General features: G+C 40.0%; 1 protein-coding gene across 1 annotated transcript; it reads left to right on the top strand.

Moving 5' to 3' along the window:
• The first annotated feature begins 49,710 nt into the window (after nt 1-49,710).
• LOC145814409 (uncharacterized) lies at nt 49,711-51,423 on the top strand. Its single transcript, XM_082911209.1, has one exon. It carries the CDS (start codon nt 49,711-49,713, stop codon nt 51,421-51,423), a length of 1,713 nt encoding a protein of 570 aa, XP_082767335.1.
• Nucleotides 51,424-72,089: the final 20,666 nt, after the last annotated feature.

Raw genomic sequence — 72,089 nt, 5'->3', positions numbered from 1 at the left:
TTTCATACTCTGACGCAAGGCAACAGAACAGTGGCGGAATATGACCGCGCTTTCACTGAATTGGTAAGGTTTGTACCTCACATGACCAACGATGAATATATGAAGGCCAGGAAGTTCGAGTGTGGGCTTCGTGGACCGATTCAAGACCGGGTCAACTTGCTCGATATGCCGACTTATGCCGAAGTATTGGACAAAGCCATTCAGGCCGAAGCTAATTTGAACCGATACCAGAGCTCGGGAGAAAACCAGCGAAAGAGGCAGAACTATGACAATCGCCGAGGACAGCTGGGCACCAAGAAGAGAACAAACATGGGCAGTACTAGTAACCTAAGACAGGAAGGGAGTGCTAAACCGATGTGTTCGGATTGTGGGAAACGGCATTTCGGGATCTGTTGACGAACGTCTGGAGCCTGCTATGAATGTGGCGAGATGGGCCATTATGTGAGAGATTGCCCTAAGACAAAAACCGATAACAACAAGAAAGGTGAAAATACCTCGAGTTCCGTTCAGAAGGAAAATGCTGGGAGAGGGCAGATGAGACAGGGCAGAGTGTTTGCATTGGTACCAGGAGACACTCAGAACGCTGAGGCAGTGGTGTCAGGTATGTTACTAATTTGCTCCCAAGATGCCTATGTGTTGATTGACTCGGGTTCTACTCATTCGTTTATATCTGCTAAGTTTGCCGAGAAAATTAATAGAGAACTAGAGCCCCTTGATTATGTGTTGTCTGTATCTACTCCATCTGGGAGATCTATGTTTGTTGCATCCATTTACAGAGCATGTGTTGTTGTGATTGAGAATGTTGAATTGCTAGTAGATCTAATGCCTCTAGACCTAGCTCATTTTGATGTTATACTGGGAATGGACTGGTTAGTTGCAAACGATGCATCTATTAACCGTGTTTCGAAAAGTGTCACACTGAGACCCCCGAACCTAGCCGAGATTATTTTCCAGGGTAAAGGGATAGTGTCCCCACCATACTTGATTTCGTCCATTAAGGCCGGTAAGTTAATTCAGAAGGGGTGCCGAGGTTACTTGTGTAGTATACTGAGTGTTCAGAATGGAAATGTTAACTTAGCCGGCATCCCGATTGTTAATAATTTCCCCGACGTCTTCCCGGACGAATTGCCTGGCCACTTGACCGATAGAGAAATAGAGTTTACTGTCGATATTATATCGGGGACGCAGCCGATCTCCAAACCACCTTATAGGATGGCCCCAGCTGAACTTAGAGAATTGAAACTGCAATTGCAAGAGTTGTTAGATAAGGGATTTATTAGGCCGAGCACTTCACCATGGGGAGCACCCGTTTTATTTGTTAAAAAGAAGGATGGCACACTCCGTCTTTGTATTGACTATAGAGAACTCAATAAAGTCACCATTAAGAACAAGTACCCGTTACCTAGAATTGATGATTTGCTTGATCAGTTACAAGGAGCACGAGTCTTTTCTAAGATCGACCTTCGGTCTGGTTACCATCAGCTTAAAGTTAAAGCCGAAGATGTTGAAAAGACTGCTTTTCGAACAAGATATGGCCACTACGAGTTTTTAGTATTGCCTTTTGGAGTGACCAATGCCCCTGCTGCATTTATGGATTTAATGAACCGAATCTTCAAACCATATTTAGATGAATTTGTAGTTGTTTTCATTGATGATATATTGATCTATTCCAAGAGTGATATTGAACATGAAAACCATTTGAGACTTGCCTTACAGATTTTGAGAGAACGAAAATTGTATGCGAAGTTTAATAAGTGTGAGTTTTGGCTTTCTACCATCTCATTTTTGGGTCATGTGATTAATGAAGAGGGTATCTCAGTAGATCCTAGCAAAGTTGAAGCCGTAGTAAATTGGCCGAGGCCGACTAATGTGTCCGAGATTCGTAGTTTTCTGGGTTTGGCAGGTTATTACAGAAAATTTGTGAAAGATTTCTCACGGATTGCAATTCCATTAACGCAACTGACTAAGAAGGGAACACTGTATGAATGGACTAAAGATCGGGAGTCAGCCTTCCAGGAACTGAAGATGAGGTTAATTACAGCACCAGTACTTGTACTACCATCAGGTAACGAAGAGTTTCATGTCTATAGTGATGCATCGCATAAGGGTTTGGGTTGTGTACTAATGCAAAAGGGTAAAGTTATAGCTTATGCATCTCGTCAGTTGAAACCTCATGAGAAAAACTATCCTACCCATGACTTAGAATTAGCGGCCGTAGTATTTTCTTTGAAGATTTGGCGTCACTATTTGTATGGAGCTACTTGTCAGGTTTTTACAGATCATAAGAGCTTAAAGTACCTATTCACTCAGAAGGAATTGAATTTGAGATAGAGACGGTGGCTTGAGTTGTTGAAAGACTACGATATGCAGATTCAATATCACCCCGGGAAAGCCAACAGTGTAGCCGACGCTTTGAGCAGGAAGTCGGGTGGAAATTTGGCGTGTTTAACCGTGATGTCAGCAGAGCCGACTATTGTTAATGAAGTAAAGACAAGACAGATGGAGGATAACTTCCTCAAGAAAATAGCCGAGGAGATTGACACAAGGCCGAGACCAGGGTATACCATCGAGAACCAAGTACTCAAGTTTGAAGGAAGGTTATGCGTGGCCGACATCCCAGAGCTGAAGAAAAAGATTTTGCAGGAAGCTCATGGTTCCAAGTTTGCTGTCCATCCAGGGAACACCAAAATGTATCAAGATGTGAAGCAGACCTTCTGGTGGCCAAATATGAAGAGGGAAATAGCCGAATTCGTGTCCCAGTGTTTACATTGTCAGCAAGTGAAAGCAGAACATCAAAGACCAGCAGGACTTCTTCAACCTTTGCCGATTCCTGAGTGGAAATGGGAGCACATCTTCATGGATTTTGTGATTGGTTTGCCGAAAACACCTAAGGGTATGGATTCAATTTGGGTTGTTGTGGATAGGTTAACTAAGTCAGCACACTTTCTACCCGTTAAGACTACCTTCAACGCCAATCAACTTGCCTTGCTATATGTGAACGAGATTGTCAAACTTCATGGAGTGCCGATGTCAATTGTTTCAGACCGAGATCCTAAATTTGTTTCTAGATTTTGGCAGAGTCTACAGAGGGCTTTTGGAGCCGAGCTGAGATTTAGTGCAGCCTTTCATCCCCAGACAGATGGGCAGACTGAGAGGACAATTCAGACGCTTGAAGATATGCTTAGACTTTGTGTATTGGACTTCCAAGGAAGTTGGGGAACACATTTGCCCTTAGTGGAATTCGCTTACAATAACAGTTATCAAGCTAGCATTGGCATGGCGCCGTATGAAGCCTTGTACGAAAGAAAATGTAGGTCGCCGATATGTTGGACCGAAGTCGGAGACAGAACTCTGCTTGGTCCCGAATTGATTCAAGTGACAACAGAAAAGATTAAACTTATCCAACAGAGGATTAAAACTGCCCAGAGCCGACAAAAGAGCTACGCCGACCAGAGAAGGAATGAGTTAGAGTTCGAAGTTGGGAATCATGTATTCCTGAAGGTCTCACCCATGAAAGGAGTTTCCAGATTTGGAAAGAAAGGTAAGTTAGCACCTCGCTATATTGGGCCATTTGAAATTCTTGAGAGAATTAATCCCGTCGCCTACAGACTTGCTTTGCCGCCGGATTTGAGCCAAGTCCATAATGTGTTTCATGTTTCGATGTTGAGAAAATACATCCGAGATCCACTACACGTAATTGATCATTCCGAGATCACAGTTAATGAAGATTTGGGCTACGAGGAGAAGCCAATGAGGATTATTGACCGACAAGTGAGGCAATTGAGGAACAGATCGATACCGATGGTAAAGGTCGAATGGAAGGAGCATTATGGCACAGAAGCCACGTGGGAAAAGGAAGAGGATATGAGAGTCCGTTATCCAGAGTTGTTCTAGGAATAAGGTAATTCAAGTTTGGGGACCAAACTTCTTTAAGGGGGGTAGGATGTAACAACCCTCACCTTATTCTTGTCATACTCGCATACATTCCTGCATGAACCTGCCTTGTTATTTTGTTTTGGAAGGTTTTGCCTTGTCTTGATCTGCTTAAAGTTGCTTGCATGATTTTGTTCCTTTCTTAGTGTATGTGTGTGCGTAGCCGAGGTCATCTTGAGCTTAGTCCGCCCTTGAAACTTGTGCTTAGAACTATTTTGAGATCTTGTTCAACCCCATCTTCACCTCGGGCATTCATTGCCGAGATGCTTCGCACTTAGTGAACCTTGTCCTTAAGCAGGTATGGCCTAGGCCGAGATGTGGCACACCCCGGCCAAGGTGTGGCACAGCTTAGTCAAGTGTCGTCCTCCCTAGCCGATGTTTTTCTATCCTGTTGCTGGATCCTTGATTTGAGCCGATGTCATCTTGTTGCCGATGTGTCTTACCCGAGCTTGCTGCATACGCTTTGTCAGAGACTTGTCTTGTCTATCAATCACCTTTTTGGAGCTGAACCAACCCGATAACGCCACGTGTCCGAGCTGATTGTTAAGGCAGCCGGCAGACCTTGAAACAAATCATTTTCTTGTCTCAAATCTTTGTTTTAGAGAGAGAAGCTCTAGAGAGGAGGAAGAAGAGTTCTTGAGTGAGAGTAGTCTTCCAAGCTTGATCTTCGTGGCTTGAACCGTTAGATTCGAGCTTTGGGGTGAGATTCTTGATCTACTTTGAATGTTGTTATGGATTATCTAGCTGCATTGCATGATCGGATTTGTTTTGCATGTCAGGCATCATTTTGAAGTTGGTTTTGGTAAGAGAAAATGGTTTTTCCATGTGTTCTTGAAGAAAGTCTCATTTTGATCGAAAAGTTTGGAACGAAAACCATGTTTTGTGTTTGTTCTTGCATGACTTTCTTTAATGGGTACCCAGGTCCATATATTTTGAACTCTTGACATGAAAACTCAGATTTCTTTTTTGTAACAAGTTGTGAGCTTGCATCCATCTTTCAAATAATCATGTTCTTCATACTCTTCAAAGGAAAACCCAGGTTTTTCCTGACTTTGTTTAGCGGGACCTCGGCATAGTCCTGGACGGTACCCAGTGTGTTTTCGAGAAACGGGAGCGGTGATTAAGCTCCCAGCTCGTTTTGCTTTGTCTTTGACTTGGATCTGGCAAGAATGCCGAGATCATTTGCATGTATATAGAGCTTGCTTTGAGAATGTGACTTGCCATGTGATTGTAGGTCCTTGATATTTGCTTTGAGTCTACACCTGAAGAACTAGGTGAGTGGTATTTCTAATAAAGCTATGTTACACTTGCTTTTGATAAATCTTGTTTTGTTTGTTTTGACGTGGTATTTGCTAAGCATGAATAAATGGCCTTGTTTGATTGTTATCCTCGGAAAGTCCCTTGTGCTGGAGGACTCTAAACTTTCGCAGTACTAAGTATAAAAGGATACGGTCCTTGTTAAATCGGGCTACGGGCCTAAGTAACACAAGTCCCTTGTACTGGAGGACTCTAAACTTTCGCGGTACCAAGTGCACAAGTCCCTTGTATTGGAGGACTCTAAACTTTCGCAATACTTTTGACCAAACGATTACGGATCGTACAGCCCATGATACTTGAATGATGAATACGGTTCATCCCTTGCTTCGCCGATGTTATGATACTTGAATGATGAATACGGTTCATCCCTTGCTTCGCCGATGTATGATACTTGAATGATGAATACGGTTCATCCCTTGCTTCGCCGATGTATGATACTTGAATGATGAATACGGTTCATCCCTTGCTTCGCCGATGTTATGATACTTGAATGATGAATACGGTTCATCCCTTGCTTCGCCGATGTTATGATACTTAAATGATGAATACGGTTCATCCCTTGCTTCGCCGATGTTATGATACTTGAATGATGAATACGGTTCATCCCTTGCTTCGCCGATGTTATGATACTTGAATGATGAATACGGTTCATCCCTTGCTTCGCCGATGTTATGATACTTGAATGATGAATACGGTTCACCCCTTGCTTTGCCTTTGTCAGTAAACATCTTTGGATACTTGTAATATTTGATTGATGAATACGGTTCATCCCTCGTCTTGTTAAAGTTGATGAGTTTATTTTGAAGGACCTCGGCTATATTCATGCAAAACCTTTATTATTAGTACCATTCACTGAGTTTTGTACTCACCCCTCTATATATATGTAGGTGATGAGCAGGACGGCGGCGACGCCTAGATCGTTTTGGATGCTTGTTTTGGATTCGTGCTTATGTCGGCTTTACTTTTGTATTTACGTCGGCAATGCCCTGCTTTGCACGTCGGCAAATCTTGAAAATCATGCTTCTTGACTTGTATTAGCTGTATTTTGTATATGTCGGCTCGAGAAGCCTTTTGATCAAGATGTGACATGTATTTTTTTTTACCTTGTTGCATTTAAGTTGTAAAGTTAATTGGAATGTTTGGCATTACTTTGATCTACGCACAGCTCTTATGGACCACTTGTATTTGATTCATTGCTTCCGCATTTGTGAGCCCCCTTTATCCATACTCTGATTGTGTTAAGTTTTGAAAAGTTGGCCTTCGGTAATTACGGATTACTGGCCATCACGGCACCAAACTACTAGGGGCGGTTTGGGGTCGTGACACAAAATTTCTGAAACAGGGTTCTCCGCTCGAGCGGACCCCTTTGGTCTGCAAAAGTAGTGGTTACCTCATTTTTGCACTCGAGCGTGATTTCAGATGCTCGAGCTAAGAGCCAAAACTTGTGACTTGGTGCTCGAGTGTAACTCTTCCTACTCGAGCAGGTATCAATGTTTGCAAAACTTCTAGGAGCTAACATTTTATGCTCAAGCGGCGTTCCCCACTCAAACGAACATGTCGAATTTTGGAATTTCCAGAACTGCATTTGAAACTCAAACTTAGCATTCAAAGGGTCTAAAACTCATGTTTTTGATACAAAAGCATGGAAGGACGTCAGATAACATAAGAACATAAGTAATTGGGACCAATTGACTAAAATCATGATCAACCTCATAAATTATCTTGAATTCTCTTCATAGATTTCAAAACTCATGCATTCAACCTCATACAAACTCCATATCTTCATCAATCATGCATGCATGTTGATTTTTTACTCCAATTCTATTTCGAATGGTACAAATGATACTTACAGTTATGAAACTCATGAAAATTTTGCATGCATGTTAAGTTTGGTGCTCAATTCTTCATGTTCATCATGCCTCATACTTGATTATGCAAACTCATGGCAACTCATGGCAATTCTAAACATGCATGTGCTTATAGACTTCAATTTCATCATAATCAACTCAATTCTTGCCCTCATTTACACATCTTGCTTGAATTCACTTATTTATGAATTTAATTTCATGAAGTTGAGCTCAAATACTCACCTAGAGTCTCCAATTCTCACAAATATAGTTAAATCTTGTACCAATTCCCTTAGTCTTCCAATCTCTTAGCAAAATCTTTAATTTTGGCCTCTCTCTCTCTCTCTCTCTCTCTCTGAGTCATGTACTTTCTCTCTCTAGAGTATATAATCAGATTTTGAGCTCCAAAAAGAAGTTAAGTGTGTTTGGCCCCCTTTATATACACACCCTTAATCAAGTTTTCTTAACACTAGTTCATTAAGCACAATTAAATCAATTTAATCTAATTAATTTGATCCGAATCAATTTTCAATTAAATTTCCCCGTAGGCTTTAAAAATTATGCTAATCACAATGGCATAGTCAATTTCAGTTTCTGACATCTCTACGGCCTTCAATTAAAATTCTAAAGTAGAAATCAAACAGATTTTCCTACGGTAAACTGATAAAAATTCAAAAACACATATAATCATGTAATTATCACTCACAATCATATCAAACATAGAATCACAATCATAATTAAGATCAATTAGCATAACACGGGATAGGATTATCACAAAAACTTTACAAGCAATTAAAAATTGCAGCAAAATACAAGCAATTAAAACAAATTGCTATAAGAAATACAAGCATACTGATGTAAGCCGAAAGATACCACATTGAGGCCGGTTAAGTTGTATTTATATTCTTTGAATTTTGTTTATTTGATGGAGATGATGTGTTTCGTGCACTTGTACAAATTTGGCAGGCAATACGCAAATTCAAGCAAAACGTAGCGTAAAAGCAGATTTTTCGTACGAGTAGTGAAAATACCCGGCCTACCCCCCCACCGCACATACGGCCCATCATCGCTCGAGCGGCTCACCTAAGGTTGCATGCACGAAAATTTCAGTCTATTCTACTGGGAATAAAAAGAAGAAAAGAGGTTGTTTTTAGGATTTGAAAATATTTCAGAGAAAAGGGAGAGAGAGGCTAGGGTTTGAAACAAAAGAAGTTGAAGTTTGAAGAATGTCTCCCATGGTAGCTTCTTCTTCTTCCACCTCTTTCCACTCCTCCACGAGTGGCTAGTCTTCCAGTTTTAGGATTTTGATGAAACCCTAGCCATGTAAAGGGATTTTCTTAAGTTTTAATTGTGAAACGGTTTGAATAAATGTATGGATGTTTTGGAAGTTTTTATTAATTTTCCTTTTCATCTCTCCAAGTGTTTTACTCTCTGTGATTGTTTAATACTTTCCATACATTAATTTTCTTTGTGTTTGTGTTCAAAGTATGAGACAAGTCATGCTACAAGAGATGGGTCATGTTGCTACGACAGTTTAGAGCAAACATCTCGCACTACTTGAGATGACTCGTGCCTGTACGTTGAACACAACAATCCTCTTGATCAATGTTTCAAACTTGTAGTTGTGAAATATTGAGTAGTTCAAACCGGAGTACAATTGATGGCTGATGTTGAGTCTGATTTATGTGGTTAGTGGTGAATTCTTTGCCCTAAGATTTTCCCAAAAATCAGTATCTCAAACCCTAATTTTAATTGTCAGTTTAATTTCTCAATTTCATTTAATTCTCGTTTAGTCATAATATCCTTCAATCTTTTTATCAAAATTAATTTAGGAATTTAACAATTAAATTAATTTAATTTCCCGTTTGTCCCTATGAATTGATACCTAGACTTACCCTTATTCTAAGGAATTTTGTATAGTTTAGTATTTATTTTTGGTGTGTGAAATGATCCATCACATACAAATGCTTCAACACATTGGTAAAAATCCCAATTAAAACTCAAGCAACAATTCCTTTAAATTTAGTCCAAAAATCCCTTTCTATGCTTAGGTATTCCTGTTAAACAAAGAGGTTAGTAGTCCAAATACATTTTTTAAATTTTTTATTGCAAGCCCAAAATTCCATTAATTTGGATTTGTATTTTTTTTTTCCCCTTCCTTTCGCATTGGTATTCCTGTAAAGAAAGTTAGCACAAACACACAACAAAATATAAAGCAAAGAATTGGGAAAAACTGTAAACTACCTTCTAGCAAACTATTTAATAACAAAATTAACTAATAAATTAAAATGCTAGATGAGTTACCCAAAAAAAAATCTATAACTCTAAGAATTAAATTAAGTATGAAACTATTACATAATAAACATGTAAATAAATATAGACAATTAACATACACTTAATTTTAGGGCAATTATATTGTAAATAACTTATGTGAATAATTTTAGAATTTAGAAAACAATTAGCATGCAAATCACATAAATTATAACATAAAAAGACATGCAAAGCATGATAGGAAATCATGAACCATGCTCATAAAATAAATTGATACTAAAAGATTCTACTAGAGATCTAGAAATAAAAGTATTCTAATTAAACTAAACAATTAAAATATAACATTGCATATACTAATTTACATATGAAACAGTGGTAAATTAAATTGAAAGTCTAATAAAAAATAACATGTATTCGGTTTCAGTGGTTGGGAAAGTAAACAGCAGCATGCATAAGAATTAAATTTGCACACTATTTATACAAGTACACTGGCATAAATATGATATTCATGTTCCTAGACATATTCACAGAATAATATATAGCAACAACATGCATACAATATATATATATATATATTATTTTCCTATTCTAATCAAGACTTACATGGAAACCGAAACGAAACAAAAACCAATTCTGGGCAAACATGTTTTTATATAAATCACAGAAAGTACCCACTCTAAAAAAATCTGTGTTATTCTAAAATGCTAGATGAATCTATTTGTTTAACTTTATAGAAAACGCAAAATCTATTTTACGTTTGTTGTAAAAATTGTGTGATTATATAAACAAATAGATTTATATTTAGAAATTAAAATTTCAGAATCATAAAATATGCTGGAAATTACAAGTAGATTGAACAGGAATACACAATAAAAATTAAAATAAAAGTAAATCGGAACCTACACTAGACAGTGTCTTTAAAATAGATTCGTCACGTCACTGATTGAAGTGTTGAAGGTTGTTTGACGTCTGTCTCACAAGAAACGACGGTTGAACTAGCTACAACCAAGCACCTATGGTGTAATTTCGGCAAACAGAACTAAAGTAGCACTATGATAACCCAACCCGTACTATGCTTAATTATGCATGTAATTATGTGTTTGATATGAATTTGCAAGTTTAAGTATATGAATTATGTGAATTTGGAATAATATCTATTGAATATAGGAATATCTTTTGCAATTAGAACTTTGAACCGAAATTAGAAGCCGTAGAGGCTCGATAAACAAAAACTGACTTCATATATGTGATTAGCATGATTTATAGAGCTTACAATGAAATTTTGAAAAACTACGATTCGTAATGATTAAATTGGAAATTTAAACGTTAAGTAGTATATGTGTTGGTCCACTTGTGTTCTTCATTTTTGTTGAGAACTCTGGAGAGTGAGTTAGAAAGAGAAGAAGAGGAAGAGCTAGGGATTGCAAGAGAATCAAGAGGCAAACCTTAGGTTTGAGTTAAGGTATGTTAATTTACTTACAATCTTTGTATCTAGCTCATCTTTGTCATGAAATCGAGAAGAAATTAGGAATTTGAGCTAGGGTTTTGAGTTATATAGTGGCTTGAGCTAAATGCATGAAATTGAACCCTAATATCTCCATCTTTGTTTGATTTAAGTTCATTTTTGTGATTGACCCATGAAACAAACCCTAGATGGTTCATGAAAACAAGATTTGTTGGAAGATTATTCATGGATATATGTATTTTGAACTTGTATGTTATGAAATCTTGAATTTATGAAAAGATGACACTTTGATTTTGAACTCTAAGCAAGATTGATGTGTTTGGGTTGTGATTACACTTGTATAAGGTAGTATTTCATGTTTTAAAGGAAGATTACATGAGATATTGGCTTGAAATTGGGTTTGAAAACTCAATCTTTGATGAATTTTCGGGCTGTTTGATTTTGCCCAGACCATATGAGTAGAATATGAACAAAAACAAGAAATTTCATTCTTCTTAAACCACCACTCATGCGGCTAAGTCCACCACTTAAGTGGCCCAGTCACCGCACGAGCAATCAAAGTGGGTGCACGTGCGGCCAGCCTTGTTTCAGCTTATACCTGGTAACTTCAAATAAGTATATCCCCCATTTGGACTCCATTTTAAGTGATTGTGGAGCCTAAATTCAAGCCCTAGAAGTCTAGTTTCTAATGGTAGTGGTCTCACATGAAAATGTTAAATACACAAATAGATATGCTCAAATTAGTGAAGGTTGTTTATTTTCTTTTAGCCGTTCATGTCGCTTTCTACCCTAACTTCTTGATATTTCCTTAAACCTTAAATATGTGAACATGATATTTTCAATGGAAAACATATGAAATTTTTGTACGAAACATTAATTTAAGTCATGAACATTTAGGGTTGTTTAAATACATCCTTGACACAAGCTTTGTACGTGAATCACATGTAGAGAAGTTTAGCATTAAACACTTGAGTGGGATTAAAGAATGGGGAATGATTGAACGGATATGCAATGAATAAATCGATTGAGTGAATTGAAGGCAATATGTTTTGAAATGTTGTGCTTGGTTATGTTTCTGCAGACTGAGTCGTTAAAGAGTATCATCCGACCAAGCAATGTGAGTAATTTCTTTCTAACACTATTGTCATATGAAATACTTTGAAATTGTGAAACTTATGCTTTGTATAAATTATGTGCCTTGACGAGTGTTTTCGAAATGATAAAATATGCTTGAAATCTTTAGAGCAATTATGTTATGGCAAGTTTTTAAAAGAATGTTTTGATAAGAATGAATGAGTTTCATTTTGAGCAATAATTATGATAAATTGGGAAAATATACTTTGACCCTTAGTAACTGTTATTTGTCTATGATCTGTCTTAGACATTTTGCATAAGCTAATGATTGCGCGACAAATGCTCTGCATTATGTCAACCTTTGACGATTGTCCTATATAGTAATTCAACAAGTTAATTAAGGCTTTTAGGTACTCTGCTACGACTTGGAGTTATAAAAAGGTTTGATAAGCAATATTTGATACCATGTGATTTGAAACAAGCTTTAATGTGATTTGGAATCAGACTTAAATGTATCATTTGATCGAAATGAAGGAACTTTATTAATATTATATGATATTTGCAATATGGGCCTAAGGCCATTTGTAATATGTTTAGACCTGAGGCCGTTTGTTATATGATTGGGTCCGAGACTGCTTGTTATAAGTTTGGGCCCGAGACCGCTTGTTATAAGTTTGGGCTCGAGACCACTTTTTATACGTTTGGGCCTGAGGCTGCTTGTTATATTATTGGGCCCGAGGTCGCTTGTTATATGTTTGGACCCGAGGCCACTTGTTATATGTTTGGGCCGAGGCTGCTTGTTATATGATTGGCCCTGAGGTCGTTTATTATATGTTTAGGCCCGAGGTCGCTTGTTATATGTTTGGGCCTGAGGCCGCTTGTTATATGATTGGCTCTGATGCCGCTTGTTATATGATTAAGCCCAAGGCCACTTGTTATATGTTTGGGCCCAAGGTCGTTTGTTATATGATTGGGCCCGATACCGCTTGTTATATGATTGGACCCGAGGCCGCTTGTTATATGATTGGGCCCGACGCCACTTGTTATATGATTGGGCCCGAGGTTGCTTATTATATGATTGAGCTCGAGGCCGCTTGTTATATGATTGGGCCCGCGGCCGCTTATTATATGATTGGGCCTAGGCTCGAGGCCACTTGTTATATGATTGGGCCTAATGCCACTTGTTATATGATTGGGCCCGAGGCCGCTTATTATATGTTTGGGCCCGAGGCCGTTTGTTATATGATTGGGCCTGAGGCTGTTTGGATATATGATTGGGCCTGAGGTTGCTTGTTATATGTTGGGCCTAAGGCCATTTTGAATATATGAATATATGACTATGGACATTGTGAGAATCTTATGATCATCTATTTACAGTACTTCACCGTATTAACTCACTGAGCTTCGCTCACCCAATATTATGTATACACATATAGGTGATCAACTGCATGGCGCACACCCCTAGAGTCAGCTTCATGAGCTATTTTGTAACCAATCAAGTCATGCCTCTGAGATGGAGTTTTGTCTTGACTCACACCATACTTTGACCTTATTATGTTTTTGCTTTCATGGTCTTGAGTTGTAAACACTATTTACAATTTTCCTATGGCTCTTATATTTTTGATGGGCATGTATATGTATTATTGTGTTACGTGGTTAACTTTATGATTTTGCTCATGATTGGCACAACTCAATGAACTTCTCATTATTATATGCTTCTGTTTATGGCCACATTAGCATAAATATTTTGTATGATCGTTTGAGGCCTTCAGGTAATCTAATAAGGGTTACTGACCGGTTATGACCCAAAATTTTAGGGGCGGGTTCAGGTCATGACAAGCACCCTTTCATACTACGGAGAATATAAAACTAGAGAAACTTCGTAACACATAAAAGAATTTTCTAGGTAAAAGACTGAAGGAGACGGGTCTCCTTTTATACACATGGAAGGGGAGAGACGAGGAACTTACCTGCAACAAATGTAGGAATTAATCACCACAAAACTGCCCAACAAATCCAGCAAAACTGATGGGTCTTAAGTGTGAGAGTTACACACTTCATATATATATATATATATATATGTGTGTGCGTGTGTATATCTGCAGCCACCAACCTAGCTTGACTCAAAAAGATTAGGTTGGTGGACCACCATGTAGACACCCCATTTTTGACCGACCTTGAGACTCAGACGTCACCAGTTGAGCGCTCGGTGATATTGCATGTTGTGCTCGTTCAGAAAGTTTCAGAGTCTCGGCTGCGAGCCTTGCCTCCGGACTTCCAGACTCTTTTGTGCTTTGCCTCGGTTTGCGAACCAAGCTCCGTTTTCTCTATTTTCTCTTCCCGAAGGGAGGGAGAGGTCTCGTAGATCATCTCTCAGTGGCCGTAGGCTACGTTTCGTGGTCGTAGGCTATTTTGCCCGTTTGGAGTCTGGTTTCCGGTTTTTCGGAGCCGTTGGCCGTGTGCCTCGGTTCGGGACCGCTTAACCACCATTGTTTGCTCCAGTTTTTGGCATGCATCTTATTTACTCCCTTTTGAGGGACATTGTGGTCTGAAAGACCAACTTCGTGGTCGGACACCACTTCCGGTGCCTAACAGCCCACTTTCGGGGCCCCGAACTGCGTGTTTTGGCTCCCGAACCTTCATTCTATATTTTTGGGCTCTAGTCTGAACTGTAAATAGCCTTATTTTGACCCTCTCTTCATGTTTTATCAAGGGTCTTTTGCTGTTTGAGGTCCCCTTCTTGCTCTTTGTGTTTAAACCTCTTTTTAGGCCTTATTTTGCATAGTATTTTAGGCTTGCATGTGCACTGTTTTGGGTTTGATCATAAACTGTAAAATACCATGTTTTGTGTCCCTCTTCAACATTGTTGAAGGACCCTCTTCTGTTTGGGGCCAGCAGCTGTGACTTGCTTCTTTATCTCACATTTAGGACCATTTTTGCATATCGGTTTAGCCCTATTTGTGTTCGCTGTTTGGCCTTCCTTAAAACTATAAATATGCTGGTTTTGGGACTGTATTGAGTCTGTATCTACATTTCATGTTCAAATAATGCATGCTTTGTATAGCTGTAGGCCATTGCGTGTGCCTAGTTTTGCATTTCGGGTCTCATTTCATGCATCGGGTGCCATATTGCCATGTTTTGGGGCTGTTTTGCATCTTGCTTTGCTACTGAAATTTTCATGCTAGTATGCCATATTCCATGCCTTGCCATGTTTTGTTAGAGTGGCATTCGGCGCCCTAGGGTCGGTCCTCGGTTTGCGTGGATGCGTGTACGCATCTCGAGTGTCTCATTTTCATCTCATGGCCTCTTATGCGAGTGTGGCTGAGGTCCACTTGTGTTAGTGTAAGTCCATTTATGCATTGTGTATGTCATTTCGTAGCATTGTGTATGCTAGGTTGTATGTTAGCGCATTGTGTATGCCATGTTACCTCGTGCATTGTGTATGTCATTTCATAGCATTGTGTATGCTAGGTTGTATGTTAGCGCATTGTGTATGCCATGTTACCTCGTGCATTGTGTATTCCATTTCATAGCATTGTGCATGCTAGGTTGTATATTAGTTGCATTTCATGCATATCATGCATATTGCATTGTGCTTGGGATAGGAATTAGCCCAGGCACGGGAAACGAGGTACGTTTCCTACTCCGAGTGACGGAACGTGTCTTAATTCCCAGTCGCCGACACTCCGGATTATCCATGATGGAGTCTAGGTTTTGTTTTGTTTTCATGTGCATTCATTCTATATTGAGTTGCACAATTCGACTCCTCGGCCATCATGCATCGAGATGCGTGATTGGTGGCACGAGGATCGAGGCATGCATACATTTGTGAAAATACATTGCCATGCCCTTTTCCTGCTCTCTGTTGCAGCAAATCAAGAATCAGCAGTCTTCTGGGGCTTGGCGCGCCTTCCAAGAAATCATTGCAAAACAGAGGCTAATTGGGGCATCACAGTGGATTTCCGTGCAAAGGCAACCCGAGCATGCATCATTCATCATCCGGAGAAGAGTCAAGGCAGTCCCTGACTTACATGCCAGTTTTATTGTTTTCTTAGTTAATTTGGTAATTAACTAGGGTTTTGTACATATTTGGACTGTAATATTCATTTGGGACTGTATATTATTTTATTCGGACCCTCCGCGCGAGAGCAATATTGTAATAAGTGTGCGTGAGTGTGGTGTATGTCTTCCAACCCCACGTCTTTCTCCCTTTTATTTACCCGCTTATGATGGTTAGATTAAGGCATGTTTCAATTAGCATACAATATGACAGCATGTTTGCATTCATTCATCTGTTTTGCATGCACCGGGCTCGGCGCATCATACTAACTGCATTGTATTTTCAATTCCAAAGTTGAATACATGTTAGCTGTAGCATTTCATATGCCATGTTTAGAATAGCTGAGCCTGCTATAGTTGCACTCTTGCATGTGTTGCATTAGGCATTTCTATATAATTAGGATCATGCATGGATTTCTTATGAGTTTCTGTTTTGGCTTGGAGTACTCGGTAAGTTTTATGCTTTACCATCCTTGCATGCGTGTGAGTGACTGTCATGATAGCATGCTTACCATGAGGCTAATTGCTTATGTGATATAACTGCCTGAATGCCTGTGGGTGAAGGTTGGGTTATTTGGATTGGAACAATTCATTCACTGTGTGTTTTAAGCCCACTAGATAGTGGCAAAATCATGTTTTCTAAGCCCACCCGAGGGTGGCAAATCCACGTCTTAGCCTACTTGCGGGTAGCACCATCAAACCATTTTCAAACAAACAAACATGAAATGTTTTGTTCCAATTTAGACGATCCAGTCTATACTTGTATGCTGTGCGCATCACATAGTAAATCTCGGCTAATAACCGGAATAAGAACACACAATGTTTTTAAAACTTGATATCATGGTTAGTAGAGGCCGATCTTTGATCGGGCGAGCGGGGGTGCTCACGAAGTGACCTTACCCAATCGTACCCAAGTTCCCGAGCTGAGGCAACTTTGGTGATGACGGACACGTGGCCTTAGGCAACGAGTCAGGGTTTCCTAAATTTCCCAAAATAAAACATTTAGGTGGCGACTCTGTATCTGGCAAAGCAGTCCATGTTTGGCACTTCTTTCAAAATCTGTTTTCTCAAAACGATTTGCCGGATTTGGACTCTTTGGTTCAGACTTAGAACCGTGACAATTTGAGAGTCCTAAACTGTAGTGAGCCCAACATCGAACGGAACGGGGGACTCGTTCCTCCTCCCGGGGCGTTCGGGGGACGTCTACACACCAACTTGGCCTAGTCCAAACCTAACCTATTCCAGCAAGCCTCAAGCCTCACGATCCACGACCCACGGATCACGGACTCGGACTCGAACCCGGCCTGACAGTTCACTCGCGCGTGGCAATTTTTGCATAACCAACTTGGACCATAGTTTTATCTTAAGCCCATCATTGAAGCATCCATAACTCTCTTCCTTCAAAAAATTTGGATGTCCCGAAGGGCTGACACCCTTAGGCCAAAAATGGAATTTAAATACCCATCAATGCTCTCATCTATAATCAATGTGGGATAGAAGGTTATACACCTTTCTCAGCACCTCTTTTATGAGGCCAACTTAATGAGTCAATTTCTCATTCAAATCTTAATGGTTTTTGGTTATTCTTTTTTGTGGTATAAAGATCTCATTACAAAGAATCTAAACTCACTTTAATCCACATCAAAAGAGGATTGACACCCACTTTAACATCGCATTCAAGTCATCGAAAAACCATTATTTTTCAACGTATTTCTTTCCTATAAGTGGTTGTTGGGCTTGGTTGGATTAGGTTTTGTTGATTTTCTAATTATGATAAACTAGTAGTTTGTTTGATTGATTAATAATGTAAATATTTTTCATATCTAATAGTGACCATTAATTGTAATTGATAAGCTCAACTTTTTCCATGGAATTAACTGGTGATGGCCACATGTTAACAAAACGTATGTAATATAGAATGGGTCTTGTTAACGTAAAAGGCACACACTTAGAGAAGCCAATAATACAAATATATGTATACATATACAAATGCATAAATACATGTGAAATATTATAAATTTATAGTGAGATAGATCTTTTATGTTTCTCTCCGGTTCAAATCGGATTAGAGGGTGCTATTGGATTTCCGTAGGCTCATCACAGAATCCGCATTGATAATCCAAACCGTGCAATGTGTAGAGCTCGTCGAATATTTCATTCTTTCAAAAAATCACTTTGATTGGATATCGATAGCTACTTGATTAGATCACATTTATATAAATAATTTATTTTTAAAAATCATACTTACTTGTGATCTGATTAAGTGACTATCAATATTCGATCAAAGTGATTTTTTACAGGAATGAAATACACGACGAGCCTTGCATACTGAATGGTTCGAATCATTGATGTGAATTACGTGGTGGACCCATAGAAACCCAACACCCTCCCAACTGGAGAAGAGCCTCTTCCTAAAAAAATACTGCAAAAATGATGTGATAGTGTTGATGCTGTAAATATAAATTGTTTTTATGGATATTTTGTTTTAAAGTGAAAGGTCACTATTGAGTCACATCATTAATTATGAAAATCCTATATTATTTTTCTATTTGTATTTCATTACTCTCTCTCTCTCTCTCTCTCTCTCTCTCTCTCTTAGAATGTAATAGAAGGCCTAAATTGAATTAATTTGACAAGTTAAGGGGTTTATTTGAGTGAAAATATTGTTTAGGGGTTTAATTAAAAAAAAGTAAACAATTTAAGCGCTCCTAGTGTAATTTACTCTATAATTAAACCCACATCAACCATTAATAGCCTAAATACCTTAATTTTTAAATTAAAAAAGAAGAATATATTTATTGTCAAAATAAAAAAGTAAAAAATGAAACTTCTAAAAGTTGAGCTTTGCATTGCAATAGCAACACGGTTAAAAGTCAATTTTTTTAGTTTTTTAGTTTTTTAAAATCATATCATCTCTCTATTTTTTTACTTATTTTTAAAAAATAAAAAATCAAATCTTAAATTACTTTCCGAAATAGACCAAAAGTATCATCAATGTTGATGTTTAATGAAATACAACAAAGTAAAGGTGGATGTAAGAATTTAAAGTATTATTATTATTATTATTATTATTATTATTATTATTATTATTATTATATTTTATTTTTTAGGTGCGGCGTGGGTTCTAATTAAAAATTATTACTCTCTCTGTTTCAAAATATTCTTTTGAAAAATTTAATTTTTTTTTTTTGGTAATACGACTATTACACTTTAAAAATATTTACTTTCCAAAATTATTCTTTAGTAATACAATTATTATACTTCAAATAATGTTAATGAATTTAAATGAATGATAAAATAGGAAATTCATATAATTTTAATTCTGAATTTTTAAAAATGGACTAATATTTTAAAACAATAAAAAATGAATTACTATATCTCCCATTGGTATGCTTTCATGCTACACTATTAGTTTGAACAACTACATTAATAATGTCACATAATACTTCAAGAACATATAATAATTATCTATTCTAGCTGGGGAAAGATTAGTTGGATGTGTATCATATGTACTTTATAACTAAATAAGAAAATAGTATAATTTCAAACTTTTTGAGTCATACCTAAAATAAAAAAAACTTAATCAAATATCTCATGACTCATAATCAAAATAATGTCATAATTAAAGAAGAAAATTGATCATAACTAAACCAGAAAATAACATAATTAGGGGTGTATATGATACATCTCTTTCATGGGGTTGTATAGTAGAATTACCCAATTATAGTTGGGCATTGGTAACTAAGAAACCAACTAGGCTTAGTCTAATTAGCCCCTAGGGGAAACTTAAGGGTTTAGTCCCTAGGGGAAACTTATGGGTTCAACTCTTTTTAAAAGGAGTTGAATTAAGGAGGAAACACTTTGTACTTTTTAAAGGATGGGAAAACTAATCCCCACAAGTGTTAAACTAACAATTGACTTTCGCCAATAAAAATAAAAAATAAAAAAATTATTGTGTGACTAAGAAGGTAGAAAATATTTTAGATATAAAAAGATGGGTAAATTACAAATACACTCCCTAAGGTTTGATTAAAATATGAATCACCCCTTTGATTTTGAAAATTACATTTCATCTCTTGATGTTCTGAAAATTACATTTCACCCTCTAAGGTTTCTAATTTCATAACAAATCGCCTCTTTTATTAATAAATCATGCAGTCAATTGATAGTTTTTAATGATATTAGAAATATGTTTCAATTAATAATTTAGGCAATTTTAGTTTACTACAACAAAATTTAGTTTTTACGGCTTCACATCAACGACATACAGTAAATGCAAGCCGTTGTTTCTTACATTTACAACTTGGTTTTTTTGCATGTCGTAAATAATTTTCCAACCACGATATGTCTATTGTGTAGGTTGTGAATGCTAATAACGATCAGTTTTTTATGGCTTGCAATGTTAGCCATAAATAATAAAACTTTCTATGACGTGCATATGGCATGCCGTTAATATATAACTACAAACGACATGCATATAGTAGCCATTAATAATATTGAACATTTCGCGGCGCACAAAAAGCCAGTCATTAAAAATTTCACTTTCCATGACGCACAAAATGCCAACCGTTTAAAATATTACACTTTTCACGACAAACAATTTATGTCGTGAATGGTATTACCGAAAATAAAAAAGTGCCAAAATGAAATACATGTGACGCCAATGACCAAAAATATGTTAGATTTTTTTTTTAGCAAAATATATACAAATTGTTTGGCTTCTAATTGGGTTCTAAAATGAAGATAGAAAGCTATAAATCGGATAAAACTAGAAGAGAAGGAGAAGAGAGAGGGTTCGAACCCTCCTCATGTCTCTGCAAAAACTTTTCAAAACCCTACCATTTCTCTCTATCATACCCCAAATCCCAAACCCTCCTCTCTCTCTTTTTATCTCTCTGCAAGAACTCTTCAAAACCCTCACTCTCTCTCTCTCTCCATCAGACCCCAAATCCCAAACCTAAACCCCAATCGGCATAACAACGAGTGAGAGGGAGAAGATAGACAAAGAAAATACACACAGACAGAGCTCTGAGCCAGAAGAAAAGAACAAACAAAGAGAAGTAATGACGGAGAGAGAAGACGGCCAAAAGGAGACGGAAGAGACGAACGCACGCAAAGAAGAACACTTCCACCCTTCAACCAGGTTTGTAGATTCAAACTAGGGTTTTGATTTGGGGATTTTCACTGAAAAATCAAAGTTTTGATTGAGCAACTCCAAAATTATGTAAAATTATAGAACCTTAAGGAACTCTAGGTTCTTGAATTAATTCTGAAAGCATGCAACTGTATTGTTTTAGATTGTGAATTTTTTCTTTATTTTATAAACTTCTTGAATCTGAGTTAGGAAAAATATGTTCAATGTCAATTGCTTATTGTGAAATTGGGTTCTTTAATGGGTTGAACACAATTTTTTTTTTTAATTTTTTAATCTAAAACAATTGTTGTTCTGTTACAAAAATTAGGCTCCTTTAACTTAGTTGTGATTGTATAAAATAAAAATTAAAAAAAAAATTCTTGAATCTAAAATTTGAGAACCCTAAGGGATTTCCAGGTTCTTGAACTAGATCTAGGAAGGAATTGAATAGGTAATAGGTTTATCGATTTTGTTTGATAACGCTAACTGATATTTGGCATTCTTATTCATGTTCTCTATGTTCATAAATGTTCATAAAGATGCAAATAAGCATTTATTCCAACTACTGGTCTCATAAATACAAATCTAAAACTCGCTACATATTTCATAGACTTAAGTCTATAAACCTTTCAACCATTTAACTCATGTGGTTTTACTAGTGCCCATATTTTTGGTTTAACCAGTAAATATGGCATTCTTTATTGAAACTCAGTTTATTTTCTTATGTTGAATTGTGTAGTTTGAATTTTCCCACTTCCCCAATATCTAGTCTTCCTTCTTTTTGTATTCTCGAAAATAGTTTTCTCATGATGGAAACATGAAGCATAAATGCCATTAATTTGCCGAATTATATCTTCATTTATTTCCCTTTATATGACATCTTTTAAGGATTTTTAGGTATTTTTTAAATTTTATTCAATATATGGATAGTTATACTATAGCTTTATACAGCTACGATGCAATTAAATTGGGTTTCTTTTATCCCTCTGTTTTTTCCCTATCCAAACTATAATCCTGGTTTTTCTTATCCTTGGCTTTTTAGGATTAGCTTTCTTTAAATTCTGTTGTTGATTATTTTCCTTGTAATTGGGTTCTTTGATTTTAATCTGGGTACACTACGCCAAAATTGGGCTTTAGCGGCGGTTTTTTACCGCCATTAAAGCCTTTAACGGCGGTATTAATGGCGGTTTCGTTACCGCCGTTTATGCGCGTGTCGAAAAAAGTACAACCGTCATAAAAAGGTAAATTACCGTCGTTAAAAGTCGACCAAAAACGGCGGTAATATAAACCAAAAACGGCGGTTCTTTACCGCTGTAAATAGGTTCAAATTTTTCAAAAAATAATTCTTTCTTCTTGCACTCCCCAAGTCTTGAACCCTTAACCTCTCATCCACCCACACCAACCACTCCACTACAACCACTCTTCATGAAATATATTTCCTAAATAAATATTTAAACATTACTTTTACTTTATTGTAGATGGTCATGTTCAACCTTAGCCGCGCATGGTCACCACTCACCGGAGCTCGGCCGACAAAGACCGCCGTCATTAACGGCGGTAATGAGAGGGCTTTAGCGGCAGTTTCATTACCGCCGTTTAAAAATGGCTTTAGCGGCGGTTTTTTAACGGCGATTTCAGCCGTTAAAGGGTCATTACCGGCGGTTTTGTTAACGGCGGTAACGAAAACCGCCGTTAAAGATACATTAACAGCGGTATTAGCGGCGGTTTCATTACCACCGTTAATAGTATCTTTAAACGACGGTAACGAAACCGCCATTAAAAAAATCGCCGTTGATGCCCTGTTTTGGCGTAGTGGTATTGAGCTTCTTTACTAATTTAGTTTTTTGATTTTTGCATATGATTCTTGATTTTCATTCATTGAACCTGTTATGGATTGTTCATCTATTTCAGACAAATTGATTTGTAGTTTATGAACTCTATAGATTTCTGGTTAAACAGCAAGTTAATTTCAAGGCATGTTTAGTAGAAAAACAAGCTAGATGATGAAATGAAATTCACCCAAATTTGTGGTGAAGTTGTAGTTTGGCAAGTGAAAATCATTGTGCTAAAATTTTTCTGGTTTGGTTAAAACAATATTTTCCAGTTTAAAATTGTGAACAAACACAGAGAAATTTGTGAACAAAGTCAGAGAAATTCTCTGTGAACAAAGCCAGAGAAATTTCAATTTTCTCTAGATTTCTCTGATTTGAACCTAGAGAAATTCTCTCCCTCTCTCTCTCTCTCTCTCTCTCTCTCACTATATGTTTATATATATGTATATTGGTCGTTGTTGTTGCTTATTTGGGTGATTGATTTGTATATTGCACATCGGCATTGGGAAGACAGAGAAATTTTGTGATTTGAACCCAGAGAAATTCTTGCAAAAACTAGAGAAAATCTCTGAAAATTTAGAAAAAATCTCTAGACTGGAATCTAGAGAAATTCTCTGGCCGTTCCAGAATTTCTCTAGAAAGAAATTCTCTCTGGGAAGTTCAGAATTTCTCTGGAGAGCAGAGAAATTATGTAATGCCCCAAATTTATAGCCCAAATGATAAGACAACAATCATAGCTCTTTCAAGGAAAACCGAATATGAATCTCCAAACTTACATTACATGATACAATAGTTCTTCATGCAACAATACATTAATCCAACAAGCAAATAACAAATAAATACCCCCAAGGGTTGACAAGTTTCCAAGGGTTGAGCTTGGTTACACAAAACGGTTATTTAAACCCACACAAACACAGCCCTTGGCTTACACACAAACTCACAGCAAATGAGAGCATTGTACTCCTGACACACATACTTCCACGCCCCTAGTTGGGTGGGATCACCACATCTTTTCCTGCACAAAAATCCCGTAGAGTGAGCATAAAGCCCAGTAGGAAATTCTTAACAAAGTATATACATTTTATACAAGTCTCAAGAGATGAAATGCACATGCCATGCTATGCCTTTTTTGAAGATAAATCACATTTTCATCTTTTGAAAACCATCATGCTCAATGATATCATGCAATTTCAATTATTCAAAACTTAACAATTTATTTTAAGTGCTGTAAATTCGACTCTGGTAATCCCTAAGTCAATGTCTGCAAGTAGACTATACAAGTACTACCAATTTGTCATTTTTACCAACATTAACGGGAAGACTCGACACCTATAATTAGTCATTTTTACCAGTATTAACTGGAAGGCTCAACACATATTCAATTTCATCTACACCACCTGTCAAGACTTACCACAATATTTATCCCAAAACCAATTCATGGAAACTTCTTTCTCAACATTCTTTTCTCAATGCAAGTTTTCAAATCAACTTTCAAAGTTTAATGTAATCAAATGAATTGATATGCCAATAATACAAGATGAATATAAATACTTTGTCACGCCCCAAAATTTGGACAATTAAATATTAAATTAAGACTAAACCCCAATCAATATTCCATCATCCCAAATCCTAGGGGTGAAACAAAAAAAAAAATTAAACGTCAACCAAACAATCCACCATAATTTCATAACTAATCAATACCTCAACATTATGGTAGCAACAACTAGTTAAAACAATTTAAATAAAGTACGGTTACAAACCATGCCAAATTATTCCAATACTAAAGTCATAAAAAAAAAATAATAAATACATAAACTAATATCAACCCTAAGCTCAAGATAACTAAAGAAATCCAAATGACAAATCCAACAACTAAAGTAATTCCACGTCACCACCGTAGCCCCAATTAATCCTGCAAAAGAAGCTCGACTGCGCTCAAACAGAACGCACCTGAGTTGCCAAAAGACAAAACGGGTCAGTATACAGGTATACTGGTATGAGTACAAAATTTAACTCCCGCGTGTCCACCAGACACAAACAAAAATACAATTAATTTTTATTATGGGACAAGACAAGCAGTTCCAACCGCATCGAGACGAATGAGTAGTTTCCCGAGATACGGTGGCATTTAGTTTCTTGTTCGTACACAACGAAATATAAATCGATTATAAAATAAAAAAAAAAATAGAAATAAAAATATGGTGGGTTAGCCATGCATAAAAAAGTTAGTAAGACCCACCATCCTGCAAAAAAAAAAATAAAGTTAATATAATTTAATCATAAGTAACTTGCTGAAGAAGTATAAAAATGCACCGTTTCATACTTAAATAATTCGAATTGACCAAAACTCATAGAACAGAAGTTGTACAGAATCAAATTTCCTAAAAGATAGCGCGGACGAATTTAACCAAAACTGAACAAGTTAAGAGAAAAACTTGATAGAAAAATCTAGATGGAATTCAATCGAAAAAAAATCTGAAGCTGAAAACGAGCAAAAACTTCCTTAAGATGATTTTTTTCGGAAAAGTTCAAAACATGAAAAGTGTGCAGAATAGTGTTTTACTACAGTTCACGCGAAACCAATAAAAATGAGCTCGTTTCATGGGTTAAAACAGCCTCTAAAATCTGCATTGCTAAATTGAATCAAAACTATAATATCTAAAATCATCCGATTATAAGTTCTACTCGATCTTTTTAATAAAAAGTTCAAACACAAAAGTTGTCTAGAATCACGTATACATTTCTCTTCTCAAATTTCATAATTTATCGAGATCGTTTACTATTTTTCAAGATGTACAAATCAATACAATTCACACTATCCTAATAAACTCATAATTAAATTCTTTGTACCTTAACTCCACCACTTCGGCCATCCACTTCCGGCCTGTAAATCAGAGTATAAAAACATGCAGCGGAATAAAATGTTTAGATCATACCTTTTGATGATAGAACCTCGTGGATAAATCACGTGCTTCCTGAATCTAGTCAATCAACCCAGCAGTGAAGTGATATTACAATATTGAATATCACCCACACAAACCACAGTACAAATGACTTGATCGTTTGTTTTTAGGAGAGAGTCAGTATATGGGTAGAAACAGATCATACGTTGTTTCTCTCTTGATTACCCATAACCATATATCAGATATATAATATATTATTATATTTATCCATATCAGTTAAAACTGATAATATCTGTATCTTGAGTGGTTATCCTAAATAGGTTTGAATTCAATTTCAAAACCTATTTGGATAGGATTCCAAATTCAAATTCAAATGGTCATGCCACATGGGCGCCCATTACTAACATCTCCCACTCGCACATGAGTTGGCATGACACTGCCACATCTCTGTCTCAATCTCCCAAAAATAAACAATCTCATACTAGCCACTGCACCGTGCGATTGCTGAGAACACCTGCATGTGGGAGCTCTATACTAGAAACTCAAAATGAGCTAGCATAGAGACATCAACCCAAAAGGAACAGAAATAGTGTCTCATATACCCCAGACCCATCTAATTACACCGGTCCAAAAAACATCTCTAATCCCTCAAAAGGAGCACGTTTGACCCTCTCAATTCTTGCAATATATTCACACTCAATTTGCCTCTCATACAGAGCGATATGAGTTGCCAGCAGTGAATATACAACAGTGGTGTAATACTAGATGATCTTCCCTTTGCACTCATGCCATTTAGTTTAGGATTGACCGCTTTCCCAGTGATGTCCCTTAAGGCCGAATCATATATGACCGCAGGCAACATACCAAAGTAGCAGAACATCAACCCCTTACCTTATGACATAGTCAAAAGTCACAAAAGGGTACATAAATGAAAGTCATTTCAATAATGACACGTAAGACTCACACAGTGAGGAAGCAGGGATCCATTCTCTCACCTCATTACTCGGTCGCCAAGCACATATAGTATGAATACATGCTACGGTGGAGTAACTCTTCCATAAAGAGTGACGTCATACTCGATACACCGTACAGATATTAGTCTAGTCGCTTTCTAGCGCCTAACCTGAATTCTCTATTTGCTCGCCTTCTAGGCGCCAAATGAGATCTCGTATCTGGCTAATCATAACAGGCACAACATGGAAAGTGGGTACTAACATCCATGTTTGGTCCTTAACACGACCTCATCTTGGTTATAACCAAGGCGACATACATAGTGGATGATTTAAGCCTCTCTTGGCTCCGAATAAAATAAACCACCAGTCTCATCCTTGCTCGCTCCCAAGCGCCAAGGGCGATTGCTCGTGTGAGTGAGCCAATCTTGCCTGCTGACATCATCATCTGCTAATCATTATGACACAAACCATAATAGTGTCAACATCCCATCATCTCAAAATAAGTGATCGATTTAAAAAACACAGCTTGCGCAATTATAGATTCCAAACATAAGCCTTATCAGCACCTCTTGCGATAAGTATGTACAATGGAATCCACCATGTGCGCCTCACATGAAGTAATTTAAGATCACTACCTCTTGCGCAATAACCTCTCTAAAGATATTTTGGTGACCAATTTGCGTTCATTCTTAGTGCGCCTAACTAGCGCATTGAATCTTACAATGAGCAAATTAATATACTACTAGTAAAGCATTTTATCCACAGTCTAATGAGCAAGGTCAATGTCTAAACAACTCAGTTGACCATTTACCAAAGATAACACTTATCATGCCGAATACGCCCACATAGCATACTTTAGGCTCCCACAACAAAGAAAAGATCAAGGAATATAGGTCATCTGTTTCTCCCAAAGACAATCTGAGGATTCACTTAATAGCTAAGGCTCTGGCTTTTACCGATAGGTAAGTCAATGGATTTGCAATTTTGCATCTAGAATCATTCTAGGATATTCTCTATGTAAGTCATCGAAGACAAACCGAGAATTTTCCTAAAACAATCCCTAAGGATCGTACATCCGAGCATATAAATTACATCACCCATGTCCATCATATCTAAAATAGAGGACTGCCCACCCTAGGTGGCGACAACCTTATAAATTTCTGGCTCATAATGACTAAGTAAGGAAAAACTTCTTTTGGACCATTGATCATGCCTCAGTGGTCTTCATCGATCATCATTGGCCTATCATGGCTTGACGAAATCTAAGAACCACTATTTGGATAACTGTTTTAGGCCGTAAAAGATTTATTAAAGCTAGCAACCTTTTTGTGCTCCTAACTTTTCACCATAAAAGCAGAAGGTAAATCCCTACGGATCTACTTATCCAATTCTCTAACGAGAATGTTGGGTCACAATGTCCACAAATCAATGTTCCGAACTTATGTCAATCATAGCCTAAGTCAAAATAACCTCACTCCCCAGGAGGAAGTCTTCTCATGGTCTACACTTTCCTCAATGGTGCGACCATTCGGTATCTAGCGAGCCTTATGCCTCAACAATGACTATCCAAATTACGCATAACTTTATAACAGTTTTGCGTCATAATGGAAAGTCAACCAAATTATAAAAATGGTTAATCCTCAAAGACTTTGTCTTAAACTGCGCAACATTGATCCACTTTCTAAAAACAGGGGACTAGAGCCTTTGGCATTATCCTAGGCTCTTTATCATCTTGCGGAGCAATCATGAATGTTTCCCTCTCAATCACCCAGTGATGACGTGGAAAATTTTCACATTTGCTACCACGCAACTAAGAATGTAGAGTATTCTGCTCTAATGGAGTAATCCATTACTAGGCACATCGCTTCCACTGTCCCTAGGATATTAGAAATTTCTTTCCATTCTCAACTAGGCTACATAGAGCGCTATGCTTGGAATTCTCCATCTTATAGAGTTCCAAAAACTCTATTCACGTCACCTTTACTAATAAAACTTTATGTGACTTAGTTACACTACCACAAAGCTGCTTACCTATATGCACATGACCCGGAGGGTTTGCATGACCGCATACAATAATGCGCCACACGACCCTTTGTGTTTACAAGACAGCATACAATAATGCGCTATAGAACCCTAGGTCTGAACTTCGCAATCTTATGAGAAGTAAAATAAAGATAAGCTGCTTAACGGTTACAGATCGCCCATAGATGGCTCTCCGCTAACCCATTACTCAAATGGAGTGTAAAATCTGATATGGAGGGCACTTAGTTAGGGATATAGGTAACAAACTAGTGCAATTTCCAATTGGGAAATATTTTGCGCCATTATCCACCTATCATTAACAATATTTAATTCCTTATCTCTACTACACAATTGTGTTGTTGAGTACTAGGAATACTCAATTTTCTAAGCACCCATCTCTCTTCACAGAGTTTTCTAAAAAATAACTCAAATAGATACTCGCCACCTTGGTCAAAACTAAAAGCATGAAAGCTGCTATCTAATTGATCTCAACCTCATATGTGCAATGTCAAAAATCATCTCAAAACTTTTGACTTATGGGAGATCAAATAGTCTTGACTCAGATGCGTATCGTAATCTATAAAAGTGTCGAGATTGAGGCTTAGCTATCATACCCTCACACATATCTAGTCACAAATATCATAGTGGACTAAATGCGCCAATACAAATGACCTTCTACGGCTTTCCTACTTACTTGTGCGCACCCATTGCGAACAAAGTTACACATTCACATGAGAGCAGGATGTCATAAGCGAGTGGGCTCGAGAAGGCCTACTCAAACCATCGTGTCATCATCTCATTAATGTGATTAAGTATAATAAGCCACTGGTTCATGACCAATGTCATAAACTAATTCCAATCATCTTAATGTGTGAGTTCTCAAAGACAAGTTTTAAAGGTTTAGGTCCAACTAGGTAATGACTCACGACAAAGTCATATTCACTAGATCATAAAAGGGATGTCATGGAGATATCAAGTGTGCCTAAGTCGCAAATTTATCTAGTAAGTGCTAATCCCCTGCACCTTCAAGTCAATTTTATTCTCCATACACTTTACTGCATCTAGTTGAAAGATGACGATACTCATCTTGCCATATCTATTTCTCGCTTCATAGTTACTTGCAATTAATTCTACTATCCACAAGAAGGAGAGAATAAGCTATCAACTATGACAGCTCCAAAGTAACTTAAGCGCGAATTAGGCTAAAGAGTCTAATTCAACACAATGCTCTCACAAGTGATGCGTCAAATTCTTAGAGTCATAACAACCTTGTCGGCCTTGACCTTTTCATCACTATGCCGCAACGTTTGCGCTTAGTGTTAAACGTTATTAAAAAAAAACGTTGGCCTAGCTAAGGAATTATACAAAGAAGCCCCTCCTCATGTCTCACACTCAAGTGTGGAAACAGTAAGTGTCCAGACTTAGACAAGTTGGCAATGCTAATAGATTTTGCAGCCACTAAGCGCTAATCTTTTCACTTCACGTGATATTTCAACGCACACTATTATAGTGCATGAAATTTTGCTCCATCCAACTCCCAATAATTGGGTAGAGAGCAAAACACTGCTCATACTGGCTACTCGTCTTACACTTAATGACTAATTTATTTAAGCTCGCATTTCTAGGATGACGTGACTCTTGAATGTTACTTCATCCAATGATGTAACATTATTTACAAGTCAAATTACAAAGTCAATCCGCGCAGCTCATTAGTCAAGATCATATACTGATCTATTGAGGGGTTACTAATTTCATAACTCCAAAACTCGCCAACCAAAACTACGTAGTATGCCGCTAACCATAGCGCACACATTAGTTTTTATTGTGCCAAACAAGGCACCAAAACCACGGCGACTTTGAGTCATGTTTCCTTACTTTGGCTCAATCAAGGTTTGACCTAAAGTCTCCAAGACTTTTGCTCATCTAAAGAAAGGGATTAGTTTGTTCACATTTGAACATCTCTACTAAGTCTAGGTCAATCAAATTAACTTCCATAAGTTAAATCAATTTAGAGAGAAATTCGCACTGGGATTAATTTGATTAGCATAATATAATTTTGCCGCAAAAATCTAAATTAAATAGTGACAATATTACACAAGTCACAAGATCGAAAATCCGCTATGCTCGTAATCATCTCTTGCGCCACAGGTGACAATTATCCAAAATTTAATTTAATTTATGCACAAAATATTGGTTTTCGGGAGTTAATCTACAAAGATTTCTCTCAACCGAATAACCTCCCACTGACTATGGCATATACAAAGCATGATAAATTCCATACAATAGCATCTTAATGTAAATTTACAAATAACTCATGCTATATTCATTTAATAATGGAATTCTAATAAATAAATAAATAAATAATCATGCTCCTCTAATTACAACATATTACAAACTCTAAAAAAAATATGTTGTATTAAATATTTAAATTATGCCATAACAGAAAGTACATCATCCTGAAATTTTCTGGAATTTTCTGGTATTTTCTGGAATTTTCTGAAATTTTAAATAACTAATAAACACACATAAAATCAGAAATAAATATTCCAGAATCTGATAAAATGCTATAACTATACCAATAAATAGCAAACTATATCAATAGTCTACAATAAAAAATTCAGCCTCAGAAATTTAATCATGCAACACCAGATGCATTTTAAAGCAAAAATAATGCATTATTATTTCAGGAAAAATATTTTTTATTTTCATAAAATTTTCAAAATTTTACAGAATGTAGAAAAATTAATTCTGAGTCTAACAGTACCAACCATGCTTAAAACAAAGCTATAACGAATAAATTATGGCCAATTAACGCAATTTAGAATTAAAAAACAAACAAACAGAGCCTTAGAGCCAAGCCAGGCGGGAAAAACGGCTCGGCTCGGCTCGGCGCCGCTCAGCACAACTCGGCGCGAGTCGGCTTAAGGGGCGGCTCGGCGCGGCTCGGAGCGCGGCTCGGCGCTCGGCTCCAGCACGCGGCGCGCGTGCGAGGCGCGGACGGCGTGCGCGTGGACAGCGCCGCTGACGCGCACGTGATGGCGCGTGCAGGGGCGTCTGGCGCGTGAGGGCGCGTGGCAGCCCGTGGGCGTGCGTGGCTGCGGCGTGGTGGCCCGTGCATACCACGCGCCGCCTTCCAGGGTACTGACTGGTCCGATTTTTATACTGCCGGACTCCTTTTTTCAAAATAAAACCGTTTATGGTATGAAAAAAGACATTAATGAACATAAAAAAGTATTTATGTTCTTAATCTAATCAAAGTAGATTTTTTTTCTCTCCTTTACAAACATTCATGTATATAATGTAAACATACACGTGTAAAAATATACACATGATTAAAAAGAAACACGAAAATATCCATCAATGGCTCTGATACCAATGTAAATCAGAGTATAAAAACATGCAGCGGAATAAAATATTTAGATCATACCTTTTGATGATAGAACCTCGTGGATAAATCACGTGCTTCCTGAATCTAGTCAATCAACCCAGCAGTGAAGTGATATTACAATATTGAATATCACCCACACAAACCACAGTACAAATGACTTGATCGTTTGTTTTTAGGAGAGAGTCAGTATATGGGTAGAAACAGATCATACGTTGTTTCTCTCTTGATTACCCATAACCATATATCAGATATATAATATATTATTATATCTATCCATATCAGTTAAAACTGATAATATCTGTATCTTGAGTGGTTATCCTAAATAGGTTTGAATTCAATTTCAAAACCTATTTGGATAGGATTCCAAATTCAAATTCAAATGGTCATGCCACATGGGCGCCCATTACTAACACGGCCTACACATATATCCCATGTGCCTCCGGTATACCTAACACCGCTCTGAAGCCAAACTTGCACGGGAATATCGTCCCGAGTTTGACCCACACTCTCCTGATGGTTAGCATATGCGTACGCACGTAAATCAAAACACTCGTCTACTCATGAGAACAAGACAACAATATACATATACAAAACATCTCACTCATGAGAACAACATAACAATGCCAAGCCTAAGGCATTCAAACAAATCTCATAATCCACACATTTTTTATACACTCTTTCTCACCATCACTCAAATAAAACAATAATCCATGGAGTCATGGTGGAGTACAAGGAATTTATCTATAGGTTCCTAATTAATTTTAATTTTATATAACCATGAGTATGATTACAACCATAAAATAAATACATATAAAAACTCTAAACTTGGCATACACAACTAATCTAATAATGAAATCAATCCATTATCTACATGCAAATACAAAATTAAACCAACATAAAATAAATAAATAAAAACAATGAATCAATCCATCATCTAACCAATTTCTATGGATTCTAAGTTTATTTCAATTTCATATAACTATGAGTGTGATTAAAACCATAAAATAAATCATATACAAAAAATCTTAAACCTGGCATACACAACTAATCAAAATAATTAAAATTAATCAGCCATCGAAAAATCCTAAACTTTACCTACACAACTAATCAAAGTAATTAAAATCAATTAATTATCTAAAAACCCTAAACTTTACATACACCACACTAATCAGAATAATTAAAATCAATATATCATCTTTATGTAAATACAAAATCAAACTAACATCAGATAAATAAAAATAAATAAATAAAAACAACCAATTAAACATAAATAAAGGGAAACGAGTTTTATACTCACAATATTAGTTTGAACATCAATGAATTATTTAAAGAACTAATAGAACTACCAAAATAAAATTCTAATCTTTTTTTTCTTTTTCTTTTTTTTTCTTCTCTTTCCACGCCACACACACACAGCACACTCTTTTTTTTCTTCTTTGATGATCTCTCTCTCTCTCTCTCTCTCTCTCTCTCTCTCGGGCTTGCCGCCGCGCAACACTTCTCTTTTCTTTCTTTTATTTATAACCTAATAATTATTATATTATATAACCTAATTGACTTATATTATTATACTCTATATATAAAACATAAATACACCATACATAAATATAAATATATATAAATATTCAATTTAATTATATATAATTAAACACCACATTAAACTAATTAAATGTCACATTAAATTCTCATAGATCTACACAATTAATAAAGCCAAATATAAAATAAAGTAATAATAAATAAATAATAGCCTATGAAAAATTAGAGTCGCTACAATATACACACCTCAAAAGAATCTCGTCCCGAGATTCGATAAGTGAGAATACTAAGCAAAAAGCTCCGGATGCATACGCCGAACTTTCTCTTCTAATTCCCAGATAATATCGTTCTTATCCTCGCTCCATTGCACTTTCACCAAGTTCACTTTCTTGCGTCGCAACTGCTTTACATCTCGGTCTAGAATAGTAACTAGTCACACCACATACGTTAGATCGTCACTAAACTCCAATACTTCTGGTGATACTATTTGGGAAGGGTCTTACACACACTTCCGCAATAAGGATACGTGGAACACATTGTGAATCATAGCTAAAACAGGTGGTAGGACTAATTTGTAGGTCACATTACCAATCTTCTCAGTGATCTCAAATGGTCCCACAAATCTAGGTGCCAACTTTCCCCTCTTTCCAAACCTTTTTTTTTTTTTTTGATCGGCAAAGAGAAATCTTTATTGATGAAAGTATACAAGAAGGATACAGGACATCAATAAAGAGGAGCTTGGAACATACTGAAGCTCCAAGCTCCAAAAAGGAGAGAGCCCAACAACAATACAAAAAGGAACAAAAAAGACTCAAACAGCCTACAAACCAGCTAAATTGCACAGGATATAATCACCAAAACTGAGCAAACTCCTCCAACAATTTGGTGATATGAGCTAGAGCACACAGATTCATAGCAAAAGCAACACACAGAATGAGACCAGCCCAATGAGACCAACACCAAAACTGAGCAGCACAAAGCAGCACTACTTTGGGTGTCTTGAAGCTTTTATCACCACAGACGCATAAACCGAACATGTGCTTGCAATTGGAGAACCAAGCCAAAGGAAAGATATCATATGCAACCAGCAAACCTTACAAAATAACAGCTACAGTACGGTCCAACATAGCAGATCAGACCAGATACAAACAGACTAACAGATCAGCAGAGTAGACTAGAAGATCAGAACAGCCATCTGGACAGCATTGAACTGATAAATAAATGAGAACACCCATCTGGACAGCACTGATATGAGCTAGAGGATCCAGATCCAGAGCAAAATAAATCATTGAACTGATAAATCTGGACAGCATGAAGGTAGATGAACCACTGTTGGTTCTATACCAGGAGGACCAAACAGACTGCACAGCATATAAACTTCAATTTTGCACAGGTGCAGAGTTGGGTAAGGATACCTACACCCCGAAATTACACATACTACCCCTCTGTTCGTATTCAGAATTTCCACCCTTCAGAGTACCAACATATCTACACTACACAGCTGCAAGTCAACACAGTGCAACCACTACAGCAGAGGCTCCCTACATCACAACAGCAGCCATTCAGTCCATTGCACCTACCCCTCCTAAACACCTCCTTATTTGCCTCAGATTGGTTCCAAAATCCTGTACAGAGAACTGAAAGTCTCTTAGATATGGGTTTACCCAGAAAGCAATCCTGATTTTAATTAATTCACAGATATCCTCTAAATTTGGGGGAGTTGCTCTAAAGACACACTCATTCCTGCATCTCCATACTGACCACATCACTGCCAATGGAATTGCCCCCCAGATCAACCTTTCTTTCTTCTTTAACTTTCCCCCAGCCCACCACAGGAGGAGACTCTCCACAGTGCATGGCAAAGCAGATTGGACATCCCACCACTTTAGCATTTCAGTCCATATGTTCCACACAAATGGGCACCAGATTAAGACATGGTTCAGTGACTCACTTTCGCTGTTACAAAACACACAAACTGTGGAGTCATTTTCACAGATCACTCCCAGCCTTTGTAGAAACTCCCTGGTCTTAATTCTCCCTTTCCAAGCAAACCACCCAAACAATTGTACCTTAGGAGGGACATGTTTGAGCCACAACAATTTAGTAATTCTCAGGGTGGCACCAGCATTACTCACAATAAAACTATACAATTCTGCTGTTTTTAGGACCCCCTTCATCGGCGAAACCTTCAAAAACATAGAATCTCCAACATTCAACTCAACCCCTTTACGTTTTCTATCAGCGTAACTCTTCTGACGACTATGTGCAGTCTTAATACGTTCCCGAATAATGTTCACCTTCTCCGTGGTCTCTCTCACCAACTCTGGCCCTAACAATGGCACATCTCCTACCTCCATCCAACAAACAGGTGATCGACATGGCCTCTCATACAAAACCTCAAAAGGTACCATCCCGATACTAGAGTGACAACTATTATTATAAGCAAACTCCACTAATGGCAAGTGTTCTTCCCAACTACCACCAAGATCGAGAACACAAGCTCTTAACATATCCTCCAAGATCTGATTTACCCGCTCAGTTTGCCCATCTGTCTGAGGATGATAAGCCGTGCTCAAGTCTAATCTAGCACCTAAAGCATGCTAAAAACTCTTCCAAAACTATGCCACAAACAACGGATCACGATCCGAAACTATAGAAATTGGTGCGCCATGAAGTCGCATCACCTCCCGAATATACAACCTAGCTAGTTTATCCGCAGTTCGGTGAACACTGATAGGAATAAAATGAGCAGACTTGGTGAGTCGATCCACTATCACCCAAATAGATTCATTGCCTCGCTTAGACCGCGGCAATCCATCCACGAAATCCATAGAGATGCACTCCCATTTCCAAGTAGGAATCTCAAGAGCCTGCAAAAGTCCAAACGGTCGTTGGTGTTCTGCCTTAACCTGTTGGCAGACATAACATCGAGAAACATACTCTCCTACGTCTTTCTTGATTCCTTCGCACCAAAACTTCTTCTTTAGGTCATGATACATCTTAGTCCCACCAGGGTGAATCGTATATCGAGACCTATGGGCATCATCCATAATCTCTTTCCTTAATTCAACAATGTTAGGGACACACAACCTGCCCTTGAATCGCAATCCCCCATCTGAGTCCACAGACCAATCAGTAGGACAATCATCGATCAAATCCACCACAAGGTCATCGAGCTTGCTAACGAGAAACCCATCTAAATTCTGCATCTGACGAATTTTACCCAGTAACGTCAGCTGCACAGTCAAACTACCAATTTATGCCCTCTCAGCACTCTTTATTGGTTGAATATCATGCATCGAAATTAACTCCAAGGACTTCCATTCTTGAATCATCAAAGAAGCTATAATCCCATGTTATCAACTAAGTGCATCAGCAACCACATTTCCATTCCCCGGGTGGTAAAGGATCTCAAAATCATAACTACTGACGAATTCAACCCACCTCTATTGCCTCATGTTCAACTCTTTTTGAGAAGAGATATTTAAGGCTCTTGTGATCTGTGTACAATTCAAAGTGCTCCCCAAACAAGTAGTGTCGCCACACTTTCAACGCAAAAACAACTGCTGCCAACTCTAAGTCATGAGTAGCGTATCGTCTCTTATGAGGTTTTAACTATCGAAAAGCATAAGATACAACCTTTTGATGCTACATCAACACACATCCCAACCCAGTTCCACTTGTATCAGTAAACACTACTAACTTTTCCCCTTGTACTAGTATAGTTAACACTGGTGCTATAGTCAACCGTTGCTTTAACTCCTGGAAAGCTTTCTCACAATCACCTGTCCATAAGAACTTCACATTCTTGCAGGTCAACTTGGTCATGGGTGCTGCAATAGTGGAAAACTTCTTTATAAATCTCCTGTAATAACCGGCTAATCCTAAAAAACTTCTCACCTCTGTAGGGTTCGTGGGCTACTTCCATTCTTTGACCGCAACAACTTTCTCAGGCTCTACCGCTATCCCTTGATTGGATACAACATGCCCCAAGAATCGAACTTCTTTCTCCAAAAAATGACACTTACTGAACTTTGCGTATAATTGTTTCTCCTTTAAAGTCTGCAATACAACTTTCAAGTGTTCTCTGTGTTCCTTCTCATTCTTAGAATACACCAGGATATCATCTATGAAGATAATCACAAACTTATCTAGATACGGTTGAAAAATTATGTTCATCAAGTCCATGAAATAGGCTGGAGCATTGGTCAAACCAAAAGGCATTACAGGAAATTCGTACAACCTATACCGGGTCCGAAAAGCAGTAAGCGGTATACTTTCCTCTGACACACCCATCTGATGGTAACCCGTTCTGAGATCAAACTGAAAGAAAATGGCTGCCCCCTTCAACTGATCAAGCAAGTCATCAATTCTAGGTAGCGGGTACTTGTTCTTAATAGTCACCTTGTTTAGCTCTCTGTAATCTATGCACATATGGAGAGTGCCATCTTTCTTGGAGACAAAGATCACAGGTGCTCCCCATGGGGAGTTACTTGAATGAATAAACCCTTTCTGAAGCATCTCTTCCAACTGCTTCTTCATCTCCACAAGCTCTTTAGGCGCCATTTTGTATACCGCCTTAGAAATTGGTGCAGTTCCCGGCACTAGGTCAATGCGAAATCCTACTACCCGTCGAGGTGGAGGTCCAGGTATCTCTTGAAATGCATCCTCAAACTCACGTACCACATCTATCTCACTAATATCCTGCTTAGGGATTTCTACCGAGCATAGAAAACTTGTCATCATCGACTCTTCTCCATCGCTAGAAGTGTGGGTAAGCCGTGGCATACCGGGAATATCTATATTTACAGTCTTTTTAGCACAATCTAGAGTCACAAAGTGTTTTTGCAGCCAATCCATATCCAAAATAATTGTAAACCCCTCAAACCCTAAAAAAATTAGGTCTGCATACAAGACCTTACCCTTAAAGTCAATCTCAAAATCTTTACACATCACATAAAGAGTAACTGCCCCTTCTAAAGGGGTCTCAACACGAATAGGTCTAGACAAGGAGGTAGTTACAATACGTTCTCTTTCTACAAACTACCTAGATATGAAACAATGAGAGACACCAGTATCAAAAAGTACTCTAATGGGTTCTTGAAAGAGATTAAAGATACCTTCCAACCATCACCTTCAAGTTAAACACACAAAAATGCGTTCATGAATACTTAGAATAAATTCAACCACCAACCTAAACCAGCTAACCCATGTTTCCACAATCCGAGGATCACCTAAACTCTCACAAGTCTAGGGTAACCTAGGGCTCTGATACCAAACTGTCATGCCCCAAAATTCAAACAATTAAATATTAAATTAAGACTAAACCCCAATCAATATTCCATCATCCCAAATCCTAGGGGTGAAACAAAAAAATAAATAAATAAACGCCAACCAAACAATCCACCATAATTTTATAACTAATCAATACCTCCATATTATGGTAGCAACAACTAGTTAAAACAATTTAAATAAAGTACGGTTACAAACCATGCCAAATTATTCCAATACTAAAGTCATAAAAAAAATAATAAATACATAAACTAATATCAACCCTAAGCTCAAGAAAACAAAAGAAATCCAAATGACAAGTCCAACAACTAAAGTAATTCCACGTCACCACCGTAGCCCCAATTAATCCTGCAAAGAAAGCTCAACTGCGCTCAAACAAAACGCACCCGAGTTGCCAAGAGACAAAATAGGTCAGTATACAGGTATAATGGTATGAGTACAAAACTTAACTCCCGCTTGTCCACCAGACACAAACAAAAATACAATTAATTGTTATTATGGGACAAGACAAGTAGTTCCAACCGCATCAAGACAAATGAATAATTTCCCGAGATACGGTGGCATTTAGTTTCTTGTCTGTACACAATGAAATATAAATTGATTATAAAATAAAGAAAATAGAAATAAAAATATGGTAGGTCAGCCCTGCATAAAAAAGTTAGTAAGACCCACCATCCTGCAAAAAAAATAAAGTTAGTATAATTTAATCATAAGTAACTTGCTGAAGGAGTATAAAAATGTACCGTTTCATGCTTAAATAATTCAAATTGACCAAAACTCAAAGAACAAAAGTTGTACAAAATCAAATTTCCTAAAAGACAACGTGGACGAATTTAACAAAAACTAAACAGGTTGAGAGAAACACTTGATAGAAAAACCTAGACGGAATTCAATTGAAAACAAATCTGAAGCTGAAAACGAGCAAAAACTGCCTTAAGATGATTTTTTTCGGAAAAGTTCAAAACATGAAAAGTGTGCCGAATAATGTTTTACTTCAGTTTACGTGGAACCAATAAAAATGAGCTTGTTTCGTGGGTTAAAACAGCCTTTAAAATCTGTATTTCTAAATTGAATCAAAACTATAATATTTGAGATCATCCAATTATAAGTTCTACTCGATCTTTTTAATAAAACGTTCAAACACAAAAGTTGTCTAGAATCACGTATACATGTCTCTTCTCAAATTTCATAATTTATCGAGATCATTTACTATTTTTCAAGATGTACAAATTAATACAATTCACACTATACTAATAAACTCATAATTAAATTCTTTGTACCTTAACTCCACCACTTCGGCCATCCACTTCTGGCCTACACATATATCCCATATGCCTCACGTATACCTAACACCGCTCCGAAGCCAAACTTGCACGGGGATATCGTCCCAAGTTTGACCCACACTCCCCGGATGATTAGCATATGCGTACGCACATAAATCAAAATACTCGTCTACTCATGAGAACGACACAACAATATACATATACAAAACATCTCACTCATGAGAACAACATAGCAATGCCAATCCTAAGGCATTCAAATAAATCTCATAATCCTCATATTTTTTATACACTCTTTCTCACCATCACTCAAATAAAACAATAATTCATGGAGTTATGGTGGAGTATAAGGAATTTATCTATGGGTTCCTAATTAATTTTAATTTTATATAACCATGAGTATGATTACAACCATAAAATAAATACATATAAAAACTCTAAACTTGGCATACACAACTAATCTAATAATGAAATCAATCCATCATTTACATGCAAATACAAAATCAAACCAACATAAAATAAATAAATAAAAACAATGAATCAATCCATCATCTAACCAATTTCTATGGATTTTAAGTTTATTTCAATTTCATATAACCATGAGTGTGATTAAAATCATAAAATAAATCATATAAAAAAAAATCTTAAACCTGGCATACACAATTAATCAAAATAGTTAAAATCAATAAATCATCTAAAAATCTTAAGCTTTACCTACACAACTAATCAAAGAAATTAAAATCAATCAATTATCTAAAAACCCTAAACTTTACATACACCACACTAATCAGAATAATTAAAATCAATATATCATCTTTATGTAAATATAAAATCAAACTAACATTAGATAAATAAAAATAAATAAATAAAACAACGAATTAAACATAAATAAAGGGAAATGAGTTTTATACTCACAATATTATTTTGAAGATCAATGAATTATTTGAAGAACTAATAGAACCACCAAAATAATATCCTAATCTTTTTTTTTTTTTTTTTACGCCACACACATAGCACTCTTTTTTTTTCTTCTTTGATGATCTCTCTCTCTCGAGTTTGCCGAGTTTGCCGCCGCGCAACACTTCTCTTTCTTTCTTTTGTTTATAACGTAATAATTATTATATTATATAACCTAATTGACTTATATTATTATACTCTATAAATAAAACATAAATACACCATATATAAATATAAATATAAGATTATATGTATATAACACCTTATATATATATATATATATATGTATATATATATATAAAATATAAATATATATAAATATTTAATTTAATTATATATAATTAAACACCACATTAAACTAATTAAATGTCACATTAAATTCTCATAGATCTACACAATTAATAAAGCCAAATATAAAATAAAGTAATAATAAATAAATAATGGCCTATGAAAAATTAGAGTCGCTGCATACTTTTATTCTAATTTATCATCCAAGGAATAACACAATTCCATCTTCTCAAGTATCCTCAACAATTAGTCATTTCAAGACTATTTCAACAATTTTAACAATAATTTCCAAAATAAACAACAATTCTCATATTTTCTGAAATTCATCATTTATATAAATATAAATAAGAAATTTTTCAAACATCCATTTTTTTTTTACACACAAAATAAATATAATAATATCATTCATGGATTTTCAGTCTCTTTTAAAAAAAAATTCCCAAATTCTAGGTTTTCTCACCAAAACTTACAACTCAAATCTTTTGAAATAAAACTTTCCAAAATCATATTTTCTTTAATCAACGAAGATTAAAACCAATAAGCTCATTTTAAAAGAACAAGAGACAAACCCACTTGCAAAATCGCTCAACTTCTTGAATCAACAATCAATTTTCAAAGCTATCAAAGGATGATTTCGAAAATCATATAGATCTTGCAAAAATATATATATAACTCTAAGAAAATCCCTACCTTAAGTTTGAAGAAGAAATGAGATGAAACTCCGTAAATCAACGGTGTTGAAACTTGATCTTCACTGCACACAACGAAACCCTTGAGAAGTTAACCAACTTTGATGAAGAACTTATAGCAGAACTCTAATGGATCTTGAGAAATCAAGGTTTTGATCCTATTTGGTGTAGGGAAATGTAGAGAGAAGGGAGAGGAAAGAGTTTTTAAAAAGAGAGATATACAAAAGTAATCTGAAATATCAGATTCACAAACTGATATAACATGGTCAGCTCGAGCGTGGAAAGCCCCGCTTGAGCGTCAAATACACTTTCCCAATACTTTTACAGACAGGTTAAACTTCTGAAACCAAACATTCTCCGCTCGAGCGCATAAACAGCCACTCGAGCTAACAAGCAACTTCTAATGCATTTTGCATTTGTGCTTTGGGGGGCGTTGTCCCTCAACCCTGCCAGGGGGCTACCCTAAGACCTGCCAAGGGGCGCTGCCCCTTGGACCCCCGCGAACTGACCCGGCAGCTCAATCCCCACCAGGGCGCTACCCTTAAACCCACCAAGGGGCGTTGCCCCCTAGACCTTCGCGAGCTAACCGGACAGTTCGATCCCTAACATACTCAGCGAAGTGGCAAAACTGGGATCGCTACAAATTATCTGGGAAGTCTAGAGAAATTCTTTAGAATGAATTTTCTCTGGATCAATGTTAAGAGGTCTTAGACATTATGAAAATATTGGATGTCCTTTATGCTATAAAATCTTAACACTAGGGACCCTAAAAAAAATCCCCTAGACCATACCCCTCCCTCGATGATGTGACAAACAATTTTGAAAGGAGATAGAAGTTTTCAAAAATAGTTGATTGGTTGGTATTGTTTGCCATATCATTGGAGGAAGTGTGAGGGAAAAAATTTGGGGATGAAGCATTTTTTGTGGTCTAATGGTCGTGTAGCTTCATTTTACGGTGTGAAATTAAGGGCTTAAATTTTATAGAGAGGAGTTTGATATCATTTGTGGTAATTTATTTCTCCCTTAATATAAGGGTTGTGTATAGTTGTTTATTTCTTTCTGATTTGGGCTAGAAGTAATTATTGTACTTAGTGGCAATTGAATTTTCTCGTTATTGTTTGGAATTTTCTTACAGATTGAAAAAATAAATAAAAAAATTACTATAATTATGTTAAAATTGTATAAGTTACTATATATATTTTCAATTTTACAATAAGTCAATGTAATTTATTAAAAAATAGAAAAAAAAAATTGTTTATCATGTTATTTTAAGGGTTGTTTTTTAGGAAGTACAATTCTTAAGCGTTATATTCCATTCAACGAATCTTCATTTTAATATTTCATTAGGGCCTGTTTAGAGTAATATGACCAAATCACCCATTCAATCTTTTTGCGCATATTTCTATTTTGAAACCAATATACAATAAAAAATAACAACAATCTCTCATTTCATTGAGAGAATATCTTCCACATTCTAGGAAGAAAATCTCTCCCTTATTTCATAGATAAAATCTTTCTCTCATTCTAGGAAGAAAATCTTTTCCTTATTTTAGGGAAAAAATCTCTCACATTTCCAAAATCCTCAATCGTCTAACCTTACCCCGATGTGAAAAAGCAATGTTGTGAACATTCACATCAATTGAAGTATAGACACTGTGAACATCTACTTTGCTAGTGGTTGCTTGTATTTGTATACACATAACCATTGGCTTAATATGTGTTGTGATAAATAAATCTTGATATGAACTTTTACATTACAAATGCATGCTGGTAAAATAACACATTGTTGTTTGTGCTTGTATGATCATTTATGAATATGAATATTAACATTGATTAATGATGTAATGATCACAACACAAATTGCAATGCATTACAATGTGATAATCCATAACAAGCAACGACTCCATACAATGTAAATATTTACACCATGTAATAATCATACAATATATATATATATATATATAACTCATACAATAATCAGTAATATGTAAACATTCACATTATGCAATAATCATGCAATCATCAGTCTACAATGCACATCATGCAACTATCACATACTTCCAATGTTGAAGTTTACATCACCAAATGCAAAATATTAAAATCTGATAATTCACAACAACAATGCCTTCAATAGATGTGAACATTCACATTTACTGAAATACCCAACCAATAAGCATATGCACACATTGATACATAATACCATATTAATCTCTCTCGAAACAAAAGTCGAATCTAACTTTAATCAATTATTGAATAATTTTGAGCATAAACAAACATTACTGAACATGAATTCTTACCAAAAGCAAACCTACATGCAGTTGCAAAACAAAAACAGTGCTAACCTTCGCCCAACAATTCTGAATTTCGAAACCGTAACAATGGAAGAAAAAATAGAGCTTCAATAATAGAAGAAAACAAAATTTCAAACCACAATGATAGAAGAAGATAGCATTCAAATGTTCTCTAACTTTCGTCCAACAATTTTAAACTTCGAAACTGCAACAATGGGAGAAAAAATAGAGCTTCAAAATCGCAACAATGGAACACAATATTCGAATGTTCTCTCACGATTAATGAGTAAATGAAACTCCTACAAAAACGTATAATGGAAACGTATCCACGGATTCCTCCAAGATCTCTGATCACCAAAACTACCAAAATAGAAATAATAAAATATGGAAATCATATATATCCTATTGTGTGTAATATGTATTATCAAAATAGAACAAAAGGGTATCATAAACCTAAAATTTATATACATCAGGGGGGGGGGGGAAACCTCCTGAGATAGAAGTCTAACTATATAAAATTTTATGAAATATTAAAAAAAAATTATGAACTTGAATTATTTATTTACTAAATGAGATTTATAAATAAATATCTCTTATTTTAAAGTTATGCCTATACATGCCAAAGCTTTGGTTGTTGAGTTCATCTATCAACCAGTTGGCTTTCACTAACAATGACACGAATTGGGGGAGTAGGTAGGGATGTAATTGGTTTGATACAATCGGTATTTAGGTAAAAAAAAAATTATTGAACTGATAATATCAATTTATTATTTTGAACATCGATACAGACTGCTTCCCCATCAAACGCACCGAACCAAATCAATTGAAACGGTTCGGTTCGGTGCGGTTTAATTAGTCTAGAACTTTTCAAACGTGAGTTACTTTTAATTACAATCACTAATCTATATGAAAATATTGAATTAGTTGTTTGTCCACCATTTCAAACATATCCAATTTATCCATTTAATAAATACTTTTCAATTTCTAAATTAACAAAAACAAAAAAAACAAAACAAAAAAAAGTTAAAAAATACTAAGGTTTCAAAAATAATGAGTTAGACTTAAGATTGTATATAATAAGAGTTTACAAACTTAGGTTATAAAGACGATAAGGTTAATTAATTAAGGTTAATAATTTATTATACTTGTTAACATCATTGTATTATTAGATTATATATATATATATATATATATATATATATATTATAAATACAATATATCTTAAAGCAGTTGGTTTCAGTTTAATTCGATACACAACGTACTTGATCCGATACCGAACCAAAAATCGAAAATCAAAAATTGAAATTTAAAATCGCACAGATTGATTCTGTTAAAAAACAAACCAAATATAGTCAGTTTGGTCTAGTTCAATCGGTTTAATTGGTTTTTTTCGATTTTTCTTTCATCCCTAGGAGTAGAGATGGATTCAGAATTTCAATTTTGATGGTTAAAAATAACCTAATTTTTTTATCGCAACAAAAAAATTATAAAATAAATTTTAATTTTTATGAGTTTAAAAGATTAATCGAACAATCTCTGTCAACATAATTGAGAAAACAAATACCATTGGATATATTTTATTTATCTGCATTAATTTAACAAAAATAATAACTTTTATTATATGTTTCCGTCCACCGAAGTTAATTATATGAAAATATTATATAAATGAAAACATCTATGATAGGCTAAATATCAAAATCTCAAGTAATATCTTTCTCAATAAAGGTGATCAAATAATTTATTACGAAGCCATCATCCATTCTATTAAGTAGTTTCGTTTTGAAACATTTCCATAGTTGAAAATATATGTTTCTATAAATATAATGATAATTTATTTCAATAAGTGATATTAAATTTTATGAACTTATTTTTAAGAATATTATGTTGAATGTAGATAATATTTTTATTTTTAAACAATATTTCTATTCTAGTGAATGAACAAACAAGAATGAAAGCAAAATAAAAGAAAATTCTATGATACCCCCAAAAAGGGGTGTACCACATGCCTCAGTTACGACGTTGTGGCCTTTAGTTATGACCTATTAGGATATTAGTAGGGGTATTCAAATGGCCCACAGACAAAAAATTCGTTATTATCCAACCCGTTCAACCCGTTCCATGGTCCGTCCCAGCCCGCTTGACTGCCCAGCCCATCCCATCCCATTCCATAGAAGATGATTTAGGGTTTTGGACAAAGGTTTGCAATCCAACCCCGCCCATGAACCCCGCCCATATAAGCCCGCATGTGTAAATCTAGCCTGACCATCCCATTAGGCTGACTCAAACTATCTCGTCCAAAAAAAATTAATACTATCCCAAAAAAACAAATAACACTATTAACTTCAATTTTTATCCATTAAAATCAATACTATTCCAATTAAAAAAAAAACATTTGATAGGTCATATTATCCTTGTAAATTGTATTTAAAAAAAAAATAAACACAATTTGTTAAAATTGAATTTGACAGTGGTGATATCTTCTTAACTCTTAACTTTTTCCATATAATGTTATCATTGTCATAATTTGTTAATTTGGTGAAGTTATACTTTAATTTGATTGTTTTTATAATATTAATTAATTTGATCATATGAATTATTAAAAAAGAAAAAAAATGTGTAGAACTTAATAATATAAGTGTAATAAAAACAAAACACAACCGAAGATGAATTTATTTACAATAACAGCATTGTCACATTATTCTTGTCAAGTTTTTTGTATAAATTTTATGTATGTTTAGAATATTTCTCTTACAAAACTGCTTAGAAAAATATTTAGAAAAAGTATTGAATGACTCATTTTTTTTTCAAGTATGAATTCTAGTATATAATAATGAAATGATTTAATTATACTGGCTTCTCATGAGATTTAGAAAAAATATAATAAGGCACATAATTTTGACATAACTATATTAACTTCCTTTTAAGTAAGGTGAAATGGACAAAAATTAATCTAAATGGTGCAAAAATATAAAAATAAATAACGTAAAGTATACATTTTCATATAAAAGAAATGACGATATCAATTTTTCATCCATATAACTAACAAATTATTGATGAAAATGGGGCTAAAGGTTATATATATTAAAATCTCAAGAGAGCTCAATGCAATTATGTCAAAATCATAAGAATTCTTATATTTTGTCTAAACCTCAAGGGAGATTAGTGTAATTTATCCTAATTAAGTCCATATTACACATCAATTTTGAGAATAATTTTTTGGTATTTTTATAGAACTTATATATATGGAAAAACATATATAGTACACACCCTATTTGAGGTGTGTATCATAAGTCCAGTTATGACATTTGGGATATTTGGTTATAATCCATTATGGTATTAGTTATGATTTGGTTATGATTTATTGTGTGTTAATTATGACTCATTGTGATTTTAGTTTTGATTTATTGTGATTATTTTTTAAATTATGATTGAAAACGTTTTTGGTTATCCCTTATGTGGTTTCTGCTTATGACTCATTAAGTTTTTTTTAGTTATATGACTAAAAGTGATTTAATTATGACATTTATAATAATGAACATTACAAGTATTATAACTTGTTGAGATGGGGGATTTGCACCGTTAGTACGGCCGAGCTACGACAGTGCCGGTCGTGACAAACTTCGCGGCGCCGCGCTATTTCCTCTACTGAGACGGCCAGTGGATCTGTTTTGCTCGGTCAAGGAGATCGGCAGACCAGGCGTGAACTACGCCCGGCCGAGCTGTGACTTGTAGACATTTGGCAGGGCACGCAGTCGAGTGGCGAGACCGGGCTACGGGTAGCTCAAGCTAAACCGAGGACGAGGCGAAGGCCGGCATGCCTTTGAACAGTGACAGATTCCAGATAACCTCGGATGAAGGTAGAACGGATGGAGGCCGGCATGCCTCAGAACTGGTAAGACACAATAAACCGGTCAATATCAGCCCGGTCATGAGCATCACCCCTTGGCCCCTTTGCCAAAGGGACAGGCCGGCGACACATAGCTCGATTGCGTGCATGTGGTGACAGTTCTCCACAAGGGATAGGTCGGTCGTGGTACTCCGGTTAGGTGTGTCACCTAGGCCAATGGCGTGAGGGAGAGGACATCTGCTCCACGCACGCATCAATACCGTTGAACAGTTCTGCGCGTACTGGTAGGAGGACTAAGCCTTTACACGCGTAAGGTAGTGAGAGGCGAGCACTGTCACCTGTCTAGGGAAGGACAGCAGAGATAGTGCGCGCACAATCTTGGGGCTGCATGGCCAGCCTAGAAATAGAAGAAAAGAGAAACGTTAGAGGTATGCAAAATCCACTCTATCACTAACACTCTCTCTCTCTCTGGTAGCCTTCTTCTCCCTCCAGTGGTCTGACTTGATCGTCGGAGGGTCTATCCGGCACACCACCGCCGGGCAGCTCACCATTTCAGTGTTGCAGAGATAGACGCCGTCACGAGAAGCTTGACGTCCAAGGAGTACGGAAAGCAGAGGATATTTTGCTCCCATATAATTGGCGTCGTCTGTGGGAAGTCTTTGGTACTCAACCCTTGTTCTTTGAGCTTCTTCGACCATTTCTATGGCCAACAACGACGAAGCCCCACTGTCCGTTGTCGATGGCGTCACACCGGAGTATGTCCGCCTGAGAGAAGGCCCCCCGAATATTCCAACCATGGCGGGCCTAGGGACTTCTTCGCGAGGTGCGCGAGACAAACGCGGGAGGAGTACTGATCGCTCGCAGAGTCCAGAGGGCCGCCGACACCGGGGGGAGTCCCATGCGCAGCGCCTGGAGCACAAACTCAAGGACCAAGACGCCCTCATTCGCAGGATGGCGGCGGAGATGGAGCATCTGAAACGCCAGATTAAAGGGAAGGGTGTTGCTGGAGAGGGCAACCTCAGTGAGCGCACCCCGTCCCCTTGTTGTAGCAGTCGCCGCCAGGGGAGGACTCACTCTCTCACCATCACCAGGAACTATGGGCTTGGAGATTCCGACCAAAGAGTGGGCAGGTCTCTCTCTCGCGACATCACTTACCGCCCCTCACGCCCGAGGCCGACTTCGTGATCCTCTTTCTCCACACGTTCCAGGGACTTGAGGGATGTATTGAAGGAGAGGGCGCGGCGTCGGGAGGCTCGGAGAGTGCCGGCATTGCAGAGGTTGAGCGCTCCAGTTCGTGGTAGTGAGGAAGTGGCAATACCAGCCCCTAAAGCGATGGCCCCTGCGCTGGTGGATAAAGAGCTAGCGCGACTTACAGCCACGCCGCTGTCTCCAGAGATTGAGAGTACACCACTCCCCGCCGGATTCCACCAGCCAAAGTTCACTTTGTACGACAGCAAGACGGATCCGTACATGCATGTGAGCCATTACCGGCAAGTAATGGCTGGCCATCGGCGCAACGACGCCTTGATGTGCCTCATATTCCCAGCAAGCTTGGGAGAGCTGGGTTTGAATTGGTTCGAAAGGCTCCCGAAGGGGAGTATTGAGGGGTGGCAGCAACTAGCGGAAGCCTTCGTTACCAGATTCAAAACCAACACACGAACGCCGAAGGAGGTCGACCATCTCCTGGGCGTCAAGATGGAGTCTGGATGTTTGTTGAAGGCATACCATGCGAAATACTGGGAAACTTACAACGACATCCTCGACTGCCCCACCAATCTGGCAATCACTCAATACAAACGGGGTCTCCCAGTCAGACATAGGCTGCAAGATTCACTCACGATGCATCAACCCACAACCATGGAGTCATTGATGCAGCGGATCAATGAGCACATTCGCGTGGAGGATGATGCTGCCTCTGCGACCGAGAAGGCTAATCCGGTCGCGGCGGACAGAAGGGTGGCAGGGAAAGTTCACTCAGTTGGGCAGGAGGATGACCGCCCAAACAACCGGTCAAAAGATCAGCGCCATGGTTCAAACCGTGATGACAGAAACATGGGCCGCCGAAACGACCGGGCTGACACTCCCCGTGATGCAGTGGAGGATACCAAAAGAAAATTGAAGGCACGGAGTGGAATCACCACGGTCTTTAAAATCCCCATCTACCGTATTTTGAGCGAGATTCGAGATGAACCCTTCGTCCGTTGGCTGGCCAAGTTGGGGAGTGCGCAGAAGGGCTTCAATTCGAAATATCGCTGCACCTTCCATGAAGAACGGGGCCACCGAACGGAGGACTGCTTGCCGCTCAAACAACACTTGGAGGAGTTGGTGGCGGCTGGACATGTTGACCAATACATAGATGGGGGAATGAAGGCCGCACCATCAGGGCAAGTCGAACCAAACGGGCTAGCCACCCTAGATGCGGCCCCGCAAGGTGTAATCAACGTTATCCATGGTATCATTGAACCAGCCAGGGTCTGCGAGTTGAGAGGGATGATCAAGAAGGCCGAGCATATGAGGGAAGTGCTCTCTGTTCAGCCCACTGTGAAGAGGGGGAAAACCGAGCCAAAAGACGTCCTTACCTTTACAAGCAAGGATTTAGAAAGGATCCAGGTGCCCCACAATGACGCCTTAGTGGTAACTCTTCGTGTCAAAGGCTTTGACATTAAAAGAATTTTGATCGACCAGGGGAGTTCGGTTGAAATTATGTATTATGATGCTTTCAAGCAAATGAAGCTGGAGGACAAAGACTTGGCTCCCGCAACGTCCCCCTTGATTGGTTTCAACTCTCAACCAGAGTGGCCGATTGAAAAGATCATTTTGCCGGTCAGAGCGGGTTCTGTAGTAAAGCAGGTGGAATTCTGGGTGCTGAAAGTTTCGTCCACATACAACTTAATTTTGGGCAGGGGGTGGTTGCACGCCATGCAAGCAGTAGCGTCTACCTTCCATCAAGTTATGCGTTTTTCGGCGCCCACCGGGCAAATTGAAGAGGTTTGGGGAGACCAGGTGATGGAAAAACAATGCTTCATTGCGGTAAATGGCAGATGAGCAGCCAAAGGGTTCGTCCAGATGATTGAGGGGCCCGAGGGGAAGGAGGTCCTTGAAGATGTAGGAAGGAAGGCCGAGGAAAAGTCGGTAGAGGATTTGGTTGAAATGCGCATCGACGAGGACGACCCGACTAAGTTCTTCCTCTTGGGATCATCTTTGTCGAGCGCCGAGCGGTTAGATTACATCAAATTCTTGACTTCTAATTTGGAGGCCTTTGTATGGACGCCTTACGATATGCCTGGCGTTGACCCAAGCTTCATTTTCCATCAGTTGAATGTCTTCCCTGATCACGGTCCGTCATCCAAAGGACACGCCACTCAGCCTTGCACCATGCTGAGGTGGTAGCGGAAGAAGTGAAGAACCTGTTGGAACCTGGGGCCATAGAAGAAGTGCAATACCCTCGATGGATATCCAACACGGTGGTGGTTCCAAAGAAGAACGGCAAGTGGCGGGTCTGCGTTGACTACAAGACTGTCAATCGTGCTTGCCCAAAGGATAGCTTTCCCCTCCCTCGAATTGACCAGCTGGTGGACTTAACCGCTGGCCATCAGAGGTTTAGCTTCCTGGACGCATATCGCGGCTACCACCAAATAGCTATGTATAGACCGGATCGAGAGATCACATCGTTCACCACTCCCAGGGGCTTATATTGTTACAAAGTCATGCCGTTCGGACTGAAGAACGCCGGGGCGACTTTTCAGAGGATGGTAACGAAGATGTTCGCTCCTCTTTTGGGCCGAACAATGGAGGCCTATATCGACGACATGGTGGGGAAGAGTAGGGAGAAGTCTCAACACCTCACCGACCTAGCAGAAATGTTTTCCATCCTAAAGCATCACAAGCTTCCTCTGAACGCCTCCAAATGCACCTTCGGAGTTGGCATTGGAAAGTTCTTGGGTTTTCTGGTTACAAACCGGGGAATCAAAGCCGACCCATCACAAATCAAGGCAATACAAGAGCTAGAGCGTCCTAACTCTACAAAGGACGTGCAACATCTTGCCGGGATGGCAGTCGCGTTAAACAGATTTATCAGCCGGTCTTCGGATCGTTGCAGGCCCTTCTTTAAAAATTTGAAGTCCAAGTTATTTTGGGATGATGAGTGGGACCGCGCACTAGCAGACCTGAAAGCATATCTCTCCTCAGCCCCTATTTTGGTCACACCTCAGCCGGGCGAAGAGTTGTACCTCTACTTGGCTGTCTCTCAACACGCGGTCAGCGCGGTATTGGTCCGTGCCGAAGGCATCTAGCACCTACCGATCTTCTATGTAAGCAAGACTCAGCTCCCAGCTGAAACGAGATATCTTTCCTTGGAAAAATTGGCGCTGGCCCTAATGATGGCGTCAAGAAAGCTGGCACACTATTTTCATGCCCATACAATAGTTGTGTTAACCGAGTTCCCGCTCAAGGTGCTTTTTGAAAAGGCAGACTTCACTGGGAGAATTTTGAAATGGGCCGTGGAATTAGGGCAATATGACATCAAGTTCCGACCGCGCACCGCAATCATGGCTCAAGCACTTGCTGACTTTGTGGCGAAATTTGCCCCTGGGATGCATCCAGTCTGCCCGATTGATTTGGTTGGTGCGGATTTAGCACAACCCATGGTTCTGGCAACAAAAACAAGTGTTGGCTCGCAATGAGGAGAAGGGCAAAGCACGACCGAACTAACAAAGTCCGGCAAAGATGAACCCAACCAAGACAAGGAAAAAGACCAGAATGGGCCGACCAGAGACTTGGAACTGAGAACCTCCCAAAACCCGTCTGACTGTTGGAAGCTGTTCATTGGCGAGATGTGGAAGCTCTTCATCGATGGGGCATCCAACAGGCATGGGGCCGGGCTGGGCATTGTGCTGACCTCACCGGACGGGCTGATCATCGAGCAGGCAATTACACTCGGCTTCCCGGCATCCAACAACGAGGCTGAGTATGAAGCCCTCCTTGCCGGACTAAGAAGCGTGCTGAGAATGAAAGCCATAGCCCTTATGGTATTCAGTGATTCCAAGTTGGTGGTCAATTAGGTCTCAGGGGAGTATGAAGCAAGGGATGAAAGAATGGCCAAGTATCAGGCGCTGGTACGCGCAGAGATCAAGAAGTTCGCCGCCATAAGGATGGAACAAATCAACCGCGAAGAAAACAACACGGCTGACGAATTGGCTGGACTTGTTTCCACTCAGACAGCTTTTCCCAACCCCTTAATGATAGAATTTTTACCCCGGCCAAGCATTGAGGAACCAGAATCAGCCAAGGTACTCTGCACCGACTCGGGTCCTTCCTGGATGGATCCCATCATCGCCTTCCTGAGAGATAGAGTTCTGCCTGAAGAAAAGAAGACGGCCAACAAGGTCCGAGCCAAGTCAGAGCGGTTTTGGCTCTCCCCTTTCGGAGCCTTGTATAAGAAGTCTTTCGCCGGGCCGTACTTGAAGTGTGTTCACCCCTCTAAGGTGGAAGCCTTCCTCTATGAGATCCATGAAGGCATCTGCGGCAGCCATACTGGGGGCAGATCTTTGGCCTACCGAGCGATTTCTCAGGGCTACTGGTGGCCATGCATGCAGACGGACGCGCAGAAGTATGTTCGCCGGTGTGAAAAATGTCAGAAGTTCGCTCATCAGATCCATCAGCCAGCAAGAGAACTGCTCCTCCTTACAAGTCCTTGGCCGTTCGCACTCTGGGGATTGGACATAGTGGGGCCACTCCCAGCGGCCCCGGGCAATCGCAAGTTCTTCATCGCCACTGCTGACTACTTCACGAAGTGGGTTGAGACCGAGCCATTGGCGACCATAAGAAAAAGGATGTGAAGAAGTTTGTATGGCAAAGTGTCATCACCCATTTCGGTATACCCAAGGCCCTCATCTCGGATAACGGCACTCAATTCGATGGAAAACTCTTTCGCGGATTTTGCAAAGAGTTGAAGATTGAGTTTTACAATTCAACGCCGGCCTATCCTCAGTCAAATGGTCAAGCAGAAGCCTCAAACAAGACCATCCTAGACGGGCTGAAGAAGCGGCTTGAGAAGGCCAAGGGCAAGTGGGCTGAAGAACTCCCTAATGTGCTCTGGGCATACCGCACTACGCCAAGGCGGTCGACCGGGGAAACACCATTTGCTTTGGCCTATGGCATAGAGGTCGTCATCCCGTTGGAAATTGGCATGCCAACCATCCGCTCTGAAAGTTTCCAGCCAGATCTGAATAATGAAGCGGTGGCATTGGAGCTGGACCTTGATGAAGAAAGGAGGGAACGAGCATTGATCCACATAGCGGCTTATCAACAAGAACTCTCCAAAAAGTACAACAAGGCCGTGCACCCCAGGCTATTCAAGATTGGGGACTGGGTATTAAGAAAGGTGCTTGGCAACACGGTGGTCCCTGGCGAAGGAAAGCTCGGTGCAAATTGGGAAGGACCATACAAGGTGATTGGTCTTGCCGGCAAAGGGGCATACCATTTGGAAGATTCAGATGGCAAGGCTGTCCCCCGACCTTGGAACGCAGCCAATCTTAAGGTCTTTTACTTTTAAGATGTAATGTAACTTTGAGCCTCTTGGTATTTTGATGTAAGAGATAGCATGGTATTTTGTAATGAAAAATAGCCCTTTCGTTGTCTGGTATTACATCTCTGTACAATGACATCGCAAGGATACAAGACAATTATGGGTGCCAGGGGCAAGGAGACCGACCTGAATAGGACCGGACTAATCTCCTCTCGCCGGAATGGAAATAGACCGCACAAACAGTTGGTGCATTGTCCAAAGAAATGATTGGCGAATGAACCAATTCACATAAGGGCCAAGCTGGGTTTTACTCAGCCAACTGGAATGTTGGCGACATGACCAACTTAAATGAAACATTGGTGTTTTGCCCAATGTAGCGGCCGAACAGACTTTGCTCTGCCCAATTTGGCATGTTGGTGTTTTGTCTAACTAATGAGAAGTCGAGCTGAAATTGCTCGGCAGAAGTGAAATGTTGGCGATCTACCCAACTGAAAGGGCGAGCTGGTTTTTGCTCGGTCACATTGGAGTACTGGAATTTTATAAAGTTTGCGAACCCGTCAAGGCCGAGCTGATTTTGCTCGGCCCCATACATGAGCCCTTAATTTAGAGCCGAGCAGATTTTGCTCGGCAAATTAAAAGGTGCATTTGAAATATCAATGGCGCCGAGCTGCTAGTTGAAGTTTGAACACATTTAAGGAAATTTTGCACGTCGAAGCCAAAAAGCAATAGAAGTTAAACGGGCAAAAAGTTCAAAAATTTCATTCATTGAGAAAGTTGCAGTACATAAGGGAGGACATAGCCCGGTTACATTCCAAAACCAAGCAAAAAGACACAAAAACAAAGCAAAGAAAATAGAAAGAGGCACGATTTAATCCAACTCTAATTCGACTGTTTGTTCGGCGACTTGCGCAGTCTGCTCGGCCTCCTCCACGTCGTGCTCGGGCAAGTTTTCCTCGGCTTCATCGTCAGCATCTTCCACCACGGTAACATCCCGATCAGCCACTTCATCTTCTGCATCTTGAGATGCTTCAGGGGGATTCTGCTCGGCTTGTTGCGTGGCGGCGACTTCTTCCTCGGCCTCCTTTCTTGCCTCTACAATGAGCCGGTTCTGAGTGGCACTAGCATACGCCTGCATATAGTGCGGTATGTAGGCAGCAGGTGGATTTATGAACATGTCAGCATCCTGACCAAGGCCAACTTTCTCCACGGCAGCTTTCCAGCCGCACTGGAAAAAGATGTCCTTGGTCGCCTGCACTTGTCGTTCATACGTTTTTTCGCCTTGAGCATAGCCCCTATCCTCGGCGTCATCCACGGCCTTGTCTTTCGCTGCTTTGTGCGCATCGCGCAGTTTCCTCAACTCGACGAGGTACCTGGCCTTTGTCGACTTCACAGCCCGTTGTTTGTCCGCGTCAGCTCGGTCGACTTTTTGACTCAGGATATCTCGCTTCGCCGCAATTGCCTCTTGCGCGGCCTTAAGTTTGGCTATCTCAGCCTTTTGGGCCTTGTTTTCCGCAATGGCGTCGCGCAGGCTCTGCCGCACGGCGATCATGCGCTCGTGGGTGAGATAGTTCTTCTGCGCGGCCTATAAGCAAATGCAAGATTGTCAGTATTCTGGCAACCGAGCAATAACTGAACAATAACTTGAAAAAAAAAAGAGACTGACGACTTACCAAAACTATGGATTTTGTTGCCGAGCGAAGGACCTTTAGGTCTGAAAGCTCGTCATGTTTTTTCATGTCGGTGGGCAAGATCAACCCCTTGGTCATGTTAAAACCAAGCGAGTGGTCCTTGTCGGCGTAGACCGAGTCGGCGGCAGTGACAGCCCGGCCCTGGTATTTGTACTCGGGTGCCCAGACCGGGGGGGTAGCTAGGCTCTGGGATGGCCCTGGTAGTTGTTGATCGGTCTGATCACCCAGCTTGGTTGAGGCGTGTTCGGCCGAGTCTTCATCAACCAATTGTTGGCCTGATCGGTCCTTCCTCTGCCTCTTCTTTGACCGGCCAGCCGCCTACTCGCTGGCCAATGCCAGCACAGCTCCTTCTGTTTGCCCGGCTAGGGTGGAGGATGTTCCCCCGGTTGCTTCTGGTGGTTGGGACGCACCTTCCTCTCCGGTGATCATGGACTTGATTGCCCGGATCTTCGCCATTTCTTGCTCGGCGGTGAGAGGAACAAGTCTGATCGATGGTAGGTTTGGATCGGGTTCTGGGGATGGCGTACGTAGAAAGTCGGTAACCCGGCTCTTGCGCGGTGCAGTGTAGTGGTAGGTCTGTTCGAAGCCGAGGAGTTTCGATGACTCCCGTTCCTCGGTCGGATGGCGCAACAAGGTTCCGATGGCCTCCTGATTAGCGCGATAGTAATCTGCTGCTAAGTGCTTATCTATAAAAAAAGACGAGTGTTAGACCGATGAAAAATAAAAATATATATATATATAGTGCGGTCAGCCGGACTACTCACCGGCACTGCCAAAATCTTTCCTAATATACCATCCCGGTACGGGTGCCTCGGTGTCTTCATATCAACCGGACACCCACAAGAAGTCATCGTCATTGGCCTCTTTGTCCGGGATGCCCTCGATGAGCTTTGCTCGGCCCTTCTTCACTTTGAGGTACCAACAAAACCCACCTTTATTCTTACTGAGGCTATATTGGTGGAAAATTTCAGCCAAACCGAGATTGAGACCGAGCCTCCAGTTTAGCTCGGCGACCCCATTTATTATCTTGTACGTATTGTTGGAGACTTGGGTCGGGCAAAGCCTTGTCTGCCTCAAAAATTCGCAGATCAAGGGTTGGACCGGGAAGCGAAGTCCACCTTCAACTATTGAAACTACCGTGAACGGGCACCGGTCTAGATCTCCCCAAGGGGTGTCTCCCTTTTTGGCGAGCTCTAAGACGACGTCGTCAGGAATGTTGTACTCCCTACGAAACTCCGCCATCGCGCCGGGCGAGCTAACCATATATCGGTACTTCCCTATCTATCTCGGTCTTATTGGGTTTTGTATCTCGGTCAAAAATGTTAGTGTTTTTGCTCGGTTTTTGAGCTCCACCAGTGATAGTGCTCTCCTGGTCGGTCCTAGTTATTTCTGCATTGTTAAGAAATAATCCCAAGGGTTAGCACGGCATAAATTGCACGGCTCCTATTGGAAATTGCTCAGTGAAAGGATTTTTGGGTATCTGGCCGGTCTAATTTCTACCTCGGCTAAACGACATGGCTGATTTAGCCTTCCTGATTTGGTTCTCGTTTCGGCTCGGTCAAGGCAGGTTTTAGCTCGGTTCAAATCTATTGACGGATCTAATCAAGCTTTCAGCTTGGTCAAGGCACCAAGTAAAGATTTTAGGCTTTCGGCCCGGTTCAGTCTATTTACTGACCTAATTGTGTTCGGCTCGGTTGCGGCCTCAGCGAGAGGCCACAAACAGTTTTTGCTCAACTATAGCTCTACCTACGGATCTAAATGAGCATTTAGCTCGGTTCAGTCCAGATCCGAACTGTTCATATCAAGTTCAGAGGTTTGGCTTTGAGGCTTGGCGAATCAAGGGGCACGAAGGCCCCCTCCACTCCACCAGTTCCAGTTTTTCTAAGGTGTGGCATTATTGGGACTAAAAAGGAAGAGCCTTAAAGGTCCCAAGCAGAGGACACGGAGCACAGTGGCATGAAAATGAAGAATAGGTACAACAAATTCGAGAAATGAAAACAAAAAATGCGAGGAAGGGTAATGGAACTTACCAGTGGCAGATGCGAGGGTGGATGCAACCTCGAGAGCCTGATTGTAGCCTGTGGAAGGAACTGAAACAGAGGGTGAAACACAAAGACAGTAATGGCAGAAGAGGTTAGAGGATTCTGGGAGCTAGGGCTTTCGGCTCAAGAAGAAGGACAGTGAAGAGTTCGAATGACTCTTGGGTTGTGCATAAAGAGGGGGGAAAAAGGCCAAAACGGCTGCGCCGTTTGAATTCCAGCACGTGCAAGACAGCTGGTTGTACGGACCAATGGCGTGAGGCCACGTGGCACTGGGAACGCAGCTATCAGTATGGTTGTACGACCATTGATAAGACTGCTGAAGTAATTGCCGATCAAATGGGATTGCTCGGCGACGCCGTTTGACCCCAATCATGCTCGGTTCGCAAATGATGCAATCATGCTCGGTTCGTAAATGGTTCAATCATGCTCGGCTTGCTCGGTTTGGAAGTGACGCAATCATGCTCGGCTTGGAAGTGATGCCGTCATGCTCAGCTCAGAAATAGTGCAAATCACGGACCGTTAGCTCGGTCACTGGGTAACCCCAATCACGATTAGCTCGGATGGGATTAAGGGGCAATTGAGAGGGGAGATTTGCACCGTTAGTACGGCCGAGCTACGACAGTGCTGGTCGTGACAAACTTCGCGGCGCCGCGCTATTTCCTCTACTGAGACGGCCAGTGGATCTGTTTTGCTCGGTCAAGGAGATCGGCAGACCAGGCGTGAACTACGCCCGGTCGAGCTGTGACTTGTAGACATTTGGCAGGGCACGCAGTCGAGTGGCAAGACCGGGCTACGGGTAGCTCAGGCTAAACCGAGGATGAGGTGAAGGCCGGCATGCCTTTGAACGGTTAGCCGAGATGGACAGATTCCAGATAACCTCGGATGAAGATAGAACGGATGGAGGCTGGCATGCCTCGGAACTGGTAAGCCACAATAAACCGGTCAATATCAGCCCGGTCATGAGCATCACCCCTTGGCCCCTTTGCCAAAGGGGCAGGCCGGCGACACATAGCTCGGTTGCGTGCATGTGGTGATAGTTCTCTACATGGGATAGGCCGGTCGTGGTACTCCAGTTAGGTGTGCCACCTGGGCCAATGGCATGAGGGAGAGGACATCTGCTCCACGCACGCATCAATACCGTTGGACAGTTCTGCGCGTACTGGTAGGAGGACTAAGCCTTTACACGCGTAAGGTGGTGAGAGGCGAGCACTGTCACCTGTCCAGGGAAGGACACCAGAGATAGTGCACGCACAATCTTGAGGCTGTATGGCCAACCTAGAAATAGAAGAAAAGAGGAACGTTAGAGGTATGCAAAATCCACTCTATCACTAACACTCTCTCTCTCTCTGGTAGCCTTCTTCTCCCTCCAGTGGCCTGACTTGATCATCGGAGGGTTATCCGGCACACCGCCGCCGGACAGCTCACCATTTCTGTGTTGCAGAGATAGACGCCGTCACGAGAAGCTTGACGTCCAAGGAGTATGGAAAGCAGAGGATATTTCGCTCCTGTACACTTGTATATGTGTAGACACTCCATTTTTTACCACCCTTAAGACTTGGGTGCCACCAATTGTTCACCCAATGATGAATGTATACATTTTTCAAACGCTCGATTCCCTCAATAGGAAGCCTCAGATTTGAGCCTTAGAAGCCTGCAAACCGTACACCATTTTTGGACCACAACAGCAATTTTTCAAGCCTGACCACCCAGGGGCCTGCAGGCCACTTGTGAGTATACGGCCATCCAACTAGTGGTCGGTCGGCCACTTATGCCAACAAAACTAGATATTTTTTCCAGCTGTCTCCACAAGTGCATGCATTGCACCAACTGTTTCTGTATTGATATTTCTGAGAGAGTTACATGTTTTTTTATATATACTTGACCACCCCTCTTGAAATTAGGTTAGAAAATTTTGGGAAACAAAATTCTTGAAAAAATATCTCTCTCTACCTTGCAACCTAAACATACCTTACCTAGACCTCCTAAACCAAATTTTTTAGGGTTCTTTGTTGAGGTTATTTAAGCTTGAATATTAGCTCTTGAGAGTAAGAAATTGGTAGTTTATAACTCAAAGAGTTATTGCTCTTCAAGAGGTATAACTCCTAGCTTCTTTCCCTTATTTATTTACCATCTTTACTTGCTGTTTTCGGATCATTTTTCAACTGTGTTTATGGGCTAAAACTTGTAGTCAAGAGCTATCCAAGGTAGAGGGTTTGACCAAGAGCTATCCAAGGTAGAGGGTTTGACCACCCTTCTTTGAACCTTATTTTCCAAGCTCTTGCCCTTGTGTTTCCCATCTTTTCATCAACTTTTTTTGAGCTTTTTACCATTGAATTTTAGAGGTTTTCAAAGGTTAAAAATGTTATTTTAAAGTCCCAAAAATAGAGGGGTTAGCCTTCTCTCCTTGTGCTTGTTTACTAGCTTAATTTTCTCAATATTGTAGCTTACTTTTTCAAGCCTTTCCATGTGAATTCCAGCACTATTTTTACCCGCTTTAGGACTATTTTAAGTCATTCATTTCATTATGCTTTGTATAGCATGCTTGTAGTGTAATGGTTGGTGTTTTAAGCATTAGACACCAACCTATTTGAGTTGATGGCATTCATTTAATGTTTTTCATACTTGTGTTCATCACATGTAATCACCTCTGCCCTCTTCCTCCTTTCTTGGCTTTTTCATTTTTTTGAGAGTTGTTTCAACCAAGTGTTGTTTAAGCTTGAGAAAGAGGTCACTCCATGCTTAATGGTTTAATCTCTTCGGAGGTTCATTACCAAAGGCATGACCTCTCTTTCATGCCCAAACAACTTCTTGTTTGACACTTCTCTCCATTAGTAGACTTAACTTTCATTTTGGACTAAAATGACTAATGAATGGAAAGGTAATGAAATGAAGTAATAAAATTGGGGCTAAAATGGAACAAGAAAATAATATCAACTTGGGTTCAATCGGACGGCAATTGAAACCCTTGAGCCTTGAGTCATTTCATATTTGTTAGTGATGAAATGATTCAAGTTTCAAAGTCAACCACTTCCCTTGATCAATATCATGATAGGGAGAGGTTTTTGTTGGTCTTTTAGCTTCATTTATTAAGTTTTTGTCTCTTGATCCATAAATCATCACGCAATCAATTTGTGTCGATTGATGGTTTGTGAATGGAGCATACCCCTCATTTGATCTGTTTAATGATAAGGAGAGACAAGGTGGACAAACATCCCCTGAAAATGCTCTATTTGTGCTCTATTTCATGTCTGTTGTAGTAGGGCAGTACCAAACATTTGTGGCCAGTCGCCTACCTTTACTGTACGACTGACCACTTCTTCTAGCTAGCTGGCCACTTTTTTTAGCTAGGCAATGTCATATTTTCTGCAGAACAAAGCAGAGGCTAAGGTGAAAAATAGTACAATTTTCTGACTGCAAAACGGCATCATTCTGGCAGCCAAACAGGGGCATTTTCGGGTGAAAAATTTGCATTCATGCATGAGCCATCCCTTACTTCCCAGGGCCCGTTCAATTATGTTTAGCGGTAGACTTGTAATAATTAATTATTTAGCTACCTAATTCCATATTGTAACCAATTTGCTAATTAGTTAGTTCCAATTTGTAATAACTAGCTAGTATAGTTAGTTTATTTATTTTGGTATTATAATAGTGTGGGAGTCGAATAATGGCAAAGTCAGAAGGCGCGCACTATAGAAGGCTGATATTAATCGGCTGTATCCTGCGAGAATAGGGGGCCGAATATAATATATGGGCCGAATAAGAGAAAGGACAATGATTAAAAAGTAGGCTCTGGCCCCGAGGCCCAAAAGAAACAGGTATAAATACAGGAATAACAGATTTAGTAGGTATGTAACAATCACTTTTTGCTTAACTTAGAAGACAAGCTATTTTGAGTACAAGAACTGACTTGTCCGTCGGAGTGCTAATTCCGGCACCCCCGACCGGAGTGTTTGTGTCTTTTCAGGTGACTAGCTAAGGATCACTAGCGTCTCCCAAGATCTGAAGAGTATTTCCAAAACCACTTCTCCACAATTGGCGCCGTCTGTGGGAATACTCAAATACATCCATGGCAAGCGTGACTGAAGATCCTCCGATAGCCACCGACGAGACCACACAGAGAGATGACCTCACTCCAGCAAATATGCTTGGAAAGGAAACCATCGCTACAAGACGCGCCTTGAACTTCGATTCACCAACGACTTCAGCGCAAGAGACAATGCAAGTGATCATGGAACAAGCAAAGCAAAATGAACAAAGGCTGAAGAACATGATCGCTGAAAATGAACGTCTCCGTCAAGACTTGGCCCTGGAAGTGGAAAAATCCAGAGAAGCCGTGCGCCAAGATCCCAAACATCCTTCGAATGCAGGTGGACAATGACCTCGAGCCCGACCAAGGGATACCGATAGCGACTCCAACTCACTGTCCACGGAGCTCAACAAGAGGGGACGATCCAAAATTTCCAGCTCTTCCAAAAAGAGTCTTCGTACAAGGAACAAGCGCAGAAGAAGCAGTTCAGACGAAGACGACCAGCATGATCACTTTGTCCGATGGATTACAAGGGCGGCCCTGCCCAAGAAGTTCAAAGCTCCGTCATTCACTCTCTACGACGGAAATCAGACCCCACTGATCATATCTGTCACTACAAGCAGGCCATGACATTGCATGTAGACAACGAGGCCCTCATGTGCCGAATATTCCCCAGCAGCCTGGGGCCATTAGTTGTCAGGTGGTATTACAAGCTGGAGCCGGCTTCGATCAAAAGCTTCCATCAATTACAGAAATCCTTCAGGGCCAAGTTCATCATCAACGAGGTATAATCGAAACAGGCCGACTCTCTCTAGGCTATGCAGATCCAGTCAGGAGAAATGCTCAGAGCGTACTTGGCGCGCTATTGGGAGTGCTTCAATCTCATTGACAACGCTTGCAACGACTCCATGGCCATCACCGCCTTCAAAATGGGACTACACCCTGACAGCGCTCTTCGCAGTTCCCTAACCAGAAGACCCCCCAAAACAGTTTGGGCGTTGATGAAGAAAGTTGAGGAGTATTGCAAAGTCAAAGACGATGCCTTGAGAATTAAAGCCGGACAAACGTCCAACAAAACAGCACTCCCTAAAATTGCTCAACCAATAAGTTCCGTGCCACCTCCGAACCCTGAGCCACGGCAACGCGCTAAAAGAGACAAAAGGCGGGACTCTCGCTGATCAAGCGATCAATGCTCCCACCGGACGAATGAAAAACTGCAAGTCGACAGCAGGCGCTTGAGGAGTGCCGACAAGAAGTACACAAAATTGTCCGAACCAATCACTGCGATAATGACCAAGGTCCAACACCTTCCATTCTTCAAATGGCCGTCAAAGATAGTGGGACCTCCCGACACGCAAAGAAGGGATAGGCGGTGCGAGTATCACAAAGATCACTGCCACGAGACTGAGAATTGTTACGCATTAAAGGATCACTTGGAATAACTAGTGCAAGACGGCCGACTGCAGCAGTACGTGAGAAATGGCAAGCCAATCAAGGCACTAACCTTGAGGCAGGACTCACCCTAAGGCAGGACTCACCCCCACTTGGTGTGATCCAGATAATCTACAGCCTACCAGCACCCCTAACCGTGCACGCAATCCAATCACATCTAATCCCCCAAAAGCAACATATTCCGACCGAATGGCCCAGAGAAGCTCCGACAATCATGTTCAATGACTCCGATCTTAGCGGCGCAACAGCCTCCCACGTCGATCCGTTGGTCATCAGATTACGCGTAAATCGGTTCACCATTGAACGCATTCTCATAGACCCAGGGAATACTTCAGAGGTTATGTATCACAAGACTTTCATCAAACTCAGCTTCAACAAGTCAGATCTGTCTCTGGCTCCTCACCCATTGTTTGGCTTTAACACGAACCCTGAGTACTCGTTAGGAAAGATCACACTACCTGTTCGAGCGGGCTCCAGAACGGTCGAAGTAGAATTCCTGGTCGTAAAGCTCCCTTCACTGTATAACGTCATCATGGGACGAACCTGGTTATATATTATGAATGCCGTTCCAAGCACTTATCATCAGCTTGTACGCTTTCCGACAACCCACGAGATTGAAGAAATCCATGGCTCCCCGCAATCGGCACAAGCAGAGATGTTATGAAAACCGTATCACTGACCCGACCTGTGGGCTTTGATACTTGTATACATTTCACTTCTGCAATGCAAACCATTTTTCTTCGTCGCTCAAATTCATTTCCCAACTCCCATTATAGCGCTCGTCATATCGCCTATTTAAAGCCCCCTTTTGGTGCATGACACCTTAGGGCCGATTAAAGTCTCCAGATTCGGAGCCCCTTTTTGGTGCATGACACCTTAAGGCCGATTAAAGTCTCCACATTGAAATGTCGGTTACGGAGCCCCATCAGCGCAAGATGTCTTTGGGCCGATTAAGACTCTGAATTCGCAGCGCCTCTGACGCGTAACACCCTAGGGTAGATCATAGCTCCGAATTCGGAGCACCCTTCGGCACAAACAAAACGAAACAAAACATGCCAACATTCGAAATAAGGTGCTTAGCTAAGCATACAAAAAATCCAAAGTAAGACGCAAATGTTTGAAATAAAACTTTTTATTTGATCAAACAGTTGTTACATAGACGCAATCCACGCTCGAACATTACAATATCTATCTTTAACTTCTAAGGCGAAAAAGGGAATTAATCACGTTGATACAGCGGAGGCCTCGAATCAATGCACGTTGTTTGGAAAGCCTCCGCGGCTCAAAATGCCTTGATCCAACCGTGCCCGAATTAGTGTATCTCTGGACCTCCCTCCGACACCATAGACAATGTCAAGGCCAAGATCCAAGACAAGGAAGGTTAAGGGCAACGGTCGTTGTGTCTATTTTCGGGGCGATTTGCTTCGACGACTTGGAGGCTGACGCGCCTCCCGTTTTTTTTTAACGACCTACCTTCCACACCGGAGAATTCTCCGCTACGATCCATTGCGGCATCAAGCTTGGCCAAAGTTCGAGTTTGGCTGATTAAAGAAACTTTGTTTTACATCCACAATATTATATAACCCCACGCAACAAATGGCGTTATATTAATGAGGTCACTGGCACGAAGAGTCCATTCCCCCGAGGCAATTTCATTAACTCAAAAACCCCAAGAGACGAACGTCGATTGACATTCACCATGGCCTAAGTACCCAAACGGCTTTTTGGAACACATGCACTGACTAGGACAGGGGCAGCGTTATCAATCCAACCGGCCAAGCATTTAGACCCCGCGCCGACTAGAATTTGCCACAGCCACTCCACGTACTAGCTTTTGGCCTTTTGAAATTACAGTGGCCACATTCAAGAATAAACGGCCATCACGATTGGGCCGACCCTGCCTATAAGCCGGCATATCACTATACGATCAATGTTTATACATTCATTCAAACATCCATGTAATAAAATGAAACACGTATATGCCGAATACGAACTACGACGAAATATTTATAATAGAACATTTTTATTCAATCCAACAATAAATTACATAGTTTTTATTGCGTTTCAACCTTACAATGCGTATTCTTATACGGCGTCACCCTCATCCTCACTTTTCTCGACTTCAAAAGCGAAAAATGGAAAATGTTTACTGTGGTAGAGTGGCGATACCGAATCAATGCCTGACACTCGAAGAGCTTCTGCGGCTTGAGATGCCTTGATCCAACCATGCCTAAATCCATGATTCTCACATCAGCAAACCTCTTCGGCTAGCTTCTCCTTGGTCTTTTCGATTCCAACTTTTCGGCCTTTATGAAAACCTTTTTCATGGGCCCTCCCCTTTGTAGACTCCATTGCAAACATACTCGCCGTCTCACGATCGGCGAGCGCGGTACTGATGAGCCGACTGGTAACCCTTTCCTCCACAATTGGGTTTCCCTGCCCGGTGGGTTATGCCTGAGCCGCCCTGATCTTCCTTAACTGCACGCTCAGCCGCCTCCGCGCGAGCCTCTAAACTTCGAATACGTTCCTCCTTCTTCTCTAATTCTCGACCGGCAGTGCGTAGCCGCATGCCAATTTCATAGGCAGTGTAAAGCCCCTTCAGCACCCTGTGAATGCCTTCGTGAAATACGTCATAGTCATGTCGACCTACCATTGACTGCTGAACCTCAAGAGGAAAAATTTGTCGAGCAAACTCGACCGCTACATTTGGGTCTCAAACGATCGAGTCCGCCTCTGTCATAGGTCTATTCCCCATAAATATCGCAAAGCTTAATGGGCACGGATTCGCGTCAGATCCCCTCTCAACTCGGGGTTGCGGAGATCTGCCCTGTGACTGTTTGTCCCGCCTGGGTGACCTGCTTCGACATCGAGGAGACTGACACCTCTCTCGATCCCTAGAACTCCTACTTCCTGTGCGCGAAGGTTCACCACCTCGATTCATGTCTCTGCCCAGCTCAGCTAGCGTCCTCGCTTCCCCTCTACTATTAAAGAAGAGTCTGTTCGACATTCGCACGATAAATCTTCCTCCAAGAGCTGGAGTCAGCTGTTTACTAAGCTCATAAAGGTTGTACCTTTGTTCATTTATCCTTTACAGAGGCAGCGCCCTCGAGGCAATCTCATTAATTGAGAAAACCTCAATCGTCTAGCGCCCGAATGATCATGCACCGCCTGAGGCAAGGGTAGATTCATCAATCTATTCGGCTCAAGTGCCTCAGCCGGCTCATGAATCGATTATTCAAAATTCTTAAGGTCGTCTCATCCGGCGCTTGAATGATCATGCACCGCCTGGGGCAAGGGCAGATTCATCAATCTATTCGGCTCAACTGCCCCAACCGACTCATGAATCGATTATTCAAAATTCTTAAGATTCATCAATATATTCAGCTCAAGTGCCCCAGACGGCTCACGAATCGATTCTTCAAAATTCTTAAGGTCATCTCATCTGGCGCCCGAATGATCATGCACCGCCTGAGGCAAGGGCAGATTCATCAATCTATTCGACTCAACTGCCCCAGCCGGCTCATGAATCGATTATTCAAAATTCTTAAGATTCATCAATATATTCAGCTCAAGTGCCCCAGACGGCTCACGAATCGATTCTTCAAAATTCTTAAGGTCGTCTCATCCGGCGCCCGAATGATCATGCACTGCCTGGGGCAAGGGCAGATTCATCAATCTATTCGGCTCAACTGCCCCAGCCGGCTCATGAATCGATTATTCAAAATTCTTAAGATTCATCAATATATTTGGCTTAAGTGCCCCAGACGACTCATGAGCCCCAGACGGCTCATGAATCGATTCTTCAAAATTCTTAAGGTCGTCTCATCCGGCGCCCAAATGATCATGCACTGCCTGGGGCAAGGGCAGATTCATCAATCTATTCGGCTCAACTGCCCAGCCGGCTCATGAATCGATTATTCAAAATTCTTAAGATTCATCAATATATTCGGCTCAAGTGCCCCAGACGGCTCACGAATCGATTCTTCAAAATTCTTAAGGTCGTCTCATCCGGCGTCGGAATGATCATGAACCAACTGGGGCAAGGGCAGATTCATCAATCTATTCGGCTCAACTACCCCAGCCGACTCATGAATCGATTCAAAATTCTTAAGATTCATTAATATATTCGGCTCAAGTGCCCCAGACAGCTCACGAATCGATTCTTCAAAATTCTTAAGGTCGTCTTATCCGGCATCCGAACGATCATGAACCACCTGGGCAAAAGGCAATTTCACCAACATATTTGGCTTGAATGCCCACAATACTCGGCATATGAATGATAAATCAATATTGTCATAAGATATTCAATCTCTGAAAGCTCAAACACAGCAATGAGTTTATCCAAAGTAGTGAAAGGCAAAACATTCTTCATTAACATAACTTCACAAACTGTGTACAAGTGGTGGTGAAATAACAAGGAAATTTTCATTAATAAATTGAGCGCAAATAGTAACCAATTTATACATGAAAACTACCCTGAACCAACAAAAGTCTACCGAACAAAAACTTGCATCGGAATTAAAAATACTTAATAAAATTGAAATGTCTCCCAGATCAATCCTCGGGGTCAGATTCAAGTGGCTCAACGTCCACTTGCTCGTAGGGAATTGGCAAGGCCAATGTAACTCTAGTGGCAACAAGGTCTTTGAGCCACCCATGTTTGAACCCCCGATTCTCGAATTTGGGGACTTCATCTATATATTCCGTGAAGGCAACGCTTTTTCCTACCTCAAATGCTGCAAAAGCCTCAGAATCAGCTTTTTCCTTGGCCGCCTTGAGCTCCTCTAACTGAACCTCCACCTCAGCAAGTGCCTCCTTGGCTAACTTGAGCGATTTTTCGCTCGCAATTGCCCTACTCTCAGCGTCAGAGCGGAGCTGTTCAGCTAAGCGAGCCCTCTCCTCCTCTGCTTCAGCTCGCGCAGTCTCTATTGTAGCTCTCATCACTTCAAACTCGGCCCTACTCTTTTGACCATCCGCCTCCGTTTGCAAATGATCAATCCTACCAAGGGCATCATGCGGGCGGCGGCCTAGGTCCGCAATCTTGCCAACCGTCTGCAAAACAAGTTGGGATCGTCAGATACCTTAATGAAAACAAATTCAAGAGAATTTGAGATGGTCACTTACCAGGAGCGCCGACTGCGCAGATAGGGCTACGGCCATAACATTCGGCACGGCGCGAAAGGCTGCGTTGTCAATCGACAAGGAAATTGAAGCCGCCAGGCTCAACGCCACGGCTGGATCCTCAATGGCTGAAGCGTCAGAAGAGATCGGCATATCTTTGATCTTTGGCCGAACAATAAAAGGAGCAACCACGTCTGACTCTTCTAAACGAGGCCGTTGGGAAGCAAGGCTAATCTCCGACCCAGCCTCTCCCTCAGCACTACGCTTTTTGCCTCGCTCCTCCGGAATCAGCCGTTCGTCAATGACCTGTTGTTCAACCTCTTTTCCCGCTTCGGCCGTAGCAACCTGAGCCATCTCTTCAATAATGGGTACGAAAGTTTTAATCAAGGTAGGCTCAGAATGGGCGGCCTCGGCCTTCTTTCGAGCAGCCATTCGCTCACCATTTTTCTTTTACGCCATCTGCGTAAGGTTTTCCCCAACCATACCTTCGAAAAAATCACCGGGTAGGTCTCCCAAATTCGCAAAAATATCTCCAGAAGAAAACTCTGCCCGACCCGAAGTGGACGGTGAAGGCTAGTTAAGTCTGGCAGCCTCGAATGCCGAGCGTATCGCCTCGTCGACCTCTTCGGCCTCCTCAGTGATCTCTCTGGTTGGTTCGGCAACTACCTCTACCACCGGCTCTGCGTCTTCCCCCGAATCCGAATCTTTGAGGCCAATTTGCCTAAGGCTCTTGAAACTAGGAAAGAGAAGAGCCGAAAGGTGTTGATCGCCAGATGGAATTGGAATGCCGTCCGCGGCCGAGAATGTAGTATAAGTAGGTTCGTATCGAAGGAGTATGTGAGCAGCTCTCCCTTGCTTTTGTATGTTTGGATGGCCGAAGTATCTGAGTGCAGACTTAATTTCCTCAAGGACTGCGTCGTCGGTTGAGGGAAAAATCTTCTTCAATCTGTTACCTGCAAAGAACAAGGGGTAATTAAAGGAAAAAAGTCGAATAAAAGGTAGATCAACAAACACGAGGCGTTACATGGCAACCTGGATCACCCTTCCGTCTGGGAATAGGGTCTAAGCGGTCTTCACCTTCACCGAACTCCCAATTACTGCGGACATTGACCATTACGTCGTCAACTCTCTTACCAGAACTGGCAAGCATGGTCATCAAGTGATGGTCAGTGTCCTTGGCCCTGAGAAAGCATCGCCCCAGCCGACCGGAAGATTTGGCCAAAGCATAGCAATGCTGAATCGCCGGAATGCCAAGGTTGATCCTAAGGCGTCGGTTCAACTCTATCACCCCCATGATGATTCGAAAGAAATTTACATTGGGTTGAGAAGGAATCAGACTCCAATAGCGAAAGACGGCCCTAAGCAATAGATATAGGGGAAAACGGACTCCGCCCTCCGCTATGGATAAGAGAGGGAAGACGATCGTATTTTGATCCTCCCTCTCCATATCAAGAGTGCTGTCTGTTACAAGAGATAAGTGGACATCGTCGGGAATGGAAAAGTGTCGCCAGAATCCAGAAATACGACCCTCAGAAAGGAGGTCTTTCAAGTGTTTAGCCATTTTCGCGGGGATTCAAGGTTCCGCCGAAATCAAAATGACAAACAGAAAATAGGATTGCAAAGAAGAGAGAAGAAGACCTACGAGGAGTAAACGGGGCAAGGATAGACGGAGAAGAATTACAGAAAATGCGAGTCAGAGAAGGGATACCCGCTGGCGGTCGAAGAGTCTCGAATACTTGAAGAATTATGCATTCGAAAAGACTAAAGTTTAAAATCGTAATAAATGCAAGGGATGAACGAATGAGGCGGGAAAGTATAATGATGACCGAAAAGGTGTGCGCATTCTGACATCTATATTGGGGTATACGAAGTCGTCTGACCTATTTTGACTTTTCAAATTCAAAACCAAACACGCCGATTAACTACAGCCAATGGGGAGTTCGGGAGGCAATTGTGGGAGCCGAATAATGGCAAAGTCAGAAGGTGCGCACTATAGAAGGCTGATATTAATCGGCTGTATCCTGCGAGAATAGGGGGCCGAATATAATATATGGGCCGAATAAGAGAAAGGACAATGATTAAAAAGTAAGCCCTGGCCCCGAGGCCTAAAAGAAACAGGTATAAATACAGGAATAACAGATTTAGTAGGTATGTAACAATCACTTTTTGCTTAACTTAGAAGACAAGCTATTTTTGAGTATAAGAACTGACTTGTCCGTCGGAGTGCTAATTCCGGCACCCCCGACCGGAGTGTTTGTGTCTTTTCAGGTGACTAGCTAAGGATCACTAGCGTCTCTCAGGATCTGAAGAGTATTTCCAAAACCACTTCTCCACAAATAGCTAGTTAATTCGTTAATTAGTTAGGACATTTATTCGAACCCTCTTGTGTGAGGGAAAATATGTAATAATGCGTGTATGTTTTCCAACCCCCATTCTTTCTCCCTTTTATTTCTTTGCTTATAATGGATAACATAGAGCACCATGTTTCTTTTTGCATCCTCCATGATTTGCATCCATTGTCTTGCATGCATAAAGTTTGGCTCATCATTCTAACGAACATTGGTATTCCTCACTTCTTTGAAAACGTGCTTTAACCGCATGCTACCAAATTGATTCACATATCATGTTAGTAGCCGAGCCTATTAATTTCATATTGTATGTGTCGCATTAGTCATTTGCATTGTTAGGATCATACATTCTTTCTAGCTATTCCTTTTATTTTGGCTCGCCTCGGATATTGGGGTAAGCATATTATTGCTTTAGCATTTTGCATGCGTATGATTGTTATCATGTCAAGCATGATTACCATGAGGCTAAGTGCTTAAGTGATATATCTCTTGAATGCTTGTGGATGA

The sequence above is a fragment of the Camellia sinensis genome, unplaced genomic scaffold (assembly GCF_055761805.1).
Source record: "Camellia sinensis isolate YWXY unplaced genomic scaffold, ASM5576180v1 Unanchor10, whole genome shotgun sequence".
NCBI classification, from domain to species: domain Eukaryota; kingdom Viridiplantae; phylum Streptophyta; class Magnoliopsida; order Ericales; family Theaceae; genus Camellia; species Camellia sinensis.
Note: the sequence above shows the minus strand (reverse complement) of the source record. Positions and strands in the feature narration are given on the sequence as shown.

Coding starts and splice junctions, on each gene's coding strand:
- LOC145814409 (XM_082911209.1), top strand. CDS start 49,711: ATGGCCCCTGCGCTGGTGGATAAAGAGCTAGCGCGACTTACAGCCACG.